This window comes from Micropterus salmoides, unplaced genomic scaffold (assembly GCF_014851395.1).
Source record: "Micropterus salmoides isolate LMB-PRFRI ecotype aquatic unplaced genomic scaffold, ASM1485139v1 Ms_hic_scaffold_2, whole genome shotgun sequence".
Taxonomy (NCBI): Eukaryota; Metazoa; Chordata; class Actinopteri; order Centrarchiformes; family Centrarchidae; genus Micropterus; species Micropterus salmoides.
Window position 1 is genome coordinate 4,540,767 of NW_024041150.1, and position 66,230 is coordinate 4,606,996.

Sequence of the window (66,230 nt, forward strand, 5' to 3'; positions counted from 1 at the left end):
ACCTGTTCTTTGTTTGAGTATTTTCTTTTCGTACCACTTTCAACTCATCTCGAGGGAGATGTACTTTTTAATTTATCTGACAGCTTCAGTTACTTTACAAAGTCAGATTTTTACACACAAAACACATGAAGAGTTTATAAAATATGAATATATTTATTATAAATTAAACTCCGACAGTTTACACAAGTACGGCTGAAACATTAGACAGTTGACAGAAAATTACTGTCTGATTATTAAATCATTATTTTGATGGTCATTTTTTCATGCAAAAACACAATTTGGATGTTTGTTAATAGGGATGAGCTTTGGACTGTTGGTTGAACAAAACAAAATAAAGGTGTCACTTTGGGCTCGGGGCAACTGTGACGGCATTTCTCACTATTTTCAGATTTCTTTTTACAATCACTCGATTAATTGAAGAATTCAAAATGATTATTAGCTACAGTCCAATGCAAATAAGTTCAAAATGAGTTCCAGCTCAACAACTACAGCATTTTTGAAATACTTAAATACTTTTACTCAAGTAATGTTTTCAATGCAGAACTTTTACATGTAGCAGAGTACTTTTACAGTGAAGTACTTTTAATTCAGTAAATAATTATTTGTCCACCACTGCTAAACTGTTTCATGCATGTATCAGGTGTGTTGTTACCTGCTCACTGCCTCCATTACAATCATAAAATGTATAAAAGTATTATTATTATTACAAAAACAAGAGAATAATGTATATAATTACAAAAAAATATTACATTTAGCTGACGCTTTTATCCAAAGCGACTTACAATTGCCATTTATGTCAGAGGTCTCTCACCTCTGGAGCAACTAGGGGTTAAGTGTCTTGCTCAGGGACACAATGGTGGATGTCTCACAGTGGGAATCGAACCCGGGTAAGCATCTTATCTATGCGCCTTCACCACCCCACCACCATATTATTATTAAGAATACTATCATTATAGATTTAATTACAAAATATTAATATTAAACATTATATAATAAATAAATACACTTCTCAAAAAATAAAGGGAACACTAAAATAACACATCCTAGATCTGAATGAATGAAATAATCTCATTAAATACTCCTTTCTTTACATATTTGAATGTGCTGACAACATAATCACACAAAAATGATCAATGGAAATCAAATTTATCAACCCATGGAGGTCTGGATTTGGAGTCACACTCAAAATCAAAGTGGAAAACCACACTACAGGCCGATCCAACTTTGATGTAATGTCCTTAAAACAAGTCAAAATGAGGCTCAGTAGTGTGTGTCGCCTCCACGTGCCTGTATGACCTCCCTACAACCCCTGGGCTCCTGATGAGGTGGCGGATGGTCTCCTGAGGGATCTCCTCCCAGACCTGGACTAAAGCATCCACCAACTTCTGGACAGTCTGTGGTGCAACGTGGCGTTGGTGGATGGAGCGAGACATGATGTCCCAGATGTGCTCAATTGGATTCAGGTCTGGGGAACGGGCGGGCCGGTCCATAGCATCAATGCCTTCCTCTGGCAGGAACTGCTGACACACTCCAGCCACATGAGGTCTAGCATTGTCTTGCATTAGGAGGAACCCAGGGCCAACCGCACCAGCAGATGGTCTCACAAGGTGTCTGAGGATCTCATCTCGGTACCTAATGGCAGTCAAGCTACCTCTGGCGAGCACATGGAGGGCTGTGCGGCCCCCCAAAGAAATGCCACCCCACACCATTACTGACCCACCGCCAAACCGGTCATGTTGGAGGATGTTGCAGGCAGCAGAACGTTCTCCACGGCGTCTCCAGACTCTGTCACGTCTGTCACATGTGCTCAGTGTGAACCTGCTTTCATCTGTGAAGAGCACAGGGTCCAGGAAGCATAGGAACTGAGAAGTGGTCTGTGGTCACCACCTGCAGAACCACTCCTTTATTGGGGTGTCTTGCTAATTGCTTATAATTTCCACCTGTTGTCTTTTCCATTTGCACAACAGCATGTGACATTGATTGTCAATCAGTGTTGCTTCCTAAGTGGACAGTTTGATTTCACAGGAGTGTGACTGACTTGGAGTTACATTGTGTTGTTTAAGTGTTCCCTTTATTTTTTTGAGCAGTGTATATATAGTATTATTTTATATATAATTACAAAAATATATTATTAAGAACACATCATCATCATTATAGATTTAATTACAAAATATAATATTAAACATTATATAATAAATAAATATATATTATAGTATTATTGTATATATAATTACAAAAATATTATTATTAAGAACACATCATCATCATTATAGATTTAATTACAAAATATTAATATTAAACATTATATAATAAATAAATAAATAAATAATATAGTATTATTGTATATATAATTACAAAAAATATTATTATTAAGAATACTATCATCATAGATTTAATTACAAAATATTAATATTAACATTATATAATAAATAAATAAATAATATATAGTATTATTTTATATATAACAAAAAGTATTATAGTAATGAGATAAAACGCAGAACAATGTCGCCACCTAGTGGAAGGACGGTGGTATTAATAACTCTCTGACCTCCCGTGATGCCCCGCGCCGAATCCGTCACATGTCCCTTCTGACCAATGGCGTCGTTTGTTTTGCCGTCGCTCAACTGTTATTGGTTGAGCAAAATTTAAAAGTACTGTTTGAAATGTTTAACCTCTGAGGCGTCAGAGCGCCAGAGGAGCTACGAGACGGAAGCTTTTCTGTCGGAGGAGGACGAGAGACGATAAAATAAAAATTATACATCTTATTAGTGGTGGAAACAATCCGCGGATACTTTGGAAAGAGAGAGGAAGTACGTGGACACGGAATTCGGTAAGTTACGTTGGATTAACGCCATTTCGTTTTAAGCTAACGTCAACTGACCAACATGCTAATTTATACATTTCTGTCCTCTTTAGTTTGTTGGTCACCTGCAGCGGTGTTATGTATGAGCGGTCGTGGGTCGTTAATATCTTTTTTTTGTGTGCATATGTGTGTGCTAATGCCAAATTGCACGCGTGTGTGTAACGTTAACTTAACGGTATGTGCACGCTTTGAACTCAGTCTGTGTGCAGAGGAGAACATCTGCAGCCATGACTTCACACAACCTGAGCGGGATCAAACGGGACGAGAAGGGGAGAAACATCCAGGTCGTTGTGAGATGCAGGTATGTTTATGTTCTTTGTTGTGTCAAAAGCAAAGTTAGCTTCCTCCACAGCCTGACAGAAAGACTCACACGTGTTATTTATAGATAACGTGTCAATATGCATTTCTAAAGCCCACGTTTAGACTAATTTACATGTTAAATGGGTTTAATTCGTCCTGTGAGGTGATTTTAAAGGAAGATAAAGGGATTTCCCCCCTGAGGCATGGGGTTTTTAGTGTCCCAAAGCAGCTTAAGCAACATCTGTGTGTGTGTGTATTATATATTGTTTGCCTAAAATAACATTTAAAATTGGGGGTTTGGTTTCCTAACGCTGCATAAGCAACATGTTTTGTATGTTGTTAGCCTGAAATAGCATTAAAAAGTGCAGCTAAGTTATTCACCTCCTGTAGTTCTGGGAAGTAAAAGTGATAATCAGGTTTGTTGCCAGGTACGTTTTCACATGGGAGGAATTTGCATTGGTGTATTTGTGCTGTACAGTACACACAAACCTAAAGAAAGGGAAAGTAAAGGGATCCAAAATGCACAAGTGTACAAAATAATACCGAAAAAATATACAGGAGATTTTACAAGGTGAGCTATAAAGAATTAGTGCAGCTTTTTAAATGTGAATATTTTCTGGTTTCTTTGCTCCTCTGTGACAGTAACACTTACAAAACAAGACATTTGAGTGACGTCTTAAGTTTTAGGAAATGCTGATCATCGTTTCTGTCATTTTACAGACCAAACAACTAATCGATTAATCAAGAAAATAGTCGCTAGTGAAAAGAAAGTTTGTAGTGCTGCACAAACGGAACTTAACAGATTATTTAATGTAGGCTTATATTAAAATATGGTGATGTGTGTGTGTGTGTGTATAAATAAACAGTTATTCTCCACCACATCTTGTGTCTGTCATGTGACGGGTCAGATCGAGTTAAAGAGCTAAAAAGCATCTGTTTTTCTCAAAAGTACAACAATCTTTCAGACACCCGGGAGGTTTCTTCAGATCAACAGATATTTTGTCTGCTGCAGCCACAAACACAAGTGAAGCTTAAATGAGTTTGTCCAGGATGGGGAAGTCACGTTAACTATAGAGAATTAAACTGATAGTAAAAGCTTTAGAAATTGAGAATAAACACACGTTACTTCTGGTTTTCGCCATCTTTTGTTTGAATTAGGAAGTAAACAAATCTTATCTTAATATTTCCTCATCCAGCTACTCTGGAAGCGGAACAGTTGATTCATGTGTTGTTAAAAAGCTTTATGGGATTTAATTTTCATAAAAGATTATGTAGTTTGGTAAAACATGAGAAACTGTGGTTCATTGTTCGACACTTTAATCCCAGCTGTAAATCTGTTGGGTTTAAATCAAGAGACATCTGATAGCATCTATGGCTGCTTCCAGTCTTCTTTTTATTAAATGGCAAAGCGAACAAAACTATATTTATATAGCGCACACATCGTTCAGGCAGAAGCACAGAGTCAGAGCTACCAGGAAGTCGCGGGTGGACAGTGTAAAGATAAAACATTACACATAAGTAAACACAACTAAACAGATGCATTAACAACACATGTGAGTTGAAAACAATTAGGAAAGTTGGAATTTAACTAAAATACCGAACGCCACAACCAACCAGAAGAAAGTAATAAAGTGTGAATTAAAACTGTTAACATTTAAGACTAAAAGCCGATTAAAAATAAGACGTGTGAGTTAAAACCAGTTAAATTTTGAGATTGGCAGAAAAACAGCTTAATATTTTACACACTACAGATCATACAGAGCACAGACAATAAAATACACACACAGTAAGATGGAGATACAGTTGTTAAAGGTCGAACTGCCGGACGCAGATAATGGTCTGCAGTAAAACAACACTAGCACATATTTTAGTATTGCTTATTTGCCTTTCATACATGATGCACATGTATGTTTCTGGCTGTTGGTAAGTGAATCTCCCGAGCCACCTGACGGCATCGCCAAACCCCATTTTTTACAGGCGGGGTCATGGATTTAGTTTGTTCTGACTTCCTTGACCTGCAGATGTTGTTCGGAGAAGTGAGCTCTGCCTCTGCGTTGTGCTTTCAGGCCTTTCAACACGGTGGAGCGCAAGTCGTCCTACGGCATCATTGACTGCGATACCAACAGGAAGGAGGTGCTTGTGAGGACGGGGGGCGTGAACGACAAGGCGTCCCGGAAGGCTTACACCTTTGACATGGTGAGTGAAGATCGGTGTCGGCCTTGCGTTACTGTCCGCCTCAGCCTGCTGGTTCTGCTGAGGTTCTGATAATTCGCGTGTGAAGGTGAAATATGTATTTGGTTGGCTCAGGTTTGCAGAGCTGACCTTCAGCTCCTGTCAGCTGTCACTAATGTTAATTCTGTAAGTAGCTTGATGACAGAAGGAAAAGAAACTGGTGTGTTTTTGCAGTTGGCGTCTGCACTTTGCTAAAAGTCATTGTTGAAGGGGAGGAGCTTTAATTCTGTTTCGCCACAGTACAGTTTAAGTTCCTCCAGCTCCACCGGAGTGGTGCCTCTTCTGTCTGGAAGATCTTACCGTGTAAAGTTTTTTTGTGTTCATGTTTCATTCATATTAATCGTTTAAGCTGACTAAGGTAATATTTTCGAACCCGGACCTTCTGTACTTCATGAACGTTTTAAGTAAACATGTGAGAATGAGATCGGGGCCAATTAAACCTTCTTGTCACTGACACAAACCAGTTGATCCCTCTACATGAGTAATGGAAAGAAAGTTATTATTACCCTCTGCTATCTGTGTTGTTGTCTGAATGTTGTTTATTTCCCCCCCGCAGGTGTTTGGTCCAGCTGCCAAGCAGATTGACGTATACAGGAGCGTTGTTTGCCCCATCCTGGATGAAGTGATCATGGGTTATAACTGCACTGTTTTTGCGTAAGTTCGGTTGTCACTTCTGCTCTGAACTGCGATGACGTGTTTTAACAAGAAATTTAACAAAAAATGTTCTTTCTCTGCTGTCACGCTCAGCTACGGTCAGACGGGAACAGGAAAGACGTTCACCATGGAGGGAGAGCGGAGTCCAAACGAGCAGTTCACCTGGGAGGAGGTTGGATTTTCATAAATCACTTTATCCCTGCAGTAATGTGGCTGTGCGTAGCAGAAAAGTAGCTGATCACCGGTAACCTTTCCTACCGTTTTTAGGACCCTCTGGCCGGCATCATCCCCAGAACGCTGCACCAGATCTTCGAGAAGCTCTCTGAGAACGGCACAGAGTTCTCGGTGAAAGTGTCCCTGCTGGAGATCTACAATGAGGAGCTGTTCGACCTCCTCAGCCCCACCGAGGACGTCAACGAGCGGCTGCAGCTCTTCGACGACCCGCGCAACAAGGTAACAACTCTCACGTGAGATAAATAAATATCAGCGGATTGTGACTGCTGAGAAGAAACAGGACTTGATCAGGCTTAATGCAGATCAAATATAATATTCTAGTTTTAATGTTTGGACGCTGAAGCATTTTGTTTATCCTCTGCGTCGCAGCGCGGCGTGGTGGTGAAGGGTCTGGAGGAGGTGACCGTTCACAACAAAGATGAAGTTTATCAGATCTTGGAGAGAGGATCGGCCAAGAGGAGGACGGCCTCCACGCTCATGAACGCCTACTCCAGGTACTCGCCCGGAGGAAACTGGCCTCTCTTCCCGGCCGAAGCGGCTGCTGGGGTCGTCGTGACAGATATTTTCCACCTCGGCTGATTTCATTCACTGCTTTTTGTTTCCCTCTTGTGTCTCCGTGCAGTCGCTCCCACTCGGTGTTCTCGGTCACCATTCACATGAAGGAGATCACTCTGGACGGAGAGGAGCTGGTGAAGATCGGCAAACTCAATCTGGTAATCTTTCAAATGGGAGAGGTTTTCTGCTTTTAAACCAGGAGGAATGAACGTACTTGTGACACTTTTCTATAGGCTGGTGCATCTAGCGCTGTACATAACGATTTATTGTAAGTCGATTAATCTAATGATTAATTTTGTGTATTTTAAAGAAGAAGAAGAGGGAAAAACAAGTTGCCTATAACTCAACATACCAATTTATCAAAAACATGTCTAATCAATATTTAGTGTAACGTTATGTTACCATGACAGCAGCGGGGCAGAAATTACTTTTAACATGAAGGCGACGAAGAAGAACTTTTTAAACTGGCTGCGTGTCCTCGTGCTGATAACGTGCCGCGCTGGCGTGGAGACAGAAAGTAAACGAAACAGGATTTGCGGCGCTGCCGTCTGGACAAAGTGCATCGGGATACTTTCGCCTCACGTGTTCGTGGACAGACGGCAGTTGAGCCGCAGCGAAGCTCACACTTAACAGGAAACAGAGACACATAAAGATTGCGGAATTGGGCAAAAAGGCTGAGAACACGTAACAAGATACACACACTTAAGAAAAAAATACAATACACAATTATAAAAGAGCAAGAAATAATTTACAAATTCCTAAAATACCCAACTTTTAAAGCTTTACTAAAAAGAGACGTTTTTAGCCTATTCTTAAATATGGAAATGTTGGTATCTTCCTAAAATCAGATCAGGGGTCTGATTCCACAGCCGAGGTGCCTGATGGCTAAAGAGACCCTCGGCACTACAAGTAGCCCTGCGTTTTGAGAGCGCAGGGATCTAGTGGGGCAGTATGGTGTAACGAGTTCTTTCAAATAAAAATGGTGCCTGACCATTAAGGGCTTTGTATGTAAGAAGAAGAAAATCAATTCCACTGCAGAGTTACTAAAACCAGGTAACACGACCTCTCCTACTGGTTCAAGTCAGATGTGTGCAGCAGCGTTTTAGCTGGAGAGACTTAATAAGATTTTTTTTTGAGCAGCCTGAAAGCTGCTGTAGCCAAGCCTTGAGGTACCAAATGCGTGGACAAGTTTCTCTGTATCGCTTTGCAAAGGCAAGACAGGTTTATTTATATAGCGCCTTCCAGACACTGCAGCCATTCAAAGTGCTTTACAGACGCAAAGATACGAAAACACTTCAGAAAAATTTAATTAAAATACTTGAAAGACAATTTATATTAAACACACAATTTAAAAAAAGAGAACTACAAGGCAAAAAGTATTGAACTGAGTCTCAGTCAAATAGATGGTAGTGATGAATTTACTGGTTGAGAATAGGAGCATTTTAAGCCCTGATTTAAGACTGTAAGGTGTGATGTATACAAACAAAACCTTAAACTCGATCCTCTCTGTTACTGTAAGGCGGTGAAGTGATGTGTTAAAATCTCCCGGTTGTTGTTAAAATTCTCGCAGCGGCGTTCTGAATGAGCTGCTGGTGTGGAGTCGAGCTTTTAGAGAGGCCTGTGAAAACACTGTTACAATAATCCAGTCTAACAAAAATGAATGTGTAATTTTCTCAAGGTTCTCCTTGGACATGAGGTTCTTATTTTATTTGTTTTTTTATATGTTTTTTTTTTAACACACCTCCCTCCACTCTCCAGGTGGATCTCGCCGGCAGCGAGAACATCGGCCGCTCAGGCGCGGTGGACAAGCGAGCTCGCGAGGCGGGAAACATCAACCAGTCTCTGCTGACGCTGGGCAGAGTGATCACGGCGCTGGTGGAGAAACGCCCTCACGTCCCGTACAGGTGGAGTCACGGCTTATTTCTGAAATCTAATGCCAGAAATGACATTGCAGGGTTTTTAATGCTGATAACATGAGAATAAACCCTGGTTATCTTTGAGCCTGGGATGCATTTTAGGAGTAGTTTGGTATTTTGGGAAGTTTGCTTGCTGGCAGAAAGTTGAGATGAGAAGACTGAAAAGACGCCGGTTAGCTTAGCATAAAGGCTGAAAACGGGAGTTCCAAAAGTTACTAAATTCTCTCTGTGCTGTTCAATAAAAAGAGGTCAATGAATATTTCAGAAGAAAATTTGATACTTGATACTGAAATTCTCATTTGGGCAACGGGCAAGTAATGGACCAGAAATCTGTGAGATGGCGCCACTGCCTCATTCTACGGAAGCACTATATATTGAGTTTTGACTGTTTTTGGTAAATCTTTCTTTTCTAAAACTAATTTGTAAGTGTGTGAATAGTGATTTCAACATCTACTTAAGCCCGTATCTTATTTCATGTACTGGATGTATTTTAATGGTGTAAACTCAATACTCTGTAATTTTTGTTTTAGTTTTATAAGCCTAACCAGGGACAGGAGTAGAAACCTGTATGCATGGACTTTGGCGTCGCAAAACCGTTACAGCCCTAATACAGATAAATATTAACGCCGATGCCTTTTAGATTAGTCAGTCCTGCAATAACTAATGACGACATGTTTCTGTAACGAGGCCCCTGGATGATTTAAGGGTCCAGCTCTGATTTCCAGCTGGATAAACTGCGTGAACTCTTCCCACAGAGAGTCTAAGCTGACCAGGATCCTTCAGGACTCGCTAGGGGGGCGAACGAAACCTCCATCATCGCCACGGTGTCGCCTTCCTCAAGCAACCTGGAGGTACGTCTCCGTGGACACACGCCGATGTTAATGCTCTTGAGTGCGCTTGACGCTCACGATGTTCGTTCTCTCCGCGCAGGAGACGCTGAGCACGCTGGAGTACGCCAGCAGAGCCAAGAACATCATGAACAAGCCCGAAGTCAACCAGAAGCTCACCAAGAGGACGCTCATCAAGGTCTGACGAGCGCGATCAGACGCGAGCTTTAGTCTCGCTCCTCTGAATCCAGGAGGGTTTTCGTATCAACTCAGTAAGCATGACACGTTTTCTGTCCACTCAGGAATACACCGAGGAGATCGAGCGCCTGAAGCGCGACCTGGCTGCCACCCGAGACAAGAACGGCGTTTATCTGTCCACAGAGAACTACGAGTAGGTTCTGTTTGTTTTCCTGGTCTTCAGATATAAAACGCCACGTTTATGTAAAGCGGCTGTAGAACTGAGGGCGGTCGAGTATCTTAGAGCTGATTTGGAAAGAACAGCCATTTAAAATTTAGTCTTAGTCCTGTGTCAGATGTCCTTGTTAGTTTTATGTCATTTAGTCCCCTGTATCAAGTTTTAGTTGACTAGAAGTCTGGGTGTTTAAGTCAAAAGACAATTAAAAGTATTTTAGTCCAGTTTTATTCATTTTTTAGTCTTTTCTAACTCAAAGTATAATTTTGATTAGCATTTTGGTCAATCTGCTCAAACCAGGGTAGAGAGATTTATAATTTTAGTCTTCATCTCACATAAAGAGAAACTGTTTTGTAAAGCTGAATGAACAAAAAGTGTTTGAGTGAAAATGTAGAGGGAGAAAATGTGGCCTGTAATATTTTGTCTCATTATACTGACAAAGAAAGAGATTTTTTTTTTACGTTTTTTTTATTTTATGAATCATTTTTTCTCGTCATTTTTCGTCCACAATATTGCACGTTAATAAAAGTCACAGTCAGTGTTTAAGGATGTTGTCGCCGTCTCGTTTTAGTCACCAAAAAAGGTCGTTGACGAACACATTTCATTTAGTTTCATCTGACGAAAGCAACTCTAACTGGAAGAAGAATGTAGAAGAATTATTTTAGCAGAGTACAAATGTGTTGACTGCTCAAAAAAATGTTGTTTATTATGAAACATGTAAAAATAATTCTCCATACATTTGGTTTTTCTGCTGTGTGTGTGTGTGTGTGTGTGTGTGTGTGTGTGTGTGTGTGTGTGTGTCAGGAGTATGATGAGTCAGATCACCGCTCATGAGGAGAACGTGTCCGAGTACACCGATAAGATCGCTGTGATGGAGGAGGAGCTGAAGAAGGTACGTGAGCACGACTTTCGCCCTCAGACCAGAGAACGTAGAACTAAAAACATGCATTTTTAAAATCTGCAGTAGAGCTGAAGCCATTAGTCAATCGACAGAAGATCAACAGCAGTTATTTTAACTATTTTTATTTTTTTATATCAGTCTGTTTTATCTTTGTTTGTTTATTTGTGGGTGGGGTTTTATGTGGGAGCAGGAGGGGGGGGTTGGGCTTGCACCAAAGGGCCAGAGGTCGGACTCGAACCCTGGCCGCTGCAGCACGGACTCAGCCTCTGTACATGGGGCTCGCTAAGTGGCGCCCTGCATCTGCATTTTTTAAGCATAAATGTCCAAACCTTCTGTTTCCAGCTTCAGAAATGTGATTGGTTGCAGCTGTTCTAGACATATTTTCGGTCAAACCGCAGACCTCAACGTGCCTTGGGACTGCGTTTATTCGATACAGATGCAAGTGACAAAGCTCAGTTTATGTAACAGAAACTTGGAATTGTTTTAAGTATTGATTATTATATATTACCATATTTATGTGGGTTACAGCAAACCGTAAATCACAATATGTATAATTACTTTCTGTCACTAGTCTGTTAGAGTTGGGCCGATGGCTGACAGACATCTTTACCTGGTCCCGTGCGTAAAATATCCACCACGACTTGTGACCTAAGTTAATGGTCCACTTATTATATTATTTAATTATTTTTTTTGACTGAGTGAAGTCTGCAGATAAGACGACTGCCCGCGCCCCCGATGACATCGTCCGTCCCGATGTTTCATTGTAGACATCGTCCGATGGAAATTTCACCGCCCAACCCCTATAGCCTGTGTTTTATGACCTCTCTAGTGTTGCCATAGGGATGCTACGAAATGAAAATTCTTGTCCGACACCAAATATAATGAAAAAATTTACACCGAAAAAGTACGTTACCTTTTTTTTCTTTTTTTTACCACTGCATAAATTAAATAGTCAAAATGTGCTTTTCCCTCAGTGTTTCCCACAGGATGTGGAGAGACTATGGCGGGGGGTCCGGGGCCCGAGAGGGTCCGGTAAAGTAAATTACATGTGTCCATTTACTTTTAATGGACACATGTAATATGTTTTATACTTGCTGTGAATATATAATCCAATTAATCTTATTTCCATCCTGTACAGACACCTTATTTTGAAAACCGGACGTTGTCACATGTGTTTCCTCCTCGCACTAAATCCTTCCAGTCTGACCCGGTTTGATAAATAATGTTGTAACATGAAGACTTCACAGCTTCTCTTCAGGTCTCATCCTGCAGCACTTGTCTTTGTAAAGAGACAAACTGACAGGATGAAGTCTCTAACCCGCCTGTCAGCTCGCTCTGGGCCCTTTCACTTACCGTAAAGGCTTGAATACGTGTGCACTCCAAATTTAGATGCAGTTAGCTTAATCGGTGTCTCAGAAATGAGTGACAGGAACACCCAAAGCGGTTCTTTTTCTAAGAAGTCAGCCACAGATGGCGTGGATGTGCTGGGAAACTTTTTTTTTTTTTTTTTTTTAGCAGAACAGCGTCTGCAAAGTCTTTCTCGGTCATTTTAAAATGCTTTTAAAAAGCATGTCGTGTTTTTGTTGTTTCCACCTGCACCAGCTCTCCTCACACCGTTCCTCTCTGCAGGTGACCGAGCTGTTTGTGGACAGTAAAACAAAACTGGAGCAGTGCACCGTAGACCTGGATGAGAAGCAGCAGAGGTGAGCGGTGGTGGTTGTTGTACAGAAATGACTGCAGGTGGTGGCAAGTCAGTCTGAATTTAAAGAATGGACCCTCTGCCTTTAGGCTGCAGGAGACGAGTCAAAACCTGCAGCAGACCAAAGAGAAGCTGGATCAGGAGGTGTTTGTCAGCTTGGAGCTCACCACAGACCGGGAAACCCTCTACAGCACAGCGGGACAGGTATTCACAGGCTTCGCTGACGCATGACGTTTATATATACAGCTGGAGGCCAAATGAAAGAGAAATGCACCAGGACTCACTGGATTGTTTTACAGTCACAGACTTCATGTTGTTTTTTTCCCCCAGAGGTGGAAAACTACTAAAATATTCTACTTAAGTAAAAGCACTGTTACATTGATGAACTTTTACTTAAGTACAAGTGAACTTACTGTTATAAAAATCTACTCGAGTAAAAGTTGCTCATTTAAAACATCACTTAGTTACTTTTTTAACCTCCTAAAATAACCAGGCATCTTATCACGTCTTGTATATCACTACATCCAATTCAAGATCTCTCTTGCTTTTGACGAGCCTCAGTGACTCACACATTTTATCTGATTCTTCCAGTGGTTCAAGCAGGGTTTAGACAAACTTTACTGACTCCACTTGTTAATGTTGACGACACCATCTCCTCTAACCATATTTAGATATTGACGAGGTTGCTTTTTACCCTCCCTCCCCTTTCTTCTCTTTTTCTTGTTCCTTTTTTCTTCTCTGTCTGTACTTTTCCATACTATTAATAATGTCCTTCATTTGAATAAGGCCCCCCCCCCCCCTCTTTTGACCAAACTTCCTTTTCTCAGAAAATACTTTAAGTGTGGTGATCCGTCTTGGACCGCTGATCTGAATACGACATCCTTGTGGTTTTGTGTTTTCTCCTTCAGCTGCTGAGTACGGTGGTTAACAGCACCAGCGACGTGTCGGGGCTCCATGATAAGCTGGACAGGAAGAAAAAGGTCACTTTTTTAAAAAAACGCTGCACAAGCATCTCCAAATGTGTCAAGTTTGTGATTTTCAGATGAGAAGAAAAATAATGGGTTGAGAACATTTTCCTGCCTCCTGAGCTGCATAATCCCACAAAGTTGTTTTCACAAAAGATTGTCATGCTCCTCGCATGTTTAATTTGATGAGCTGAACGGGTGACACAACTCTTTGGTTACTCTGTGAGAAGACCTCTGTACATGTGTGTTGAAAGTGAAGAGTGATGAAACACAGGATCGTTTTCATTAACGATTAATCAGAAGATTTTTATTTTTATTTTGTCCCAACAGTCCAAAAATCAAAGATGTTCAACTTTTAAAATGTTAAAAAAGAATCAGTAATTGTTTACAATTTTAAAGCACGAATGAAACGTTCGGTTCATAACCACTGAAACGCAGACTTGCTTAAATCAAACAATGCTTCTTCAGTCTACGGATATTATCGCTGACTCTTACTGTAGCTTTTCATGTCCCCTGTGGCTGCTGTTCAAAGAGACGATCTCACTTCAAACATTTAATCAGTTATCAAAGTTGCTGCAGATTAATTCAATCGATTCAGTCGTTTCAGCCATAAAATTGAATCTAATCTAACATTTACTTTGTTTAATTTAAGTTGTACACACTGCCGGTCAAAAGTGTTTCTTGTTTGTGTGTAAATATAAACCTTAAATGGTACAAAAGTAATGGCCCATTTATACTTGTGCATCCGTGTGTCCGTCATTCTGCAAGGAAGGAAATGCCAAAACACATTTTTAACTTTGGCAGTTTGATTTGAAATTGCAGGTGGAGCAACACAACAGCCAGATCCAGCAGACTTTCTCTGAGCGGATGGAGGGAGCGTTCAGCGACTTGCAGCGCAACGTCCAGCAGCACGGAGCCAAACACCGCGACGTGCTGAGCAGCTACTCGCAGGCCGTCGGTAAGACCACAGAGCTAAACATGTAACCCAAACCTGCAGGGTCTGTGACGTCACAGATAGTTTGGGGCCTGTTGGTGACTTTAGAGGGAAGCTCCGGGGTCTAGTCCAAAAATCAGAAATACTCTATTATGATCAGTTTGCACATTAATGAATATAAATAATAGAAAGCTCTTCAGTAGAAATATTAAAAAAAATATTGATTGTGGATTTTTAACTGTCTAAATAATATTGACCCCCAACTCAGTTGAGGAGTTATTGAAAAATCTGGGCCCCTTGTCCACAAACGTGCAACTCTTCTAGAAATGTAGGTGTGATTAAAATTTGACAAATGGCAACAGCAAAACTGGCATCTCTTCTCTCTGTGAGACTGTTTTTCATGATGCTCTTATATCCTCTGGAAGTGATAACTGCAATTCCTTGTACTCTGTCATCTGTCACTCGTCGTCATCACGCTTGCAGCTTGTTCAAAATGCAGCTGCTAGATTGTTGACTGGTACAAGGAAGCCAATATTGGTTAAGGTGCTTATTTTTAAGACGTTACATGGACGGCTCGGTCTTATATTTCGAATGTCTTTACGCCCCTCAGGTCATCAAACCGGTCCCTTTTAACCATCCCACATATGGTATAAAGTGTCTGTGGAGTAAACTTCCCTTGAATATCGGATCATCCCCCACCATCGAGACTTTTAAATGTGCTTTTATAAATAAAACTTGACTTGATATGTACAGTGTCTTACAGTATTAACAGAAGTGTAATGATAATAGGAACTGTAGTGTTGATGAGTATTGGGACAGAGTGCTACAATTGAAAATATTGCACAATTTGTCAAATATTGCACTACACGGTCCAGTTTAATGATTAAATGCATTCAGACTGAACGCAAATTTAATCCTGCCGCGGGTTTTAATCGCCGGACAACTGCCAAGTGTTCACACACAGAACACGATAACATGAATAAACACAACCAGCGACTACTACAGCTGTATGAACCCAAAGTAAACATTTTGCTGTGATTTAGTTGTAATAAACGGATCAAACTGATGCCGAAATAACTACAATATGATGCTGATTTGTAAAACGCATGAATTCATGCTTTGTCAGGTCTGTTGGCAAGACCGCATGTCAACAACTTTAAAATGTTTGTTTTCTGAATGGAGTTCAGATCTTTGAGGGCTATGCTTTGCTTATTTGTCACATTTTCTGAACTCACCAGGTAGTTCAACTTCCTCTTAATGTCCAGTTTTGTCCGGTTTTGATATAAATGTTAAGTTAGTAGTCCAACAGAGCTCTGGGTGCCAACTAACAACAACAACAGTGGGACATGATGTGCACAGAAGCTCCCTGCTGAGAAGCACCCGGGCAAGATAAATCAAGTTGTAATCCCAAAAACTAAAGTAAAAAGCTGATTTAATAACAGCAGTTTACTCTGAGCTCCTCCCGCGAGCAAACTGCGTAGTTGTCAGAGCAGAATCCAGACCGGCTACGGGTGTTTATTTGTCCAAAAGCTGCAGCGCTGCTCTCCGTCGGCCAGGGGCGTCACTCCCCCGCTCTGCGCGGTCCTCTCCAAACAACGCTCTGAAGCCGTCTGTGACGTCTGGACAATCTCAGCGCTGATAGGCTTTCACAACACGGCGTCAAGCGAATTTCCCTCTAAAGTTTAAAAATATGAACTCGAGTGAACCAGCGAATTTCGCAACAAACGCATCTATTCCGCGCCGCCCGGAGCCAGTTCGCATCTTTGCATTGGCCAGGGAGCAGTTATATGAGGCCACAAGCAGCAGTGACTTCCTGTTGTGCGTTCATGAGGGACAAGTCTCTCACTGAAAGTCCTCCTTTGTTTGACCAGCTCGGCATGGAGGGGGTGGGAGTCATTGTCCAAGATGACATGTAGCTTGAGCAGCGTCGTCCAGCTAGACCACACAATGTCACTGGCCCTGCGGATCTGTTGGTGGGAGATGTTGACGGACGCTTTGTTGTCGCTCACAAATTTAAAAAGAGATTCCGAGAGAAAGAGAGGGTGTATATATATCTACCTGTTGCTTTTTCTGAACAGATGGTTTGCTCGTGGTGAACGAGGCGGCGCTGAAGGAGGCCCTGACCACCGTGGAGTCCTTCGTGGGTGGAGTCGGGCAGCTGGTGGCCGAGGGCGTGGCTCGCTGTCAGGACAGAGTGCGGCAGCAGGAGACGCTGTGTCTGCAGGACAAGGAGAGTCTGCTGCAGCTGCTGGTGAGGACGGGACTAACCTCCATGACGGTTTAACAGACAAAACGAGGAGGCTTCGTTTGAAGGCTTCTGTCTGATGGAGTATTAAAGTTGTCACTGTTGGGTAACGCAAACACACATCCAACTGCTTTCTTTGTGTTTGTCTGCGTGTGTGTAGGAAGAGCATCGGCAGGACATGGAGGAGGTCCTGGTGGCTCGGACTCTGATGGGTCTGTCGGCTGTGAAGGAACTCAACGACACTCTGAGAGCCAACGTGGCGACGCAGCGCGCTCTGGCCGACAAGGTTCGACCACACGCGCCTTCTATTATATCAATGACAAGAGTCACATTATATATATTTCATTCTTGCGCTAAACTTTTTTTTAATCATGCTTTATTACCCCCCCCCCCCGTCAGGTGGAGGCGATGAAGGAGATGGGTGCGTTCTTCAGCAACTTGGTTCAGGAGCTGGCCGGGCTGCGAGAGGCCACCGTGCAGGGCCTGAGCGCACAGCGGGCCGAACAGGACAAGCTGGAGGACGAGATCAGACGGGCGCAGGAGAGGCACCAGACGGTAAGAGCTGATCTGGGAGCAGCTTGGGTTTGAATATCTTTTTCTCTCCGTTCTGGAGTAGATAAAAATGGAAATGGATGCATAAAATACGCAGGTTCTGTTAAAAAAAAATACCAGAATAATTAAAGCGGAGAATGTGATCATAAACAAAACCGCAAACGAATTCTCCAAACGCTTCAGTAACACCTTTTTTAATATCTCATGAGTTTCAGCCAGCAGCTCGGATCCAAAAAGGATATTTAATTCTACTATCTGTCGATTTTAAAATATGCAAACCAAGATTAGTACCTTTTGAGACTTGAGCAGATTTTGCTGATACTGGGAACTATTTTTCAGTTTTATGATTAATAATGTAACTGCTTTATTTATAGAAGGCCGGTTAGTGAAACCATCATTACTTCCTTCTCTCAGGGTATGAAGCGGACCATCCAGTGCCTGCAGGACCAGCTCACCCTGCTGACCATGGAGGCCCAGAAGGACTTCACTGATCTGCGCTCTGCCTCCAAAGCTCTGCAGAATCCTCTGCAGGTCCTCCAGGAGAACATCAGCAGGTGAGTCACAGACAAATGGTCGGCTGCAGGAGGAGATGAAGAGCTACAAACACAACCTATTTTACTAAAATAAAACTTTAGTATAAAGTTTTGAATCCAACACATCATCTTGTTAAGGAATTATCAGTGTCTAAAATTGTTCTTCCTGTGTGCAGCGGTTACAGTTCGGTAGCGCATCAGGCCTCGGCCCAGGCAGACCTCCTCTGCGCCACCTCCTCCTCTCTGGCCTCCTCTCTACGTGTGAACGCCGACGAGAGCCAGCAGACGCTGGAGGAGATGACGGGCTGCTGCTCCCACCTCCACAGCTCCGTGTCCGGTACCGAACTCCTTCAGCTGTCTTTTTTTTAAAACCTTAAACCCACATCTGCAGTACATTCTGTGTGTGAATTACTGCTGATGGTGTCGATTCTTGACTGCAGGTCTGGTCCAACGTGACCTCCAGTGGAGCTCCAGAGCCAGGGAGCATGCAGAGACTCAAGCCCAGGAGCACCTGTCTCTGATGGGGAGGGTTTCCAGTGAGGCGCAGACCCTGCATCAGGTAAACACAAAACATCATACCACTTATTTCTGTAGCGGCAGGTCTTCAGGCTCGCTGCAGCTTCATCTTGTCCTCCAATACATTGTTTTTTTTTCTCAGAGCGTCGAGGAGCGCTGCACCGAGCGGCTCCGAACAGCCGAGGAGGAGCTGTCCGGTCGGCAGGAGGAGGTGAAGAAGGCTCTGGTGGCCGTGCAGAAGCAGAACTCCCTGGACTTGACTGTCCTGGACCAACAGCAGGCTGAGCTCCAGGACCACATGAAGACGGCCCAACAGATGGTCCACGACTTCCTGCAGGAGGAGCTGCAGCAGGACGTTCCCACCGGTACTTCTAGTGTTTTTGTGTGTTTGTGCGTATGTACGATTGCCCCGCCCCCGAAGTCCAATCCGAACGTCTAAAGTCTTGTGTTGTGGAGTCCTTTGACCTGTCCAGGTCACTAACAAGTTCTGCTGTTGCCTTCAGGTTTGACCCCTCAGCGTCGGGAGTTTGTGTTTCCCAGGCAGCTGGTGAAGATGCGCAGCCGCTGCGAGCTGCTGGAGAGCCTGAGGAGGCAGCAGGAGGAGCTGCAGGCCGCCATGGAGGAGGAGGAGCTGCAGGCCGCCATGGAGGAGGAGGAGGATGAGGACAAACGCAGCCAGGTTAACGATTTGTTTTTAATTATTTTATTTATTTATTTGATGACATCCTCTACATAGTCGGGCTTAGGATGCTTCCTCTTGTAATCAAGCACACGTAACCTGATTTAATATTTAATAGGTTGATTTGTTTTATTTAATCCACTATATACTGATTCAGTTTGATAAATTCAATTATATTTGGCTGTCATTCACACCTCTGGGTGTTTTTTTGCTTCCAGATATATGCAGATATTTAATTTCTTTTGGCCAAATTAAAAGAAATGCACTACTTTGTGCACCATTTTCACCTTGTTCCTCTTTATTGTGTCCAGGACTCCCTGGAGGACGACTTGAGTACTTGTAACGAAAGCTTGGCCACAGAGCCGTCCTTCATCGACGAGAACCTCGTCTTCAATGAGAGCAAACGCGTTCCCTTCTTCAAGGTGAGCGTGGGTGGAGAATCTTTCTGATGTTCTGTTTCAAATCAATTCAGGGAAACTATAAAAGGATGCTTTAGATTTTCTTCAGCTGCAAATTCAAGTATTGCATTGAGTAGTTTTACATTTATTCATTTAGCGGACGCTTTTATCCAAAGCAACTTACAACTGCTATATACATCAGAGGTCGCACGCCTCTGGAGCCACTAGGGGTTAAGTGTCTTGCTCAGGGACACAATGGTGGATGGGTTGAACCCGGGTCTCTCACTCCAAAGGCATGTGTCTTCTCCATTGCGCCATCACCAATAGTTAACGTAGCTAGTTTGGTTTAGTTGGATCAGGCGGGCAAATTTGTTTAACAGGCCGTTGGTTAATTTAGTGGCTCAATAGGCATGCTAGTTAGGCTATTGACAACATGCTAATTAGCCTAACACATGGTGGCTACATGCGCCGGTTAGCCCACCGCGTGGTGGCGACATGCGCCGGTTAGCCCACCGCGTGGCTTAGGGACTATCAAAAAATATATATTAATTTTATAATGTGTTGTGATTTTTTATTTTTTTTGTTGCTTCCATGTCATGTGACTCCAAACTTATGTAAATGCTCTGTGTATAGCGCCTTTCTAGTCTTTTCGACCACTCAAAGTGCTGTTACACTACATCTGCATTCACACACTGAGCAAGTGTTCAAACAGAAACTGGTAAACCGGTAAAGAGTGGGCTGAGCCGGTGTTGTGGGTCCAACACAAGAAAATACAAGAAAAGTGTCTCACTCAGCAGATTCAGTGTAGATAAGAGTCCCGGTCGAGCTGCAGAGTGTGTTGCTCTTTGCTTGTGTGAAGGCGGGTGTTAAACTCAGCTTAATGGTAAATTAGGTCAGTAGTTCAGAATAGACCTCAGTAGTTTATGACCGCACGGCCTGATCGATGGGTCAAAACAACATCCGACATGAATACTGGGCCTCCATACGAGTGCTCGTCTGAACTTTTGGCACATTTACCTGTGTACTTTATAACAGTGATTTTACATTCTTGTAATTTCTCTTTTACAGCAAAAGAAGGGCGGTAAGAAGGAGACGAAGATCCCCACCAGGTTAAAAGTGTCAGAAAACGAAGCCACGTCAACGCCTCAGAAGTCCAGACTGCCTCTCCGCCCTCAGAACTAAAACAGTTTTAATGTATTCTTGTTATGTCGTCAAAACTCTTTGTCTCATATATTTTTAATAATTTTGTCTTTTAAATGTTAGGGTGCTGTCTCGTGAACTGTCACTTAGCTTTAGCAACACAAATTGTCTTGACATTTTCAAGTTGTTTGTAAAAATTAAAGAGATTTATACAAGTATTTATGCTTTTTGGTTCGTCATTAACTGCAGTAGATAAAGTCCGAATAGAAAACACTGACATGCACTTTATTTATTCTGAAGAGCCGAGCAGGATTTATCATGTTTTCTCAAAATGAGGAACCAATTTATTCTTTTCCCTCTCAAGTGTAGCAACAGGATCTGTACCAACACCCTCACATGCAGTATTAACAAGTAGTCAAGTTTCTAACTGCTGAAGTATGACTTTTGACTGTGGGGCGTGGTTTCAGATCTCAATAGCTCAGACTAGTTCACTGGTCCCTGCACATCATGAATCATGGGAAGTTTTATATCAACTCTGCTCAATAATTTAGCTCTGAATGCTGCTTTCTTGATTCACTTCTGTGCAGGCATTTAATTCCACATGTGGGTGTTTTTTCCATCCCATAAGCGAAAACGGTTCCAGTATGTACCTTTTTTGTTTTAAATCATATTTTAAAACTTAGGGTTCATCTAAAGCACAAAATCCCTCCTTGAATCTATTAAATGTGCTCTACATAACAGGCTAAACTCCTCTGAAGGTCAAACTTTGCCCTTTCTCTTAAGTGTAATTTATTTGTATAGCACGTTTTTAAACAAAACGTTTTTATTTTCACACAAAATTCCCTTTATGTATGTCTGATAATTTAGGAAAACTGGGTGGACTGCATCATTGAACCATTTTATTTTAAATTGTGTTAATTTGCACTAGTAAAGGTTGGTTGTTGGGTATCTTTGAAAAATGATAGTAACTTAACAGAACAAGGCGTGATAGCATGAAATGTGACAGTAAAATGAAGGGTTTGTTTGATTTGAGCAGATTAATAAATGTTAATGTCATGGCTGATAGTAACTTTAGTCTCCTGGATTGATCCATGTAGTGTCAGGATGTGTTTTCCCTTCAAACCTCTAAACGGGGTTTTTTTTAGGGGGGGTGTTTTCCGCGCGGAATGTTTTATGGGTGTTACTGTATCTACACCCTTCATTACGTTTGTTAAAATATATTTGTCATAAACACGGGGAAACTCCCATCATTTACTTTCGGTTCATATACGTGTAGTGATAGAAAATGTCTCCCTAATCAAATACGTCCTACTCGTGTTTCTACCTGAAAACCGCCTGTCCGAAAGGCTAAAACTGACTTATCAGAATAAATACCAACAAGTACAACCTTTAACCAGACTTATTTGTGTCCTTTCTATTAGTATTAATGTCCTTTTTGTCATAGTTTTTTTGTTAACAACGTTTAATAAAACGCCCGGTAACCGGACGTTGACTGGCTTCTGTTAATAATGCCTGTCCGGTTCGAACGAAACTTGTAATTAATCGATTCAAGCTATAACATACTAGCTAAATAAGCGATGGAATAACTCGCTGTGGTAGAAGGTTAAATATTTAGATAGATTATGCTCTGCGTTAGAGATCAACATGTGTCGAATTTAAATCTGGCAGTGAGGAGACCACCTGAGTCATCAGATTTTCACGGTGAGCACCAACAGATCCGTTACACTCGCAGAGAGCGAGCGTGGAAGGAAGGGCGTCCCGATCACACCAGCTTTCCGCCTGTCGAGCTAACCGACCATTTTTCGCTGGTATTACAGATTAACCTGTCGAATTTGGTTCGGGCAGTGAGGAGACCGCCCGGGTGATCAGATTTTCACGGTGAACACCAACAGATCTGTCACACTCGCATAGAGCGAGCGAGCGAGCGAGGAAGAAGAAGGAAGGAAGGGCGCGGCTAGCACACCAGCTTCAGCCTGACGAGCTAACCGTCGCTTTTTCGCGGGTATGAAGATCGATTTTCTCTCAGTCCTGTATTGAGATTAAAGACATGGGGGAACAGGTTGGTGTTTGGCTCCGGGCGGCGGTGCTGGCGACCGTGCTGATCTCTGTTTTAGCCGAAGATAAATACTTCGCTGTTGGTGGTAAACTGGAGCTGAGGCCTCAACCATCAGCAGCCATCACCAACATCCTGTGGAAACACAACAACAATCTGCTGGCAGAGTGGGTGCAGGGACAAATTGAGCTGACATACTACAGTACGTTTAAAGACCGCACAACCCTGAACACAACCACTGGACGATTGGAAATCAAGAACATGGGAGAAGCTGACGCGGGGCTGTACTTAGTGGAAATCAACAGCCATGTCCAGAGTCCGAGCTATGATGTTAAAGTGATCAAAGAAGTGCCCAAGCCTGAGGTGGTGTTGCGACCAGTGTCCTGTAATGGGGATTCACTAAACTGCACGCTGTCCTGTGTTGGAGACACTGGAGGGGCCGAACCTGTGACCTACAGCTGGAAGGAGGGAGCCGGAGACTGGAAGGAGTCGGGACAGGACCTGAAAATCACCAAGACTCAGACAGATGTTGAAACATTTTCCTGCAAGATTAAGAACCCGGTCAGCGAGAAAGGAAGTGAACCCGAAAAGAATCCATTCTTCCTAAAGAACAAGACGAACGGCCCTGGACCTGCAGTTTGGTTGGTTGTCCCCGCCGTCTTGGGCCTTTGTTTTATTGTAGGTCTAGCATTTTGGAAGAGGGACAAGATCATGGAAGAGATCTCGAAACGTCGAGGTGGAAACAATCCTTCAACTAAACCTGAACCTGTAAAACCTGATGAATCTTTGAACATGATGGAAGAAGGAACGACTGCAGACAAGAATTCTACAAACGAACAAAATGATGCATGAAGTCGTGGAGCTCTCTTCTCATGGGGAATTTGCCACTCATAGTGCGTTTGACCCAATCTGGGGGGAAAAAACAATGCTTGTGTGTCTTTATTAGCATCATGGACTGTTACTTTGCAGGAGGAAGAAAACTCCCAAACCCCCCCCCCCCAAAAAAAAACCCAATAGAACAGAGGGATGGCATCAAGATTTTTTTTATTTTATTGTGTTAAAACTGTGTGTAGCTTATGAGGATATGATTATGACAATAAGTATGAGAGAGGGTATACATGTCCTTAAGTGTCCATTTAGCCACACTTCCAGTTCACGTATTAACACAAATCCCAAAGAATGTACTAACAATTGAAGCCCAGATCTAAAAGAACTGTTAAGTTTTTGTTTCTGCTATTCCTTGATGAACTGAATGTAAGACGTGTCTTATCCATCTGTCTGATCTATCTATCTGAACCTGGATCCAGCGACTCTCAAGTGTTGCTAAATTGAATGAAGTACCCTTAAATTAAAAAAAAAAAAAATCGAAGAATAGACTAGAAGAAATCCAAACATCATTTTAAGGGATGCTGCCAATGTGTGTGTTTGTTTTAATCCTGGATCCATTAATTGGCTGTACATTGCATTATACATCTTATCACTGCATGTTCAGTGCTAATGGCAAGCGATGTTTCAGCATTTTGACAATGTGTATATGTAATTAACTTAAAATAATGTGACTTAATCTGCTCCAAGCTATTGGACAATCATTCTTTTTTTTAATTATATGGTTTTTGTTGCTGTTCATTTAGGCCTGACTTCTTTTTTTTTTTTTTTTTTAAAGAAAACACATCTATTGACGCCACTTTACGTAACTTATTGTATTTAGCTTTTTTAAAAGGTTTTTAGTTATGGTTCGTTTTTTGTAAGTGCCTTAAAAAATAAACCTGTCACACAGAGCAGACTTCTCGTTATTATTTCTGAAATGGACGCCGGGGGCTTGAAAAGGAGGGAGGAAGTGGAGAAGGAACGAAGCCGGAAGTGAGCGCGGATCACACTCGCGCAGCTCTTTCCTGTGTGATGCTACATCAGAGAGCTGCCGGGCCGCCCGACCTGGGATGGATTTAGAAGAAGCTTTTCAAGTTGTGGGCGAGTTTGGACCCTACCAGCAGCGGGCGGTGGCTGTTCTTGTTCTGACCCAGGTTAGTGGATTTGTCTAATAACGTTACGTGAGAACCAGAGAACGCCCCTGACAGTGCTAACTTAGCGCTACGTGGCTTTCCAGTCTCTGTCGGAGGACTTTTTAAGCGTTTTATTGTGGCCACAGAATGTAACATTTGGTGCTGAAACATTTTAACGCTTAAGCAATCACTATATTTTTACAGTTTCTCTATGTAAGAGCGCAGGATGTGCACTTTCCTGGATAAATAGCTGTAAACCAGACTTCCTTGAAAAAACGACGTGAATAGTGCAGCCTTGTTTATCGGCAAACTTAACTTCGCAAATCAAGCAGTCCATAACTCAACACGTATATGAGCTGCTATTTAACTAAACAGACCATACTTTGCCTACTAAAACATAAATCATTCCAACATGGCCAAATATCATCCCGCCGCTCCGGAGAACTTGCAAGTTAATTTTTATATTGACAAGCATTGTGAAACACGTGTAAAAATTACATTTATTTAAAATAAATGACTCGTAGCAACGTCAAACCTTTGCCGAATTGATCACAACATTCCACATATTCTAAATAATTGTAAGTATTTTCCCACTTCGTCTGTATTGTCCCAAATATCAAATTTAATCTCAAACCTCAGCATCTTTTAATGAAGTTCGTCAAAACCTCCGTTGCGGTTAAGCTAACTAAGCTAGCTAATAGTCGTTAAACGTAACCGCACTCAATAAAAGTTCCCCTGATGGTAGTTAGATGGTAGATACATGATGATTAATTTTTTTCATATCTATTATGCTTGATTTGTTTGCCATCTTTTGATTCCCAGTGATTTGTAGAGTTGAGCGCACTGATTAACTTGAAATCGATCACCGAGTGCAAAACACCAACGTTACATCTGCTTTAAGTCTATTTAGCCTTCATATTTTTTTTTCTGTTAACTACTATATTAAGTTATTTCGTCTTTAAAGCCTCTTATCTCAAATCCCATTTATCCAGCACCATGGCAGAATACAGGTAGTCATGACAATAATCAACAAACCGCTTGTGTTGTCACTTTAAAAACATTCAGAAGCGTGGATTCAGGTGTTTTGACAGGTTGTATGATGCAGGACAGATCAGTGTGTGAGTCTGGTATTGGCCTTGTTAGAACAATACCTCAATAAAATGCAGTGGATCCTGTTCCAGCCTGCATTCATGATGGGTTTTGTTGTCTTAATTACAGGCAAGAATACAGGAGGGTTGTGTGTTTTTAATATGTGTTGTCAGGTTTGGAAAGCAGTACATTGTTAGTTGCAGTTTTAATGGTGATAAAGTGTTTATTCTACTAGAACTGTCTCTCAGCACATTGGCACTGATTTGTTTTGATAGTCTTAATATGATAAGACAAATAATAGATTTAAACTACATGTGATATACTGTAGATGTTATCTTAAATAAAGTTGATAAGTTACTCAAACAACGTGAGGCGCACTGGATTTATACTCTGCAAACATTGGCTCCTTGAGACTTAATGATGAGTTAGTTTTCTGGTGATTGTGAACATTATGTTCTCTGTCTGCTTTGTTACTGACATCATAACTGACAAAAATAGCAGCAAATACTCATATTGAAGAAGATGAAACCAGCAATGTTTCACGTTGTTGCTGATGTCAATTTATTGTCTTTCGACACACTAATCGATTAATTGACTAGCCTAATCGTTACAGCTCTACCTGAGTATTCCCTGTCCAGCTGTAAACATGTTGGATGAACATATCGTATCAGGACCATTAAGCATTGTGTTCATTTATAAATGATCCTGCATGAACATTATAAGGACCTTTTAATGTGTTTTTTGTACTAAATATAATAAATAATGTGGAGGTTTGTAAGTCATATTTATGTTGATGACTTTTTCTCTCAGTTTTTTGTTTTTTACTTAACAGTGTGACATTTTTCCCTTGTGAATCTTTAGTGAGGTCACATGATATTTCCTCTATTTATCTATTGATGTATCAGGTAACAGCTGAGATCTGAAACTGAAAACGTGTGTCTATGAACGGATTTGATTTGTTCTAAATGTTTTGTGAATATATACGCACCCGTCTCACGTTACAGAGGTGCAAGGTCATTTTCTGTTCTGAATCCTGATAAAGTGAGAGATAAAGCACGGTGTGTGCAGCAGCTAGGCCTGCAGCTTGTGTAAAAGCCCAGCAGCTGGTGGGAAAACAAATGGTCCCAGATCTGTTTTGTTTGGCCCTCCTCCTTCCTGATGGCCAGAGTGGAAACTCTGCATGAGCAGCAGTGTTGACCCAACCATTGTTTTGGAGGGATTTTCAGCTAACAATATCATGGAATCGGCCAAAATGTTGATGCCATTTAAAAAAACAATGGGGCCTTTCCCAACATTGTAATCGTTTTTGCCCACAGAGGAACAGAAAAACGTTCTTGCTATGTTTTGGTGTTAACAGGCGCTCTTTCTGTCTCCTCTGTGTCGGTGTTTCAGCGAGGGCAGAGTTCAAAGCCTCCTTCACACACACACACACACACACACACACACACACACACACACACGCCATCATATCAAAGACGACGCTAGCGAGACCTCATCACTTCAACAGACTCTCAGAAGTAAAACCACACCGGCAGATGCAAGGCGGAGTCAGATATTCAGTTTAAAAATAAATTAAAACACTTATGTCTGGTCTAGCTGTGTAAACAAGACGGAGCGCTGCACAATACTGCAACAATGTAAATTTTCCCTTTTTATTAAAGAGTATTATAGTATTTTTAATATCCTGCTGTTACAATACATTCATTGTAAATTGTCCCTATAAATAATTTCACATACATTTGAACACTTCTATATGCATATTTACATGATGCATCAAATTAACTGATGTTGATTCAATTTGTAATAAATTTGCTGTTGACATTTTATTCGTCCACCACATGATTACACACTCTGTCTGATGACACAGTGCCCTTCATTTTTTTTTTAAACACAGAATTCAGGAAAATTAAAACAGAAAAACGCATAATTTGGAAATATATAAAGGGCTTCAAAGGGCCCTGTCCACGGTCTTTGCCCTCTGAACTTTGTTTCTGTGTTTCAGGTGTACATGGCCTGTCAGTCCATGCTGATCGTTCTGATTGGATCCACGCCGAAGTACCGGATCGAGCAGCTGGACGGCGTCGGCAGCAGCCAGCGGGAGCTCGTTACCTTTACAGAGGACACCGACTCCATAGTGACCGAGGTGAGGGAGTTCACGTGCATTTTCACTTTTAGCGTCAGTGAAGCTTAAACCCACAAACAGAGACTGAGTGGTTTCTGCTGCTCTCTGTGTTCCCCAGTGGTTTCTCATCAGGCATCAGGCCTATAAGGTCAGTCTAGCAGGGTCGCTGTTCTTCGCCGGGCTTCTGGTCGGGAACATCGTCTTTGGGCCGCTCTCGGACAGGATCGGCAGGAGACCTGTCTACCTGACAGGTGAGCGAAAACCACACGCCATGATTTGTCTCAGTGAGTTAGTCCTGGGGCTGTTTGTCTAGTAGTCAACGGGCTGGATTTAGAAATTCAGACCATTTTAAAAGAAGAAGAGTCTCATATTTCTCTCCGGATCAGGTATTACAAGTCACATTACTTACATTCACTCTACTCTCACTCTTCTTCTTTCACGCAGGCCTGTTTTTCGAGGTGATCTTTGGCTATGTGACCGCCTTCGCCCCCAGCTACGAGGTGTTCGCCGTGTCTCGCCTCCTGGTGGGGCTGATGAACGGCGGCATCGGCCTCGTCTGCTTTGTCCTCACTCAGGAGTACGTGGGCAAGTCGTACTGGGCCATGACGGGTACGAAAAACACACAAACAACCCGGTCGTGCATCAGTTTTTATTAATGACTTCTGCCAAATAAGTGCTGAAATTCGATCGAGTCGATCAGTTTTGGATATTTATCAGATAAAGTGTTGAATGTTTTCTGGTTACAGCTTCTGAAATGGCTGCTTTTCTTCTTTGGTATATTGAATGTAGAGTTTTAGAGCGATTTGAGAAAACATATCGGCGCGTTCCTTCGCTGTTGTATTGAGTATTTATTCCTCTGTTCTTCAGGGACGTTGACCAGCATGACCTTTGCCGTCGGCATCGCCCTGTTCGGAGCTCTGGGCTACTTCATCCAGCCGTGGAGGAACCTGGCTATGGCGTCCAACTCGTCCGGCGTCCTGTTCCTCCTGCTGTCTGTGTGAGTACAAACCTCAGAGAGACGAGTCGCCACCGCCTGCGTCCAGAAAAAAGCAAACAAATAAAAATAGACTGGTGGGTTTTAGAAGCATTGAAACGCATGAAACAAAATATCATGTAATATAAATTACAATTCAATCAGAATACCTTAAATATAACAAACTGAAAGGAGCATACCAGGGTTTTTTTCTACAAGTCACACAAGTCTTTATACTAGTGGTGGACTGATACCGATATTTATTTAGAGAGCAGGATATACACTGATATCAAAACAAAGTCATTTATAATTCTTTTATTCCTGCAGAGTACAGTCTAATATACATGTTATCTCAGTACGTGGCCTTTTATATCACACTTTTTTTTTCAAACCATGCTGATGTGTTTTAAATTTTTGATCTTGTGGTAAAACGAAAACATTATAAAACAACAACAAACTCATTTTCACACCCCACAGAAATGAATGGAAACCAATTAAAATAGATATGTAAATAAAAAGGGATTTAAAAAAAAATATTAAGGATGCATGTAAATCCTGTAAACAAGATTGTGACTGTGGCTCAAGAGGACAAGCGGGTTGCCCGGTAATCGGAAGGTCAGCAGTTCAATCCCCGGCTCTTTGGGAAATCTTGAGAGTAATCTGCAGGAGTTGTTGTTGTTGTTGTCGTGGTGATGTCAGGAGTATTAATAATGTAAAAAAATGTAAGACGACTTCTAAAGACTTGTTTTTGGAAAAATACATATAATAAAAGAAACACTCCACACAGACCATCTGTTGTGACAGTTTCCGCGGAGATAGCTCATCTAGCAACATTAAGGCCACCAAAAACCCATCATGCATCACTATCTTGACGCAGCAGTCGCACCTTTCGCGGAAAACATCTGCTGTTTTGTGAATATGTGCACGCCGTCCACTCCTCGAATTACATCGGCGTAATGACTCCTCTGGTCTTTTTCCCTCCAGCACTCTTCCCGAGTCTCCACGCTGGCTGTATTCGAAGGGTCAGACGCAGCGAGCAGAAGAGGTGAATACATTAGTACAAATATTACAAGTGCTGTATATACGTTCTTTCCAGACTTCTTGTGCTGGAGCTCAGTGGAAAACGAAGGTTGACGAAGACTCGTGTTAAAAGAATCTGACCGCATTCACAGGGTCCATCTGCAACTCCTGAACTGTGTATCGTTGTATTTAAATATTGTCATATTCCCTTTCTTTCTTAAGGGGTGGCCCTGAATTTAGCCAGCCTGTGTCTGGGTTCCTCTTAACTTAACAGCGAGGTAACTTAGTCGGTAAACGTCTCGTCTTCGTAGGTGCTGCGCTACATGGCGCTGAGGAACGGCAACCCTGCCAACAACCTGGTTTTGAAACGCGTCTGCGCTGCTAAAGCCGGAAACCGTGACGGCAGGGGGGCAGGTGTCCTGCAGCTGGTGATCCATCCGGTCCTCCGTCTGAGAACCATGGTGCTCATGTATGTCTGGTGAGTAGAGCACCACAGAAGAAGAACAAAGCGTGCGAGATATGTTGCTGCAGGTGCTGTAGCCCAAAGCTGCTAAGGGATGCTGCTGTTACTACTGCAGTATTACTACTACTAATACAGCTACTTCTATCACTTCTATCATTGCTACCAGTACTGCAAATAAAATACCCACGATTCCTCCAGTTTCTGCTTAAGATTTTTCTGCTTCTTTAAATTCATCATGAGGTTCTTTTTGCTCTTTAGAAAATGATCCTTTTGTTGTTTGTAATCTTTTAACGGCTATTTGATGGATCTCACAAATGTTTTTTTTTTTTTACATATCGTTGAACAGAGAAGGCTGAAGAGGAGAAAATATTTATACAAATGCATTTTCTGGGTTGGTTTTGTATCTACAAATATTTTACTTTACAGAAATCTTCTGTATTCCATCCTCCAGTCTTGTCTGAAGTTACAGACTGACTGTAGAATAAACAAAACCTTTTGCTTTTGGACAGATGGAAGGTGAATCTTTAAAGTAGTCGGGGAATTTAAGATGCTGTATAACCATAAAGACATGTGGTTTGGGCCGTAGTGTTATCAGCAACAGTTAGAGTAACAGATCAGTTTAGTCTGATTAGTTTTTTGTGTGTGTGTTGCAGGTATGCGTGCAGTCTGGTGTACTACGGTCTGACTCTGGGGGCCAGCGAGATGTCTGGTAGCCGTTATATGAACGTAGCCATGTACGGCCTGGTGGAGCTGCCCGCCTACCCGCTCTGTATATACTTCATCAACAAACACTGGTGAGACACACACACACGCAATAATACACACTATGTAGTTCAGAGAGTCTGTGTAACACCTCAGTGTTGGAGAAGTCTTTGATTGGCCCAGATCCATGCACAGTACAAGTGTAGGATGTAAGTGTTATTTGCACGGTACAAAATATTTTAATAAAAATACTAAAACTCTGTCAACAGCATCGTGTTTCTGTTTTGCATGACTGATGAGACCCAATCAGAGAGCCGTCTTCACTAAAATGCTCTCCGGAGCTTCAAAACGAAAACGCAGTAGTCTGGATGGGGCCTTAATTATAAACTTTGTGGAGTTATATTTCCATCTTAAGTTTAAATTAGTTTGTTTTAAGAAAATGTTGAAAGCTCGAGGCAGATAGCGTTGTGAGGTGTCCTGGTTTGAGCCTCCACTGATGTGATCTGTGTGTCTGTTGTTGTGCAGGGCCGGGAGGAGGAAAAGCATGGCGAGTTTCCTGTGTCTGGCCGGCTCTGCCTGCCTCTGCACCACGTTCATCCCCGAAAACGCAGGTGAGACATTAAAAACAGAGGAATATCAGAAACAGCTTTATTTATACAAGTAGTTTTTTGGTGACGAGGTGCATAACATATGAAATTGACAAGGTATCCAAGTTATAGAATAAGTCCAGAGTCCGTGTCAGTGAGGGTCCCAGGCCTTGTTGATGAGGCCAGATGGGAAGAAGCTGTTCAGATGGCGTGAGGTTTTTGGCCCGATGGACCGCACCCTCTTGCCAGAGGCGATACGATGTCTGGGCGTGGGCTTAAATGTCAGTGCAAACAACACAAAACCCCAGCAGGACCTGAGGAGTTTAATTTGAAGTAATTCATACCAGAAATGATGTGAAGGAAGCAGAATGAAAACCTGGCGGCACAGCTGTTCTGTGAGGATGATGTCACCACGTTGCACAACCAGAGTCCGTTTAAAAAAAACAAAAAAAACAAGACGACATTTTTAAGATGATGATCCCCTGGTTTTTTATCTAATCATTTTACTTTTTGGTCTTTGACTAACGCTCTTATCTCAACGAGCCGACCTGGAATTAATTCAACGTTAGATTAAGATTAGATAAGATTAAGATTAGGACGTTGAACAAACTGTTTGTTTGTTTCACGCTATAGTTTTTTGATATTGCAGTGACCCATAAGGAATGATTATAATGGGGGTTTTGCTGCTCAACGTGATGTTTATTATTATTAATATTATTATTATTATTATTATTGGCATATGAATTTACTCAATAACACAAATGCAAATGGCTGCAGAACGTAAAGATGATACCTGCCGCTCCTCAGATGTGCTTCAAGAAATCCGTTTCTCTTGTCCTAGTGTTTCAAACTAATTCTTTCAAATATGGTCCAGATGTATAAATACTGATTTAAGCATTTGAGCTTTAGTATCCTGAATTTGCTCGGCCCGTATTTTGTGACTTGTAAGGTAAATATGGGACTGTGTGTTTTCTTTCTGTTTGCAGGAGCCTTGCTGAACGTTACGTCGTTGGCGCTTCTGGGAAAACTGATGGTCAGTGCAGCGTTCAACATCGCCTACGTGTACACCTCTGAACTCTACCCGACAGTTATCAGGTGAACTAAGACTCATTTATTCACACTGCCTGAAGTAAACCAAGTGTGCTTTAAGTGCTTCTTTTTTTATTTTTATTTTATTTGAATGATTTTTTTTGTGTGTTTTTCAGGAACGCTGGTTTGGGAGTTTGTTCCATGTCGTGCAGAGTCGGAGGAATCCTTGCACCGTTTGTTCCTTCCATGGTAAGGGCGTTTAGCTTTTGTAGCTTCTCAACGAAACTGATTCTCTCTGGACGACATTTGAGCCAACGTCAGCAAGTACAAGAACAGGGGAATTTAAACAGGCGTTGTATTATGACCTTTTATTGACTTGTGTTAGAAGCCAGGAATGGATAGTGCGGTTTTTTTCTGAACTCCTCCTGTTTTTTTTCCCGGGAAGAGAAAATGTGGAATGTGAGTTTTTGTCTTTTGTGGATATCAACTGCATTCCTCTGGCAGGATTAACAAAATTACAACACGGTGCAGGAAGTCACGGCACGTTTCAACAACAAGGAAATTCAAAGTGCTTTACAGAAAACAAAAGCAACATTTAAATAGAAACTCGAAACAGGACAGATGCCATAGTTTTCTGGATTAGAGCAACGAATGTCTTCTCGGGGGGGAAAAGAGGAAACGCCGCTAGATGATTCATGCTGAAATCAGTTTGATATGACTAATCAGTCTGGCAAAGCTTTCAGCCAGCTGGGTGGAGTCGCTCAGTTGTCATGGAAGTGGTTTCAGAAACAACAGGGAAGGTTTCAAAGGTCAGACTGAACCTTCAATGAAATTATTAATCCAGCTGTATTCATGCGGTTGTTCATGTGTTACGTCTGAAGACGTCCCTTTCTCTTTCTAGTTCATGTGTTACTCTGGCTAATTGTTTTTCATAGTTATCATATTAGTATTATAATAATAATCAATGCATTTTATTACCGGACATAAAACTAAACAGGAATTTGGTTTAGAATACGTTTGTATAAATTATTATTAGACTTTTTATTGTTTTAAATAATTTGCTTGTGCATTATGGACTCTGAAGTCATCTGTTTAGTTTGTCAAGCAGTCACTAACACTGCGTCTTCATTTTAAAAATGACTTTGCCATGTGACACTTTTTAAATGACATACACGATGTTACATGAGAGTTTCACTTTTACATGAGAGTTTACTTTGTAACTGCACACTCGGTGCGAGATACTAAGATGGTAAACTGAACTCAGCTGAGTCATGGGAGCAGTAGGTGTAACTTGAACCTTTAATATGTAGTGACGCCTAGTGGTGGCTTATGTTACTTCAACGAGACGTAGCAACTAAACCTCAGGCACAGTTTAAATCTGAATACACAGCAGATTTTTGACCCAAGGATGCAGCAGCAGCCACTTTTTATGAATTATGATTCAATTTCTGTCCTTTCAGTGTCAGACTAGTGTGAGCTGCACACTCAGTGGTGCACCAAAGAGCTCAGTCTTTGTATTTATATTGATTTATTTAGAGATTTATCCAGACTCCACAGGTCTGGAGCCAGAAACACCTGCAGAAAGAGACAGAAGGAGAGGAGAAAGCACAAAAGCTACAGGAGGGGGAAGAAGTCGAGGTAGTAATTAATAGGATAAAAATGCAAACAGAGGAGGAGGGAGATGTATCATGGGAAGTGTCCCGGCAGTCTTGGCCTGGTTCAGGACTCACCTGAGCCAGCCCTAACTATAAGCTTCATCAAAGAGGAAAGTCTTAAATGTGGAGATCTGCCGCCTGAAGCCAAACTGGAACCAGGTTCTCTCTTTTTATTAAAGCTCACTCATGTGTTAACAGGGCTTTGGTTGTGTAAGTCGTTTACTGCACCTGCTTTATTGAATTATTTCCATACAATTGAACCCAGCATACCATTAAAAACATAATGTACAATAGTGCAGGTGGTAGCAGCAGATACGATATATAAATAATCTTAAAGAATAACAAATGTTGGGGAACAAAGTACATCTTGTATATGGTTGTGAGGTATCTACTGTATGTTTAGACAGTCACCTTCCCTGCAATGGTAATAATAGTGGAGAGCTTGTTTTTGCTCTTTACACTCATGCAATTATAAAATGCTTTCCACCACTGCCATTTCAAATATGTGTTGGCTCACACATAGACTTCCTGGTAAGAAACCGTTGCCGATTGGCTCTCTGTGCTCATAAAAGGTTTGGCTCTGATCGGTGATTGTGCCCAGGTGTGTAAAATACAGCTTATGCAGACATGTCTGATTGTCATTGTACAGAACATTTATGTTTACTGTTTCCTCAGTTTTTCTGATGCCATTGTGTGTTTGTGTTGCAGCGGGCTCTCCACACCTCCATGCCTTTCACTGTGTTCTGTCTGAGCGGCCTGTCTGCAGGCTGCCTGGGCCTCCTGCTGCCTGAAACCCTCAACGGACCAACAACAGATACTCTGGAGGAGCTCGGCAGCCCGATCCACAGCCGAGTGCTGGAGAGCAAGGTGACGAAACAACACCGTACTAATACAGATGCGCATATCTTTAAACGTTGTACTGTCAGGTAGACTGTCCTTCCCACAGCACAACAAGTACGACCAGTACAAACAGTAAATTTAAAAGAATACTTTTACCTCACAGAACATGAGTGTGGCTGTTCTTCTGCTGCCACAGTCGGGTAGTTATTGTGTGAATTAGGTGTTTCAGGGGTCAAAAGTCACAAAATAACTAACTAACTAAACTAACCGGCTGAGGCAGCTGTAGACCAGAGAGATAAAATTACTGTTTTGGTCAAAGGAGTCTGGCGGCTTTGATGAGAGAGTTATGGTGGCTGTTTCTGGTTAAAACAAAAGGGTCTTACCCTTTAAAAAGGGCTATCTATGTAGGGATCCTTTCCATTATGTTGTCCAGTTTTGCTGCTTCTGACTGCAGCACGCTCGCTTAGTTACAAACACATGGGTCCAGGTAACACTTAAAGCTTCTTCGAGTCTGCAGTGGACGCCAAAAAATTCAGAGTTCAGCCCCAGTCTGATAATAGCGAATGAAAAGCTTCACTAAGACTCCAATATGTACTGTATATCAAGAGATTAAAATGAAATCTGGATGGATGGTCGTAGTATTCTACTGTTGCTTCATGTGTTCGTAGTCAGGAAATGGAATCAGATTTGTTTTGACACACAACAGAGTAAGGTACTACAAAAAAAATTAGTCTCAAGCAAAGTGAAGATGATGCTTGACTGTTGCAGTTCTTGGACAGGCACACTACGTAATACAATGAACTACTGCACGCACTATACAGTGGAGCTATATTCTGTTCACATATCCAAACCTTTATATTACACTGAACAAAATTATAAACGCAGCAATTTTGTTTTTGCCCCCATTCATCATGAGCTGAACTCAAAGATCTAAGACTTTCTCTATGTAAACAAAAGGACTATTTCTGTTCACAAATCTGTCAGAATCTGTGTTAGTGAGCACTCCTCCTTTGCCGAGATAATCCGTCCACCTCACAGGTGTGGCATATGAAGATGCTGATCATACAGCATGGGGATTGCACAGGTGTGCCTTAGGCTGGCCATAATAAAAGGCTTTCGCTGTATTGGAGGGTTCCGGGGGGGTCCGTAAACCAGTCAGTATCTGGTGTGACCACCATTTGCCTCACGCAGTGCAACACATCTCCTTCTCATAGAGTTGATCAGGTTGTTGATTGCGGCCTGTGGAGTGTTGGTCCACTCCTCTTCAATGGCTGTGCGAAGTTGCAGTCAGGTCGAGACCCCGATGAGGACGACAACAATGCAGTTGAGCTTCCCTGAGACGGTTCCTGACAGTTTGTGCAGAAATTCTTTGGTTATGCGAACCGATTGTTGCAGCGGCTGTCCGGGTAGCAGGTGAAGATGCTGGATGTGGAGGTCCTGGGATGGTGTGGTTACAGGTGGTCTGCGATTGTGAGGCCGGTTGGATGAACTGTCAAATTCTCTGAAACACCTTTGGAGACGGCTTATGGTGGAGAAATGAACATTCAATTCACTGGCAACAGCTCTGGTGGACATTCCTGCAGTCAGCATGCCAACTGCACGCTCCCTCAAAACTTGCAGCATCTGTGGCGTTGTGCTGTGTGATGGAACTGCACATTTTGAAGTGGCCTTTTATTGTGGCCAGCCTAAGGCCTTTTATTGTGGCCAGCCTAAGGCACACCTGTGCAATACCCACGCTGTCTGATCAGCATCTTGATATGCCACACCTGTGAGGTGGATGGATTATCTCGGCAAAGGAGAAGTGCTCACTAACACATATTTTAACAGATTTGTGAACAATATTTAAAGAAATAGGCCTTTTGTGTACATAGAGAAAGTCTTAGATCTTTGAGTTCAGCTCATGATGAATGAGGGCAAAAACCAAAGTGTATAATTATATAATTTATAATATTATATAATATTATAAGTTATAATTTTGTTCAGTGTAGAAACACATTTAATCTACATGGCTGTGTATGTTCAAATTAACAACATTTTAATGCTGTATAAACTTAAATTCTATCCATTTTCTGCAGTGCAAGAGATCAAACTAACTCTGTACAGATGTGTTATGGCTGACAGAATAATAACAACTTTCTGTGTGTAATTTCTCAAAATAGTAGGATACTGCAGTGTACTTCACTAAAAACCATCTGTAAGCAAGGCTGACCAGGAAGCTAAACGAAGACTTTCATCACGTCAAAGCTGTCTCATAACTTTTTTTTGTCCCCAGGCTCATTTGTATGAAGACGACAAACTGAAGTCGAACCACAAATGAAGCGTCGTCTTCATCACTGGAGACGGACTATCCTCACCTCATTCTGTGTGTGTGAACTGCTGCCTCAAAACGGTGAACTGTCCCTTTTTTAATTAACTTGAAGGACTGATCACAATGTTCACCTTTAAATGTTTGAGATCTCTGACATGTCAAACGGGGCCAGGACGTAGACGCTGACCTTCAGGGGGAAGCCGTTATCGACCGACAGCTCCTCTTTTTTATCACATTTTACAGAAAAGCCGGACAGTCGACCCCCCTGACTGTCACGCTGGTGTTTGTGCCTTATTAGGAGGGAGACAGCCGAGAAAAGACGGGACAGACGTGTGACTTACCGTCCAGAGATGCTGCGAAAATCAAACGTGCTGCTAGCTAACGTGTAATTGAACGGTTGGTTTGAAAAAGGACAGCGTTTCCTCTCCAAGAGTTTCCAAAATGGAGTTAGTAGACATGACATACATGCTCGTTTTAAACGTGTTAATATTCCTTAAAACACACCAATGTTAGATTTTTAGGACCACGCTGATTTTCAAGAGGAAATGTGCTCGAAGCTCAATCACAAGGTAAACTGTCCTGTAAACATGCTAAAGTGTTAGCATACAGTGCTGGACTTCACCCACTTTTAATCTGTTTGGACGCCGCCGTACAGGATGTATTTTTTTTTTTTTTTTTTTTAGTTTCAACGTGTAGACGGCAGGAAAACGGTAATAAAGCGGACTGTGTGAGTTATTGAGAGAAAGGCAGCTTGATTTGATAAGATGATGACTTTAATGATCAGGCTATTTGGTCACACGTACTCGTTTCAGGGAATAAGTATTGTTTTAAATATCTTTTGAAGCAGCTTCTCCAGAGCTACGTGAGCTTCGCCATGAATAACTACATGAGCTACCGTGACCACATTAAAAGTCCACAATATTAGTTGAATGAAATTAATTTCTAAGGACCAAACATGCCTCTTTATTTTTTTTTTTTATTTAAATCAGAGGTACAAATAGAAAAATAGAATTTTCAACCTATTAGTGTTTATATCAAGCTTCACAAGACCCTTTACCAGTTTTAAATTAAACTATGGTACTAGAAACTCTAATTAAAATAAGAAACTCAAATATAACGCCCGACAATCATCTAATTAATAAAGCCAAACCATTTGAGTCATAATCAGCTTGCGTGTAGTTGTGCGGGACCAAGTGGGATGATTTATGTTTATTTATGTTTTCTGTGATCAAGGTCTTTTGTGTCTGTTATTGTTTGCCTGCTTGTGACAGTTGGATGTGAGCTTTGTTGGATGACTGATGTTTATGAGAGGCACAAAGCCAGAGGGAGCTGGTGAATGTTTGTGGTAGTGATCCAGGACATTTGCAGCAGAATGAAACGAAACACGCCAATGCATAAAATAAGCGGACACAACAGGTCGCGCTCATTTCTAACGGGGACCAATGTGAGTAAATAAGGATGCACCGATCTGACTTTTTTCAGTCCCAGTACAGATACTTGGGCTTTGAGTATCGATCCGACACCAGTGTTAAATTAATAAGCTGCATTCCTCACTGTGAGAAGGAGACTGGTGGTCTAAGACAACATCAGGCTTTTCTTAGACATTGCTTCCTAACTGTTGAACAGTTTTTTGAAAAAATATCTAATTGTGTTTTGACTGATTATTGCGATATGATTTGTACGGCAGAGTGTGAGGGCCACATTAAGGAAGAAATGCTACAGAGGTGTCCTGGCCTAGAATGTTTTTCAATGAAAATGAGAGCATGATCATTACAGTAATGATGTAAAATGATAGTTCCCTCCAATATAACAAATAATATTAGGGCCACATAAAAAAAAGAAATATGAGGATGAAGATTTATTTATTTTGTAAAGTGAAAACGTTGAAATTGTACATAAATCTTCATCCTCAATTTTCTTTTCCGCAATGTGGCTCTAATACGGTTTATAAGTAGTATTTGTAAAATGCTATTTGTGACATTGGAGCATCGTTATTGTCATTTAAATGATTATGGTTGGATTTATTTTCAGGATCTTCCTAAACAAAAGGTGTTTTCTTAAGTCTTTAGAATATGATGTGTAGGCCAGGACACCTCTGCAGCGTGACAATATTTAATGGTAATAAATGGTATTTTTAAACACATTTTGCCGTTAATATTGCACCTTCTCCCGGCCATAAAGCGATTTCAGTTAATTGTTCAGCCCTATTACTAACGTTGTAAAACATAATGTTATGTTAGCTCTCCTAGTAAAATGTTCGGGTCTACCGGCGCACTGCTGACACATCCTGTAGTTCTCCTTTAACTGAATTGATTGGCCGATACCTGATCCAGCCGTTTGAGTCAGTATCGGGCCGATATCCGTTATCAGTATTTATCGGTGCATCCTTATGTATAAACAAAAACATCGTAATCAGTTTGAACCACCACTCTGTAGCAAGTTTCTCTTTTTTATGTGTGTGCATTAAACCATTTTATCAAACCATTACTACCTGTTATTGAGGCTGAGCTGCTGAACTGCCGTAACATCCTGCATGATTGATGATACATGATTTCATGTAAAGTCCGAAGAGTTTTACAATCGACAACAGATGGAAAAACACTTGACCAACATTCTGCCTTCTGTGCCTTTAAACCGTAAAGATTTCAAATGTGAAGTGCTAATTTCAATGTTTCCTAAGATGTTTGATATGCCATCATTTTGTACCGTGTATACAATCAAGCTATAACTATGTGTATATTGTAGATATACTGTATGTTGTACAATGTGTATGGATATTTATGTTAAAGCCAGTAAACGGTTGAAAACTTCCTAAATCCAGTTTTTACACGTCTCATTTTGTTCACCGTGATGACACTCGGCTCGCACTGTTGTCTTACTACCTACAATTTAACTTTGTGTCTCCTATCATTTAGTTTCCTAGTCTCATCCTGCAATACCAGCAGAAATAACCTGGAAATAACGTAACTCTGCAGTCACATGAAGTGTGCTGAAATACAACACCGCCAGACTCGAATCATACTCCCATGCCACTAAATCCCTGCTCTGTCTCCCCAGCTGTGTACTCGATGGAAGATTTTGTTGGACTTTAATATTTGTAACCCACAGAAAACAATCCACAAATGTGTACTATGATGCGCAAATATTTCACTATCTACAAAGTGTATTTTTACATTTGTGATGTGTAAAATTAATATCCACAAAAATACAGAGTGACTTCTACACAAAACAGTTTTTGCACATTTGCAGAAAATCTGTCAATTTGTGGGTCATGCTACATTTGTGACTTCCTTTTCACGCATTTGTGGAATTTTGTCCACTCTGTACCACAGAGATCTGTAAACAGAGATCTGTAAATGTGAGAGCAGTTTATTAGCTACACCAGCAGGGTCATCTGTAGGAGACAACAACTTCTGCTTCTGCTGGACAACTGGACTCTTCTCTATCTAAACTTTTCTGTACAAGTGTATATAGTTTACTATTGAATACTTAGCGCTCCCAGCTTGGTGTTTTCAGTACAGCAGCTAGCATTTTCAGGTGTAATGCCTACATAAGGCTAAGCTAAGCTGCTAAAATCGTGCATACCAATATAAATGTTCAAACTTGTGTCAGTATGGACATGATACACATCGTTAGATCACTTTGATTTTCCAGAATTCAGTCATTCAGTCCATTTGACAGAAACCCTGAGCACCAAAGTCCTTCAGATTTACCGGCATGATAAAGGAACTGCAGACCTGTCTCACACATAGGCAGGATGGTTAGCTCTTTTATCGACCGTAGCGCATTGATTGTTGCGCGGTAGCGTCCACACACGCTACATTTTCCCAAGCATTTCTGAAGGATCAGTAAGTGACGCCAGTCACGCACGGACATGTATGTGTAGCCGGTGTTCTGACAATATATGCTGCCTTGTCGAAAAATTCTAAAGTAGCGGAAATCGATAGCAGAGCATCGAGTCGAAAAGTGCTACCTTATGTGTTTCCTTTTCCAACCCCATACAGGTATAACGCACAGTATTATGACATCTTCTGTTTTTTTATTATATTATAAAATCATTTCAGTGGTTCAATGTATTCTAATAGACTAATATCCCCTATCACATAATGCTCCCACTACAGAATAATTTTATATTGCACCATTACTCGCTCCATGTTTACTGTAAGGAGATGGGGAGCATGTTGAAATACTATATTATTAAGATATCAGGGGTAGCGTATTCTGATACACTAATGATTTTTGTTGATATTGCTGACGGTGACCCAACAGCAAGGTTGCACAGATTTATGGGCGTGGAAACAGCCTGCGCTTGTGGGTCGTGCGCATGCGCAGAACCGCTAAGTAGCACATCTCGATAGGTAGCATAAAACGACAGAACACGGGCAGAAGCACTTCCATGTGACATCATCTCTCTCTCTCTCTGCATGAATGTATAACAATATTGTCAAAGCTACATGTAAATTACATAAGATATAAAAATATATAAAAATAAATAAAAAATGAAAATAAAAAAATAAACAAAAAAATCAGTATCAAATGTGAACAATTACTAAAGTATCAAAATAATAATAATAAAGTAGCTTAGATGTAGTAAACTACTTTTGCCACGTTACTGTAACTTTCTTCATTTCATCGGGGGTAGCTTCTGTGTAATGAAGCTTCATTTAATCTAGAGTAACTGTAATTTTCCAAGCAGCTTGCTCACACTGCAAATAGCATATATAAATAAACAATAAAATTTATAGCATAAAAAGATAAAAAATTAAGCAATAAATACAGGAACAGTGTGTACATCACAAATTTAAATCCATCTGGTCTAGCTTTCTTGATAAATTAAACCTATGAGTACAGACCAGACCAACACATACGTAGAGTCTGGACAACCATGATGACAACATGATAGAAACAGCTGGATTTCCTCTGTCACTGGCTCCTGGCTTTCATCTGCACAAAGTGAAGGGAATGTGTTGTTTGCAGTATTTGGTGTGTGTGAGACAGAGACCACAGTATGTTTATGAAGTACATCAACAGTTTTCACCTCAGAGTTTTTAGAGTTAAACCCACCCTCCTTATGGAACTCAAAAACTACTGCTGTGATTTGCTGGAGATATTGTGGGCTGGCCCCGCCCCCTGCCATATCTTCTACATTTGTGACAGAATAACACATACCAGACGCTTCCACGGATACGGAAACTTAATAACGACAGAAACTGAGAAGAACATCAAAGGAGCAGTAAGGAGGTGAGCCTGTGGTCACTTACGAAGAACTTATACTTGTCGTTTTTGTTACAGAGAGGATTAAGCCCTCTGAAACGCTTTTTCTTTCAGTCCTGTTTTGAACTGAGGACATGGAGACACAGACGGGTGTTTGGCTCCTGGCAGCGCTGCTGTTGGCCCTGCTGAACTCTGAAGCTCTAGCAGAAGATAAATACTTCGCTGCTGGCGGGACACTGGAGCTGAGGCCTCAACCATCAGCAGCCATAACCAACATCCTGTGGAAACACAACAGCAATCTGCTGGCAGAGTGCAGGGAGCAGTTGATCTGACCTACTACGGGTTGTTTAAAGGCCGCACAACCCTGGACACAAACACTGGACGATTGCAAATCAACAACATGGGAGAAGCTGACGCGGGGCAGTACGTAGTGGAAATCAACAGCCATGCCCAGAGTCTGAGCTATGATGTTAAAATGATCAAAGAAGTGCCCAAGCCTGAGGTGGTGTTGCGACCAGTGTCCTGTAATGGGGATTCAGAAGCGTGCACGCTGTCCTGTGATGGAGACACTGCAGGGGCTGAACCCGTCACCTACAGCTGGAAGGAGGGAGCCGGAGACTGGAAGGAGTCGGGAAAGGACATGAAAATCACCAAGACTAACACAGGTGTTAAAACCTTCTCCTGCAAGATGGAGAACCCGGTCAGTGAGAAAGAAAGTGAACCTGAACCCAACCCGTTCTTCCAAAAGAAAGAATCAGACGGCGCTGGAATTTGTGAATTGCTCTCTGGGGCTTATACTTTCCTTTGGAAAATGATCTGTTCATGCTCAGACAGAAACAGCGATGGTAATTCAGCTTAAATTCTGCAACTTATTGCATTTAAAACAGCTACCATTTAACCACAAACTAAAAATGTTGCTCCTCAGACCTCCTTCATCCAGACATCTGTTAAGGTTTCACTCATCACACTGAACTGCTAAATATCAGGCAGCCAAATTGATCATCTCAGTAACTCATTTAGTGTTAGAGACTCAACTTAGATCTGCTGCCCACTTCCTATTCTGCTTAAACAAAATGTATAGCTTGTGTTGTTTGTCAGGCTTTTTAGCTTGTTCTAATCTCAGCCACTATAGATGCCTGATTAGATAGTAGCTGGTATATCACTGGCTGCCCTGCAAGATATCTTTGAATAGTAATGAACTGGATCGCTGGCACTAAAATAAATCAGAGGACCTGAAGCATGAGAGCAATATGTGATATATGTATGCATGTTTTTATTCTCCATCAGCCAATAGTTTGTTGGACGTAAATCGAATAAACTTAACACTCTTTTGAGGAACTGGATATGTTTTAGTGACGACCTAAAGCTGTATCACAGTGTATGAACATCTCACAGACAAAATTCTGTCCTCAAACCAACAAATAAAAAAGGTTCAATCAGCTTAACTATGGGCTGTTTTTCATGCTCTGTATTTTTTATTGTAACCATGTTTTAGCTAATTCTTTCACCAGCAGTTAGTTTCTATCTACCAGCACAACTGGTGAAAAGTTCTCAAATACTGTATACGTACATTTATTTGTCCTTCTACAGTGCAGAGCTGCACAGTGACATTAAGGCTGTCGTCCCCCTTCACGTTTCACACACCCGTTCATATAATAGTTATGTTAATACTTATAATATACCAATTTTCTTACTTCTAACACTTTTGGGGACTCGTGTCGCAGTGGGGGCAAAAACTGAGGTCCCTACAGGTAGAGACACTTTTTAAAGGTTACGGTTAGGTTAAAGGTTAGGTTAGGGTAAGAGGCTCGGTATTGCATTATGTCAATTAGATGCCCCGTGAAGAAAGAGGAACAAACGTGTGTATGTTTGTGAAGCTGTTCACTAAAAATCTAGTTTTCAGAGTTCAACAGAAGCTCTTATGAAGCTCAAAACCTACCTGTGAGATTGGCGGGAGATATTGTGTGCTGCCATATTTCAGTTCAGACAGCTGGTTCAAATAGTTTAGTTTAACTACATCAAGGGATAAAACGTTGAACGTTGAAGGAGGACCAGCTTCATGCTTTTACAAATACAGAAACTAAATGAACCACAGAAAATGGGAAGGACATTAAAGGAACTGTGAAGAGGTCGTCCTGTGGTGACTTAGGAACAGCTAATACTTCTCATTTCACTCTCTGAAACACTTACAGGGTCTACTTAGTGTTTTTCTTTCAGTCCTGCATTGATCTGAGGACATGGAGACACAGACGGGTGTTTGGCTCCTGGCAGCGCTGCTGAACGTTTCTTTAGCAGAAGATAAATACGTTGCTGTTGGTGGTAACCTGGAGCTGAGGCCTAAACCACCATCAGCAGTAGCCATCAGCAACATCCTGTGGAAACACAACAACAATCTGCTGGCAGAGTGGGTGAAGGGATTAATTAATCTGACATACTACAGTACGTTTAAAGGCCGCACAACCCTGGACATAACCACTGGACGATTGGAAATCAAGAACATGGGAGAAGCTGACGCGGGGCAGTACACAGTGGAAATCGACAGCCATGCCCAGAGTCTGAGCTATGATGTTAAAATGATCAAAGAAGTGCCCGAGCCTGAGGTATGGATGCGACCAGTGTCCTGTAATGGGGATTCAGAAGCGTGCACGCTGTCCTGTGATGGAGACACTGGAGGGGCTGAACCTGTGACCTACAGCTGGAAGGAGGGAGACGGAGACTGGAAGGAGTCGGGACAGGACATGAAAATCAACAAGACTCAGACAGATGTTGAAACATTTTCCTGCAAGATAAAGAACCCGGTCAGTGAGAAAGAAAGTGAACCCGAAAATAATCCGTTCTTCCAAAGAAATCTTCCAGACTTTGAACTCTGGACTAAGGTTTTAGGGACTGTGATAAGATCCTTGGCAATCGTGGCACTCTTTGTGACTGTTGTGTTCTTCTGTTATCTGAACCGAGAGACCGTCAGGAAGCTGATCTGTCCATGTCAGCGTGGAAAAGGTGACGATAACGCAGCTCGAGGTGGACGATCACCTCCACTTCCTGATAGAGATTAAAGCACGTCAGCCCTGCAGCCATGGAAAGGGAAGGTGCTGTGCTCTGCAGTTAAATATTACACATAAAAGCAAGATTTCTTTAGGAGCCAGATTATATTTCATTTTAACAGTGTTGTATAAATTCAGAGCTGACTTCAGGCTGTGAGTGTTTAACCATCTCTCATCTACTTTTTGTACCTGACTTAAAGTAGGCTTCTATTTTGATGTAAATACTTTAATAAAAATTATGAATGCACAACTTTTACTTTTAGTATTTCTACACTGTGGTATTGCTACTTTTACTTAAGTATAACTGCAGAATGTGTCAGGATCCTGTCAAACTTGTTCTCATGTTTTGACGTGTTGACCAAAAATGTGTATCTCAGTAGTGCGTACATCCTACACAAAGTTCAGACTCAAGTACTTCTGCAGCTGAATCAATTAGTAAAATAAAATATTAATAAAAAATATTAGTAAATTATTTCTTGGTGTGTTATTATCATATCAACATTTTATCACTATTTAAGCTACTGTACAGTATGTAGACACATGAGCCTGGAGTATCTAAGTTCTATTTTAAATGTTAAATAAATCCAAAATAATACTTATCATACAGTTATATACAACAGCTGAACTCCTTGATGTAATAAACTTTTATGATCAAGAACAGTGTCAAGCGGGTTTCTTCTCAACACATCACCGCAGCATTATTGTTCGGACACCACACTTGCATCAGACATTTTATCTTGAGGGACTCACTGAAGACCACTAAAGGAAGGAAACGATGTGATGCGGAAACCAAAGTCAACTCAGAAGACCAAAATAGCGACCTGTGAAGTCTTGTATTGATCTGAGGACATGAAGAAACAGACGGGTGTTTGGCTCTGCTCTTGGCAACAGTCCAGCGTTGGGTGTAACGCGTTACAAAAGTAACGCATTTACAGGAATGTATTGCTTTTTGCTGTAACGCAGTAATATAACACATTACTAAAGAAAATGGGTAATATTACTAGGCTACCTGTTACAATCTCAGTTACAATGCATTTTAACCAGAATTAAGTTTCACTTTTCTAATAATCCACCAACACACAGAAACATTTCGGCACCACAAAAACAAATCCATGGGTAAAAGAGTAACGTTATTTCCTGTTGCGGGAATCGAATGGTGGAGACTGTAGGCAGGGTGCAAACTACAGCGGAGCTCGGCCCCGCGGATATAACGCTGCCCATCACTAGAGCCCACCTATGCAGCACATCTTACTATCTGAATAATGCACCGCAGTGAAAGTAACGCAGAAGTAGTGTAAAGCATCACAATTCAGAGACAGTAATATTGTCATATAGCTAACTAATTACTCTCAAATAACAGTTGACTAACTAGTAATCTGTAATGTATTACATTTTGGATGTAACTTGGCCAACACTGGCAACAGCTCTGCTGCTGCTGAACTCTTCTTTAGCAGAAGATAAAGACATCGGCTGTGTCCGAAATCACCCACTACTCACTATATAGTGGACTATAGAGTGAGCTCGCCATTTTGTAGTGCTGTAGTGATAATTATTATACCCTATAGACAGGTTTCTTGTATACAAACACTACTGGATGCGCACAAAGCCAGGGGGGCAAAATCGCTTTGCTAGCCGGTGTTGTACAGAGTTCTGCCTGCCTGCAGAGAATTGCATGCACACCGTGGGTGATAACGGTCATTTATGCTGAGAAAAGAAGTGGATGCAAATCTCGGCAGGTAGCCTACGAAATTTGATCTGCCGAATTATGCATCCACCTCTTTGGGTACTTCTCAGACACTTTGCTGTGCTCATTGATCAAACAGCATTATCACCACATATATTTACATATATATGCATCACGGTTTAATCACACAGGCGTTATTACAGGCACAACATGAACATAACAGCATAGCATAACTGGGCACAGCGGCCACATATTCTCACACAGCTGACAGACGCAGCAGCAGCATCAGAGCTACAAAGCCACCAACATGCGCAGTAACGTTAAAAAATACATTTGAACCTAGCCTGGCACGGCGGCCACATATAGCCTAAACCACACACACACGCACAGATGGTAGGTGCAACAACATCAGCATGAATGAAGCAAGCAATTGTACACCAAACAAAAACTATAGCCTCCTGTCGAATAAACAATACCCTAACACTGTAAGTACAGTCTGAAATAGTAAATTAGCTTACTTTTGATGATTACAGCAGGAGCCGACGGGGCTTGGTGTTGAACACTCATATTATTTCATCATAGTCCAACGATTCAGTCAGTTCTCTTTCAAAGGAGAGCAGGGACAAAGAGTTCAGTCCGTGTGTCATCATTGATGCCCTGATGCCAGTTTTTATCCGATTGACAGTTGAAAACAGTCTTTCAACAGAACAGCTTGTTATGGGTAGGGTGACGAGGGCCCGCAGGAGACGATTCATTTTGGGAAATATGTCACTAGGACATGCGTCGAGCACCTCCACAACGGATGGAAAGGTCCTGTCCGCTGTGACCTTTCTCTTCAGCTGCTGTACAAACACTGCATGTTCTGCATCTTCCACATTGATGGAAAAGTGTGTGCTGGCGAGCTGTATTAGTGCCTTGTCACCAAAGGTGTCTGACCGAGGCAAGCACGCAGCATCGGCTCTCATAAACCTGTATGTGTCCGCCTTAAAACGAGTGTTCAGTTCCATGATCTGACTGTCTAATATATCATTCCATATATTTTTTAGGTCAGAGTTGTCCTTTACAGGTGACGCTGCATTAGCAACTTAGCTTGCAACTTCCTCTTTCGAGACCCGGTCATTTTCTGTCCTCCTGAATGTAGCGTAGCTCTCTTTAAGGCCTTCGATTAGATCAATGCAATCTGTAACTGATATGATGGAAGATTGCAAGCCCTTAGTGGTGTAGTCACTCATTTCAAATAATTTGTTGAACGTGACTAATAGAAACGCAAATTTTTTTGTTTGCATTTGCTGAAGTAGGAAGTCCGCTTCAAGTTTTGTGTGGCTGGAGCTTTCAGAGAATTCAGCAAGGGTCTCCAAAAGTGGGCCCAAAAGTGCCAGGACTTTACTTACTGTACTTGACCATGAGCTCCATCGGACATCGCAGGATCTCTCTAGTTCTAGCGTTGTTTTCCCTGGTCGCAGCTGTTGTTGGATTTCCATAAATCTAGCATGTCTATGTGACCCTGTCATGAAACTATGCAGGTTGTTGATGACCTTGAAAAATGCTGAAATGCTGGGGGACAACTTTGATACTGTGCACAGGACGAGGTTTAGGCCTGAGAAAACGTTTGCTTCAAAATCATGTGTACCCCTCATTGGTTGCCAGACATAACCGATGCCCCATCAAAACCAAACCCAACGCACAGAGCTGGGTCCAGCTGCAATGGCTCCAGTACTTCCAGGATCTTTGCTGATGTAGCATTTGCGTTCATGTCCCCAGTCTCCACAAATCCCAGAGCCCTTTCCTTCAGCTGGCCTTTGGGTATGTATCTGATACAGACTGCCACAAGCTCTCGTTTTGATAAGTCTTTACACTCATCTGCCAAAATTAGTATAGTATGTGTCTGTCTCGTCATGCAAATCTCTTTTTATTTTGCGGATAAGTAGCGATGCTGTGATTTCCAGTATCTCATTCTGTATTTGGGGGCTCGTAAGTTTCCCGTTTCTTGGCAATTCATCCAGTCACCATTTTATTTCTGGGTCATAGTTAGCAATTAGTTTAAATAATTCCAAGAAGTTGCCTCTGTTCAATGCCTCTTCATTTTCATGATGCCCACGCAACGGGATATCTTGTTTTGCACAGAATAAATCAAGGTCTATTACAACTTTAATGTGCTCTGTATTCCTTTCCACAAATGATCTGTTCATAGCATCATTGTTCAGCTGGTTGATAATATTTCCCCGTCCAGTCTGGTGGCTTTGCTTGAATCCCTGGGCTCTGCCCAGTGCTGTAGAATGCGCCATGCTATCCTTGTGTTTAACACAACATTGGGAAATATGTTTCCAGTCATTGAACCCAATTTTAATAAATCGGTCCTCAGTGGCCACCTCGGGGAAATGGCGACATGGCTTACAAAACACAGCGTCCCTAGAAGTGCTGTACTCTAGCCATTGAGATCTTTCATACCACCGGACAGAAAAACTTCTAGCTTTGCCTGCTATAGTGGTTACTGGGAATGAACTGCGTTTGGGCTGGGTCGCAGGTTCATCTATATTGGACAGGTCTGATGGGGCTTGTACGTCCTTGGCGCTGTATGTAGGCCTAACGTTACCTGTGCTTTGGCATGGAGGGGTTGATGTGGTTGGAGACTGGCTGACGAGGGAAAGCCTGAATTAGCCTTGTGTGTGTTGCTACTACTTGGCACTTGTTGAGGAGAAATTGACGTAGTAGTAGGTGTCTGTGTTGAAAATGGTGGCTGAACTTGAGGTGAATTCTCTTCCCCTTGCTCCTCACGGCGTCTTTTTGTTACAAATTTGAACAAATTTCTTTGTTTCGCCATGATTATCTGAATTTACATAGCTGAAAGCTATCAAAGACTGTTTTGTGCAATGCACTCACTGTGTGAAAGAGGAGGGGCTGTTTGCTACTTGACATTTGCTAAATAATGTGCCATTCAAAAAAATCTGACCTATCATCATCAAATGGTAAACAAGCAGGAAGAATAAAAAAATTAAAACAATGTTTTGACTGCACTGAATGATCAGTAAGAAATAAGGCCTTCTGATTGGGTGGGCCTGAGGGTCAAGTGGATGGGCCCGGGCCCACCCGTGGCTACGCAGATGAAGTGTATTAAAATATTAACGACTCTAAACTTTCATAAAATATATACTTCGAATCATTTATCACTATTGATGAAGCCCACAAAGAATATTGCAGAATTTAAAAGCATTATTTGAAAGTGGATGCAATTCTCGGCAAGCAGGCAAAACTCGGCACAACACCGGTCAGAAGAATGTAGGTTAGCGAAACCGGACGTAATGTAGTTCAAATAAGCTGCTAGTCAAAAAGCTAAAAGAAGAATGAGGGAGAGAGGCGTTCTTTCCACAGCTGTAAGTCTTGCCATTAGGTCCAAAGTAGCTGTGTCACACTCAGAGATGCAAAGAACAAGGTCCTCCGTAAACTTTGTGAGACCAGCAAAAATCTTTCAACCGCAAACAATTTTGTATTGAAGCATCTGCTAAGAAACCTGTAGAGAGAAACTCCGGCAGCTAACGTTCCTGCCAGTGAAGTATCCACTTGGTTGGACAGAGTGCCGTTAATCAACGTTTTGTGTTTTGTAAAAGCACTGAATATTTCTCTTATAACTTAAATGCATGTGCAAAACGGTAACGTTAGTTCAAAATTCTAAACACTTTAGAATTTACACATTACAATTAATGGCGTTAAAAAACGTTATATGCTTCGTAAAAATCATCCTCATTGATGCTTTTATGGATAACGTTACGTGATTAGTTTAAAAATTCGGGAGAGACTGGCTTTGTTTTTTCTATTTCAGTCAGTGAAGTTAAGCAATGTTATGTACTGTAAAAATCATACGTATTGATGCTGTTATGAATACGGGATCAGTTAAAATGTCGGGGGAGACCTGCTTTGTTTTTTAATTATTGTTTAATAGCCTATACCCATAGCCTATATGATGCAGCCTCTCAGACCAGAGGATGCTGCATCATGTGTTTTCAGTTCGGATGCTTGTTGCCTCCTCAGGTTAATTAATGTTCCAGTAAAGTGGATTCATTTCTGAAACGCGCTGCTGGACAAGTTTCCCGTCATTTTTAAGGATGGGGTGCGGTGGTTGAAAGTAATTGTAACGGAACGAGTAACGTGACTATTTAATACCCAGTAATAAGTAACTTGAGTAACTTGCCCAACACTGCAGCTAGATATGCCGTATGAACTGATGTGCCGCGAGGACAGAATACTGCTTTCTGTCCCCTGGTTGCGCACACATCTCGGTGATGACGTTGCACAGAAACCCGTCTATGTAGTCCACTCAATGTATCCCAGAATGCATTTTGAAAAGTAGTGTACAACCGATGGTCACTAACCAAGCCATATATACCGTCATGCATTGCGCTGATAGAAAAAACTGATTGTCTGACGGCAATGACATAATTAACGGCGCCAAAATAACAATCGGAGTAGTGTCTGAAAGTGTTGTTTTAATAATGCAAGTGAGCTCACTATATGCAGTAGTGCTCTACATTCAACTCCCTACATAGGGGGTAGGGAGTAGTGAAGGAATGGGGATTTCGGACACAGCCATCGATTTGGGCGGTGAACTACGGTTAATGCTTAAAGCATCAGTACCCATCACCAACATCCTGGGTAAACGCGTCGGTGATCTGGTGGCAGAGTGGGTGAATGGGTTAGGCTGAGTGCAGACTGAGCTGTGGACCCAAATGCAGACAATACGAGAGCTGGTGCAGTTGAGAAAATATTTATTTACTTAAAACTTAACTTAAACAGGCTTCCACGGGAGCTCGAGGCAAGAGTCCAAACAATGGTAATTCCAACAGAAACATAATCCCAAATCAAAATCCAAAAACAAGGGACAAAGTACTATCCAAAGGTAAGATCCAAAAACACAGAGAACAGAGCACAGGAGAACACTCAACCAAGACGCAAGGACGTGACCAAGACTGAAGACACAAGCAGGCATATATACACAGGGACTAACGAGCGGGGCGGGAGCAACACAGGTGAGGGGTATCAGGACTAATGAGACACAGGCGGGCAAACAGACAGACACCAATAAGGCCATAGGCAAAGTAATAACAACCAGGAAGAAACAGAATAATATAAACAACTGATCCAGAACATAAGCAGACAGATCACAAATACACCAATAAACTACAACTAACAGGGAAAACAGACTGAACTAAAATTAAATAATAATAATAATCATCTTTATTTGTAGAGCACTTTTCAAAAACAAGTTACAAAGTGCTTTAACAAGTGTAAAGACAAAATACCCAAGAGACAATAATACAAAAACAATACAAGATAAAAGCATGAAAACATTGAAAAGACTAAAATACACGTTTAAGATAAATATAAAATAAGTAAAATAGGATAAAATAAAAGGGATAAAATAAAGTCAAATAAGATCAGGAAAGGCTCTCCTATAAAAGTATGTTTTAAGAAGGGACTTAAAAGAGTTCACTGACTCAGCCGACCTGATTTCCTCGGGCAGGCTGTTCCAGAGCCTCGGGGCCCTGACAGCAAACGCTCTGTCCCCTTTACTTTTCAGTCGAGACTCTGGAACAGACAGAACGCAGAGCAAACATGGACAAAATAATACAGAAGTACACAGACCAGGAGTAGACACTAACACACAAATTAAATGCAGGACAAAACTAGAATATGAGACAAGACAGATACTAAGAAAACTTAGTTACAAAACCCTAAACATGACAAGATCAAATAAAGCTATAGAAACACATAATCCAAAACCAACCCCATGAAAACAGATATTAAGTAAACTAGAACATGCGAATAAATAAAATAATAAACAAGGCTACACAGAGAAACACAGAACCTAAATAGGAAAACATGAACACAAAGCACACTCCTAACAGCACAACCCTGGACAAAACCACTGGTCGTTTGAAAATCAACAACATGAGTACTATTGACAAGGGGAGGTACTCAGTGGAAATCAACAATGACCAACAAAGAGTTATGATGTTAATGGGGCGTTACGGGGCGGCTGTGGCTCAGGAGGTAGAGCGGGTTGCCCGTTAATCGGCCGTTCAATCTCCGGCTCCTCCAGGCTACATGTCCCTGGGCAAGATGCTGAACCCTGAATAGCCTTCGGTGGCTGTTCCACCAGTATACAAATGTTAGTTTCTGTTTGAGCACTTAGACTCTTTACAAATACAGAACATTTACATTTAAAATGATCAAAGTTGTACCTCACAGCCTGAGGTGTTGTTGCGTCCACTGACATGTACCACTGATTCAGAAGCGTGCACGCTGTCACACTGGAGGGGCTGAACCTGTCACCTACAGCTGGAAGGAGGGAGCCGGAGACTGGAAGGAGTCAAATCACCAAGACTTCTCCTGCAAAATAAAGAATCCAGTCAGTGAGAAAGAAAGTGAACCTAAAGACAACCCGTTCTTCCAAAGAAATCTTAAACTAAAGTTTTAGGGGCACTCTTTGTGACTGTTCTTCTGTTATCTGAAACGAGAGACCGTCAGGAAGCTGATCTGTCCATTTCAACGTGGAAAAGGTGACGATAACGCAGCTCGAAGTGGACGATCACCTTCACTTCCTGATAGAGATTAAAGCACGTCAGTCCTCCAGCCACTTCAGACTGTGTCACATCATTTCAACCATCTCTCAGGTGAAGGTCAGTCTTCAGACAAACTCAAATGTGGATCAGTCTTCCTGTGGAGCTTTGACTGAGAACAGAAATTTAAATCCATCTGGTCTAGCTTTCTTGATAAATTAAACCTATGAGTACAGACCAGACCAACACATTACGTAGAGTCTGGACAACCATGATGACAACATGATAGAAACAGCTGGATTTCCTCTGTCGCTGGCTCCTGGCTTTCATTTGCACAAAGTGAAGGGAATGTGTTGTTTGCAGTATTTGGTGTGTGTGAGACAGAGACCACAGTATGTTTATGAAGTACATCAACAGTTTTCACCTCAGAGTTTTTAGAGTTAAACCCACCCTCCTTATGGAACTCAAAAACTACTGCTGTGATTTGCTGGAGATATTGTGGGCTGGCCCCGCCCCCTGCCATATCTTCTACATTTGTGACAGAATAACACATACCGGACGCTTCCACGGATACGGAAACTTAAACTACTGAGAAGATCATCAAAGGAGCAGTAAGGAGGTGAGCCTGTGGTCACTTACGAAGAACTTGTGGTGACCCACAAGTAAGACAAAAAGAGACAATCACCAAGGGACTGTACATTTAAGGTTAAGAGGTTGGTCAGAGAGTTCAGGGTTGACGGGTTAGTGTTTTGATCTGGTATGCTGTTCAGTGTATTATTGAAGTGGAGAGTAAAGCTGACTTGACGCACATCCGTCTCTTGTCTCCTCACTAATGACACTCCACATTGGTGACCCGACGTGAGTTCGATACGGCTGAATTATGTCACACAACGACGGTGGCGAAAATGCTGCTGCTGTGGCAGTCTGAGCTGGAGAAGGCAGATCGCCTGCTGTCCCTGAGCGGCCTTGGCGACGGCAAGCCGTCTGAGTTAATGGAGAGGATGCTAGCGGTGCTGGGTGCAGCGGATCCCTCTTCGCCCACATATTCCTGCGGCAGCTTCCAGCCCCCGTGCGCACCGCACTGGCCAGCTCCCCCCTCCCTTCCTCCAGAGACTACCGGGCACTGGCAGTGGAGGCAGACAGAATTTTCCTCGCCAACCAGCAACAGTTTGTCCATGCACTGTTTCCCCCCCAGCGCACGTCTGCCCCACTTCCACCCACAGAGGACGATCCGGACACCGCAGCTGCTGTGACGGCCCGCTGACAGCGCGAGAATGGGTGGTGTTATTACCATTCCAGGTTCGGGACCAAGGCCAAGCAGTGTCGCCAGCCTTGCAGTTTTCGAGCCCAGGGAAAAGCCAGGGCCGGCGCTCATTAGCAGCTATGGGCGCTGGCTGTGACTGTAAGCTGTTGTTCATCACGGACACCTTGTCCGGCCGGCGGCTGCTGGTTGATTCTGGGGCTCAGTGCAGCATCCTGCTGGCGACGCCAGCGGACACTATGGCTGGCGGGCATGGCCCTCCGATGGAGGCTGGGACTTCGTCATGGCCACCGTGTCTACGTCGCTCCTGGGGGCTGTTTTTCTCTGCGCTTACAGTCTGTTGGTGGATGTTACAAACCGCCGCCTGATCGACGCCTGCTCTTTTGCTTCATACCCCTGCACGCTGGGAGGGATGGGGATGCTTTGTCTGTCGAACACGCTAGCCACCATGGACCCATATCAACGCCTACTTGCTGAGTTCCCTGACATCACCATGCCCACGTTTTCATCGGAAGTGGCTAAGCATGGTGTGGAGCACTACATCACCATGGTTGCCCCCCCAGTATATGCACGGGCTCGGCACCTAGACTCTGCCAAGCTTGCGATCGCCAGGGAGGAGTTCGCCACCATGGAACACCTCGGCATTGTGCGCCGCTCCAACAGCCCGTGGGCTTCCCCCCTGCACCTGGTGACCAAGGCTGATGGCGGTTGGCGTCCTTGAACAACGCCACCACTCCCGACCGGTACCCTGTGCCGCACATACAGGACTTCTCCGCCCACCTAGCCGGCACCACCATTTTCTCAAAGGTGGACCTGGTGCGCGGTTACCATTAGGTGCCAGTCCACCCGCAGGATGTCCCCAAGACAGCAGTCATCACACCCTTTGGCCTTTTCAAATTCCTACGGATGCCTTTCGGCCTCAAGGGTGCCGCACAGACGTTCCTGTTTGTGTACTTGGATGACATCCTCGTGGCCAGTGCGTCCGCAGACGACCACCTGACTCATCTCCGGCAGTTGTTCGGCCGGCTCAGTGAGCATGGTCTCATCATCGACCCGGCCAAGTGCGAGTTTGGCCAGTTGTCCATCACTTTGCTCGGCCACCACGTTACCCTACAGGGGGCCGTCCCCATTCCGGCCAAGGTGGATCGCCAGTTTCCTACGCCCACACAACGTGAAGTCCCTGCAGGTGTTCCTGGGCATGGTGAACTTCTACAACCGTTTTCTCCCCCATGCAGCCCAACTCATGCGACCATTGTATGACGCCTTGCGGGGGGAGGAGGCTGGCGGACGTGCTGGATTGGTCCTCAGAGCTGACGGGTGCCTTCGAAGCTGCGCTGGCCGACGCTGCTCTGGCCGACGCTGCTCTGGCCGACGCTGCTCTGGCCGACGCTGCTCTGCTGGCGCACCCATCTCCGACCGCCCCAGTTGCTCTTACTACAGACGCCTCTGATTATGCTGTGGGGGCTGTGTGTGAACAGTGGGTGGGCGGTGCCTGGCAGCCACTGGCTTTTTTCAGCAGGAAGCTCCGGGACAATGAGAGAAAATACAGCGCCTTCGACAGGGAGCTCCTGGGTCTTTTCCTCGCCCCCATCATTTTCGGTTCCTATTGGAGGGCCGGCAGTTCACGTAAATGTAAATGTTCTGTATTTGTAAAGAGTCTAAGTGCTCAAACAGAAACTAACATGGCTAAGTCTGCAGAGCCATGGTCTGGTCGACAGCAGCGTCAGCTCTCCGCCATCTCTGAGTATACCACTGACATTCAGCATGTGGCCGGCAAAGACAATTTTGTCGCCGACTGCCTTTCCCGGGCAGTCACTGGTTCCGTCCACTTGGGCCTCGACTATGCAGCCATGGCGGTGGATCAGACGGCGGACTTTGAGGTGCAAGCCTACAGGACGGCCCCCACGGAGCTGCTCATGGAAGATGTGGTGTTTGACGCGGCCAAAGCTACACTCCTCTGCGACGTCTCCACTGGCCCTATGGTACCTGCTGGCTGGAGGCATAAGGTTTTTGATGCTCACACCCTAGAGGTGAAGGCCTCTATCAAGTTGGTGGGGGCCAAGTTCTGTGATGGAGACACTGGAGGGGCTGAACCTGTCACCTACAACTGGAAGGAGGGAGACGGAGACTGGAAGGAGTCGGGAAAGGACATGAAAATCACCAAGACTAACACAGGTGTTAAAACCTTCTCCTGCAAGATGGAGAACCCGGTCAGTGAGAAAGAAAGTGAACCTGAACCCAACCCGTTCTTCCAAAAGAAAGAATCAGACGGCGCTGGAATTTGTGAATTGCTCTCTGGGGCTTATACTTTCCTTTGGAGAATGATCTGTTCATGCTCAGACAGAAACAGCGATGGTAATTCAGCTTAAATTCTGCAACTTATTGCATTTAAAACAGCTACCATTTAACCACAATCTAAAAATGTTGTTCCTCAGACCTCCTTCATCCAGACATCTGTTAAGGTTTCACTCATCACACTGAACTGCTAAATATCAGGCAGCCAAATTGATCATCTCAGTAACTCATTTAGTGTTAGAGACTCAACTTAGATCTGCTGCCCACTTCCTATTCTGCTTAAACAAAATGTATAGCTTGTGTTGTTTGTCAGGCTTTTTAGCTTGTTCTAATCTCAGCCACTATAGATGCCTGATTAGATAGTAGCTGGTATATCACTGGCTGCCCTGCAAGATATCTTTGAATAGTAATGAACTGGATCGCTGGCACTAAAATAAATCAGAGGACCTGAAGCATGAGAGCAATATGTGATATATGTATGCATGTTTTTATTCTGCCTCAGCCAATAGTTTGTTGGATGTAAATCGAATGAACTTAACACTCTTTTGAGGAACTGGATATGTTTTAGTGACGACCTAAAGCTGTATCACAGTGTATGAACATCTCACAGGTAAAATTCTGTCCTCAAACCAACAAATAAAAAAGGTTCAATCAGCTTAACTATGGGCTGTTTTTCATGCTCTGTATTTTTTATTGTAACCATGTTTTAGCTGATTCTTTCACCAGCAGTTAGTTTCTATCTACCAGCACAACTGGTGAAAAGTTCTCAAATACTGTATACGTACATTTATTTGTCCTTCTACAGCACAGAGCTGCACAGTGACATTAAGGCTGTCGTCCCCCTTCACGTTTCACACACACGTTCATATAATAGTTATGTTAATACTTATAATATACCAATTTTCTTACTTCTAACACTTTTGGGGACTCGTGTCGCAGTGGGGGCAAAAACTGAGGTCCCTACAGGTAGAGACACTTTTTAAAGGTTGAGACTTGGTTTTAGGGTTCAGGTTACGGTTAGGTTAAAGGTTAGGTTAGAGTAAGAGGCTCTGTATTGAATTATGTCAATTAGATGCCCCATGAAGAAAGAGGAACAAACGTGTGTATGTTTGTGAAGCTGTTCACTAAAAATCTAGTTTTCAGAGTTCAACAGAAGCTCTTATGAAGCTCAAAACCTACCTGTGAGATTGGCGGGAGATATTGTGTGCTGCCGTATTTCCGTTCAGACAGCTGGTTCAAATAGTTTAGTTTAACTACATCAAGGGATAAAACGTTGAACGTTGAAGGAGGACCAGCTTCATGCTTTTACAAATACAGAAACTAAATGAACCACAGAAAATGGGAAGGACATTAAAGGAACTGTGAAGAGGTCGTCCTGTGGTGACTTAGGAACAGCTAATACTTCTCATTTCACTCTCTGAAACACTTACAGGGTCTACTTAGTGTTTTTCTTTCAGTCCTGCATTGATCTGAGGACATGGAGACACAGACGGGTGTTTGGCTCCTGGCAGCGCTGCTGAACGTTTCTTTAGCAGAAGATAAATACGTTGCTGTTGGTGGTAAACTGGAGCTGAGGCCTAAACCACCATCAGCAGTAGCCATAACCAACATCCTGTGGAAACACAACGGTAATCTGGTAGCAGAGTGGGCACAGGGAGCGGTTGAGCTGACACATTACGGGTCGTTTAAAAGCCGAACAACACTGGACATAAACGCTGGAGGTCTGGAAATCAACAACATGGAGAATCTGACGCGGGGCTGTACACAGTGGAAATCAACAGCCAAGTTCAGAGTCCGAGCTATGATGTTAAAATGATCAAAGATGTGCCCAAGCCTGAGGTATGGATGCGATTACTGACATGTGCCGCTGATTCAGAAGCGTGCACGCTGTCCTGTGATGGAGACACTGGAGGGGCTGAACCTGTGACCTACAGCTGGAAGGAGGGAGACGGAGACTGGAAGGAGTCGGGAAAGGACATGAAAATCACCAAGACTAACACAGGTGTTAAAACCTTCTCCTGCAAGATGAAGAACCCGGTCAGTGAGAAAGAAAGTGAACCTGAACCCAACCCGTTCTTCCAAAGAAAACTTCCAGACTGCCTCTGGACTAAAGTTTTAGGGGCTGTGATGAGATCCTTGGCAATCGTGGCACTCTTTGTGACTGTTGTGTTCTTCTGTTATCTGAACCGAGAGACCGTCAGGAAGCTGATCTGTCCATGTCAACGTGGAAAAGGTGACGATAACGCACCTCCACTTCCTGATAGAGATTAAAGCACGTCAGCCCTGCAGCCACTTCAGACTGTGTCACATATAACCATCTCCCAGGTGAAGTTCAGTCTTCAGACAAACACAAATGCTCCTGCTCTGTGTTTTTACTGTTATTTTAGTCCGTGTTAACACTGATTCTTTCACCAGCAGTTAGTTATCTGTGAAGCACAGCTCGTCTTATCTAGTGAATGTGACACGTTGGCTGTTGGTTTGATGAACTAGACTCCCTGTTTGTTTTCATAGAAACTATGTTTTTAACTGATACATGTGTTTCTGCTGTCTCTGACATAATTATGACCAAAAGCAAAGCGTTTGTGTCTGTGATGGAAAAATGTGCTCTTCTTGTCACTTAATAAAAGTACATTTACTCCAGTACTGTACGTTAAGGTACATTAATTTGTCCTCCTACAACACAGAGCTGCACAGTGACATTAAAGTTGTTGTCCCCCTTCACGCTTCACACACAGAACATAAATACAAATAGAATAAAAATAAAACAACATATAAACTAACTTGTATGATAGTTACAAAAGTACTTATATAATATAAGTGCAATTTTGAGGTACTTGTATTTGACTTTTACCATTTTTTGTTACTTTATGAGTCTGCTCCACCACGTGTCAGAGGGGAAATATTGTCCTTTTTACTACAAGACATTTATTTAATCAACAAATATCTCCATCTGCACAAGGAGTACTTTTAGTACCAGACTTAAAGTATGCTTTTATTTTGATGCTAATACTTATGTACTTTTGTAACTGCAGAAAGTGTCAGTAAATGACTTGTTCTCCTGGTTTGATCTGATCGAGATACTGTGGTAAACTAAAAATGTATTTCTCAATAGTGCGTACATCCTACACAAAGTTCAGACTCAAGTACTTCTGCAGCTAAATCAATTAGTAAAATAAGATATTATTGAATTATTACTTTATGTTTTTACCATTACCATGTAAACATATTATTACTATGTCGGCTACTCTAGATAGTATGTAGACACATGAGTTAGAGTAGCCTAGTTCTATTTTAAAGGAGACCTATTCTCCTGCTTTTCCAGTCCTATATTTTAGTTCTGTGATGCCTGTATGGCACCTTATGCATGATTCAGACTTCAAAAAAAATAATATTCTGTTTTATACTGGCTCTTCATGTAGGCCTTCATTTCAGCCTCTGTCTGAAACAAGCTGTAGCATTTTTTGAAGCTTTGGCCATGTTTAACATGAACATCCAACACTGTAACATTATAGATAAGTCATAAAATGTGGAAAAGCATAATAGGTCTCCTTTAACTGTTAAATACATTTATTATTATATTATCATGCGATATTACACAACACTTTAAACACAGTTTGCAGAAAAAGCTGCTACAGTCAATGGTTTTATATTAATAATGGATCAAGTCACCACCTGGATGTGAAAGGTGTTGCTCGTTTAGCGTACCCACAGAGAATTACCCCCAAGCAGAGGTTTTATTTAGCTCACTCAGCTGAATGCAGAACATGTTTAGTGCTATAAAGTGAACAAACAGTTAAACTTGCATCAGACATTTTATCTTGAGGGACTCACTGAAGAACACTAAAGGAAGGAAACAATGTGATGCGGAAACCAAAGTCAACTCAACTGTATTGATCGGAGGACATGGAGACACAGACGGGTCTTTGGCTCCTGGCAGCGCTGCTGTTGGCCCTGCTGAACTGCCACCTCCATTGTGTTTGCCCCTGTTGTCATTTACACAATTATTCACAGTTAATCACCCATAACGGGTACTACAATTACACGTGCAATATTTTAGAATGCACACGCAATTTAGTACTCTTTACTCGGGGTGTTAAGACATTAAGACCCTAAGACATTAACTAGGACACAGGACCAAAAACTGAGACACAGAACCAGGATGAGCCAACACACTAAGATGTGGATTAAAATACTGGACTAAGAACTAAGAAAAGAATAGAAGGAATGAGACAGATCAGGTAATATCTAAACATGCAAAAACAGAGAAAACACAACATGTAGGATAAAAAAAAACAAACCATGACAACTTGTCAGTAAATGACTTGTTCTCACATTTTGATCTGATCAAGGTACTGTGGTAAACCCAAAATATATTTCTCAGCACAGACTGCACCCTACACAAAGTCTGGCAGCTTAATCAATTATTAAATGTTTTGTTTTGACTTTTGTTCCTATTTAACACTGATGAAGTTAATACAGTTTAGCTGTGGAAACCAACAACATGAGAGAAGCGGTGGTAAACCCAATTAAATTGAGATATTAATAAAAAATGTTAAAGTTAATAATTACTTTATGTTTCTACCATTATTTTTCCATTACACCATCCTTCCATTTAGGGGGTCAGATTAGGCGTGTGACGAAACACTTAGCCCATCACACTTGACATTGCACAAGACTGGGGCCATGAGAACAAGACAAGAATATCCTTTAAAAGGCCAACCATTTAGAAAAAAAATTATTGATGAAATATTCAATAGGGGTGTCTGAGGCTCCTCCCCCAGAAGATTTTGAGCATTAAAAACTTAATTTCCTGCATTCTGGAGACATTTTCTGCACCAATTTAAGGTGGAAATGTCTTTATTTTTATAAAGGGAAGAACAAAATTTAGGTGTCCAGTGATAATTTACAATATAAAAATATAATAGAATATAATGCAGTAATCAGTAGCTTATTATTGTTTTTATCTGAAGTAACTTTTTCTGGACAACACACAGTTTTCTTCTATATTTACATGCATAGCAGGCTGATGTGCAAATAAACCTTTCTCATAGCATTTTATTTGTTAATTAACATTTCGTGGTGATATTTTTCAGAACATTTTTAACAAATGCTTTCAAAATGTGGTGGCTACATGTCCCCAGTGTAAATGACCCTCCTCCCTCTCTGCATGTACTCCATGCTTACCGCTTCACCTCCAGTCTCCTCCTGCTCTCTCTCCCTCAGCGCTGTCACTCTGCTGTCTCACGCCTCTTCCTCTGCCTGGCAGGGGCCACGGTACGTCAGATTACCAGTCCAGCCCTGGGGCCCACCATCATGTTATCAGCCTAGTGCTGTAGGTCCTATAGTTATGTAGACATGTGACTTTGGAGTAGCTCTATTTCAAGTGTTAATAAATCCATTAAAATATGATATTATCATACAATATATTACAGCAGTTTAAACACAATTAGCAGGAAAAGCTGCTACAGTCAATGATTTAATTTTAATAATGGATCAAGTGTAAAGTCTTTGTCTTCAGGGCCCCTAGAGTCTGGAACAGTCCACCAGAGATCAGAGTCTGGTCCTCCTTTGATTTCACTTCACATTTATGCAAAATAGCTTTCAGTGTATCATGCATAATTTATTCTTCCATATTAGTATGTTGACTGGTTTATGTTTTATTTATATAATTCAAACAATGCGATGTGCAGCTGTTTATTGTGCTTTAATTGAACATGGACTTATGTTAATTCGTCTTACACCACTGTGTGTGTCTACATTTTGCATTGAAAGCACTTTGTTACCTGTAGTGAAAAGTTCTATACTGTTATTATTGTTTTAAGTGACCACTTGTAAATGAAAGGTGTTGCTCGTGTAGCCCAATGAGAAGCAGGCCGATCCCCCAACAGACGTTTTATGTATTTCTCTCAGCTGAATGCAGAACATGTTTAGTGGTATAAAGTGTACAAATGTTGAAGACCAACTCATTTGTCTAGAGTCACTGAAGACCACTTAAGGAAGGAAACCATGTGATGCGGAAACCAAAGTCACCTCAGAAGACCAAAATAGCGACCTGTGAGGCTGTTGATGATATGAAAGCAGATATTCGTTCAATCTTTTATTGATCTGAGAACATGGAGACACAGACGGGTGTTTGGCTCCTGGCAGCGCTGCTGGCGACCCTGCTGGTCTCTGTTTTAGCCGAAGATAAATACATCGCTGTTGGTGGTAACCTGGAGCTGAGGCCTCAACCATCAGCAGCCATAACCAACATCCTGTGGAAACACAACAACAATCTGCTGGCAGAGTGGGTGGAGGGAGCAATTCATCTGACATACTACAGTACGTTTAAAGACCGCACAACCCTGAACACAACCACTGGACGATTGGAAATCAAGAACATGGGAGAAGCTGACGCGGGGCAGTACTTAGTGGAAATCAACAGCCATGCCCAGAGTCCGAGCTATGATGTTAAAGTGATCAAAGAAGTGCCCAAGCCTGAGGTGTGTTGCGACCAGTGTCCTGTAATGGGGATTCAGAAGCGTGCACGCTGTCCTGTGATGGAGACACTGGAGGGGCTGAACCTGTGACCTACAGCTGGAAGGAGGGAGCCGGAGACTGGAAGGAGTCGGGACAGGATATGAAAATCAACAAGACTCAGACAGATGTTGAAACATTTTCCTGCAAGATAAAGAACCCGGTCAGTGAGAAAGAAAGTGAACCCAAAAATAATCTGTTCTTCCAAAGAAATCTTCCAGACTTTGAACTCTGGACTAAGGTTTTAGGGACTGTGATAAGATCCTTGACAATCTTTGCCCTCTTTGGGACTGTTGTCGTACACTTTGGGTATCTAAACCGAGAGACCGTCAGGAAGCTGATGTGTCCATGTCAGCGTGGAAAAGGTGACGATAACGCAGCTCGAGGTGGACGATCACCTCCATGTCCTGATAGAGATTAAAGCACGTCAGCCCTGCAGCCACTTCAGACTGTGTCACACATTTTAACCATCTCTCTGGTGAAGGTCAGTCTTCAGACAAACTCAAATGTGGATCAGTCTTCCTGTGGAGCTTTGACTTAAAACAATCTAGCTGTGAAGTGTAAAAAAGACTTTTTGAGATGTTTTTACAGATAGATATTCAAAACAATAAGAGATTTTCTAATGCAATCATTTTGCATTGCATGTACATTCTTACTGAATCATGTTATATTTTACTTCTATTCTTCTTACTACTGACAAGTGTTTATCATTTATTGTTAACTATGCAGCAGTTCTCTGATGAAGACAGCAGCGCAACACAGCCGGTAATACACAAAAGTCTTAGCAAACAGTCTAAACAATAGATTAATAATGAAATAAAGAACTACTTGGTGGTGGAAAGTTACTCAGTAGATACAACTGTCTAACTTTGCTTCCACTTAAATCCAACTTTAGACATTTTAAAAGCATAAATTGTAACTTAGGTTACGTTTACTTGCAGGATGTTTTACATTTTAAGAATAAATAATAAGGCTCCAATATGATGCATTGTAAACTAACTTTTTTAATGTATGGTGTTGTTATCAGATTGTCTGTCAAGCACTTGCACTAACCTGTCTGAAAAGCGCTTTACAAATAAAGGTTGATTAATTGATTGATAACCAACAGTGGTCCTGTATAAAGTATGATAATATAAGTACACAAATCCTGTTCTTGAGTAAAAGTAGATATCTTTATTAGCTAAATATTACTCTACTGAAAGTCTTCAATTTAAATTAATAAGTAAAAAAGTACCTGCTTTTAAAAATGCTTTAGTATATATATATATATATATATATATATATATATATAAAAGTAAAAAGTTCTATTATGGTTCTGTTTGTCAGGAGTTGCTGAGATGACAAACAGAATTTAAAAACAATCATCAAAATCAGTCAGTCAGCCAATGTTCTAGCTGTACTTGTTTAATTTATAACAAAACATCATATTTTAAAAACTCTTTGTCTGTTTTGTGTGTAAAATCTGACTTTGTAAAGTTACTGAAGCTGTCAGATAAATGTAGTAAAAAGTACAATGACCCTCTGAGATTTAGACAAAGTGACATGAAAAGAAAAGAACAAATACCTCTAATTCGTACTTAAGTACAGTACTTGAAAATAAATGTCCAATAATTATAGAGGCTATCTGGAGCGTAGGACTGGGTGGAAAAACGGACTGAGGATTCAGGGCCCTCATGTGTGGAGGGCCCAAAAAGTACTAGAACGAATATCTGTGGATGCGGGAAGGGGCCCATAGAGGCTGCTAATGTACAGGGCCCTGCTTTTTGTGCGACACCTCTGTAGACTATCAGTCACAAAAGCCATTTTTTTCTGCTTGAGTCCTTACTTTTGATACCATGAGTGCATTTTTCTCATTGTACTTTAGTTAATTTAGGCAATTAAATAATTTAAATGATTTATTTGTTACTTGTAATGGAGTATTTTTTTAATTTTAGCCTAATGTTGCAACATTTGCTCAACTCTTGTCTAGTCTTAACATTCTGTCTTTGTCAAAAATGACCCTAAATCTATTTTGCATGAAGAAACAACTTGTCATTCATCACCACAGAAAGGCTGCATTAAATCAGTGGGCACCTCACGTCCAAATTGTTTTTCTTTACTAAAGTAAAGTTTTATTGTGATTATTTTTATTGCTAAAGGTACTGCATATGTGTAAACATATGTGTAAACATTACTTTTTAACGCGAGATAGCACTTGTAGGCCTAAGAATGTAGTAGCCAACACACTAAGATGTGGACTAAAATACTGGACTAAGAACTAAGAAAAGAA

At 41.9% G+C, this 66,230-nt stretch overlaps 4 protein-coding genes and 3 pseudogenes across 4 annotated transcripts; all 7 read left to right on the forward strand.

The window, feature by feature from the left end:
• The first annotated feature begins 2,703 nt into the window (after positions 1 to 2,703).
• On the forward strand, positions 2,704 to 20,773 carry LOC119912930 (kinesin-like protein KIF11). Its single transcript, XM_038732211.1, is given in 28 exon segments — positions 2,704 to 2,830; positions 3,062 to 3,164; positions 5,230 to 5,359; positions 5,952 to 6,049; positions 6,143 to 6,221; positions 6,317 to 6,502; positions 6,653 to 6,777; positions 6,906 to 6,996; positions 8,597 to 8,742; positions 9,510 to 9,556; positions 9,559 to 9,605; positions 9,685 to 9,780; positions 9,884 to 9,972; positions 10,798 to 10,885; positions 12,524 to 12,597; positions 12,683 to 12,797; positions 13,502 to 13,573; positions 14,381 to 14,516; positions 16,571 to 16,743; positions 16,898 to 17,023; positions 17,137 to 17,292; positions 17,704 to 17,843; positions 17,999 to 18,159; positions 18,263 to 18,381; positions 18,481 to 18,703; positions 18,842 to 19,017; positions 19,329 to 19,439; positions 20,484 to 20,773. Coding segments are annotated over 27 exon segments (3,192 nt in total). The 5' UTR covers positions 2,704 to 2,830; positions 3,062 to 3,090; the 3' UTR covers positions 20,598 to 20,773.
• Positions 20,774 to 22,274: 1,501 nt separating this feature from the next.
• LOC119911569 lies at positions 22,275 to 24,265 on the forward strand. Its single transcript, XM_038730472.1, has one exon. It carries the CDS (start codon positions 22,603 to 22,605, stop codon positions 23,458 to 23,460), a length of 858 nt encoding a protein of 285 aa, XP_038586400.1. The 5' UTR covers positions 22,275 to 22,602; the 3' UTR covers positions 23,461 to 24,265.
• A 200-nt stretch (positions 24,266 to 24,465) lies between these two features.
• Positions 24,466 to 38,373, forward strand: slc22a15 (solute carrier family 22 member 15). Its single transcript, XM_038730471.1, has 13 exons — positions 24,466 to 24,629; positions 27,700 to 27,840; positions 27,938 to 28,070; positions 28,264 to 28,428; positions 28,687 to 28,816; positions 29,777 to 29,837; positions 30,124 to 30,290; positions 30,929 to 31,069; positions 31,503 to 31,588; positions 32,551 to 32,659; positions 32,770 to 32,842; positions 34,957 to 35,115; positions 37,361 to 38,373. The coding sequence occupies exons 1-13, from the start codon at positions 24,546 to 24,548 to the stop codon at positions 37,403 to 37,405; spliced, it is 1,494 nt and encodes a 497-aa protein (XP_038586399.1). The 5' UTR covers positions 24,466 to 24,545; the 3' UTR covers positions 37,406 to 38,373.
• A 4,134-nt stretch (positions 38,374 to 42,507) lies between these two features.
• LOC119911571 lies at positions 42,508 to 44,053 on the forward strand (annotated as a pseudogene).
• A 241-nt stretch (positions 44,054 to 44,294) lies between these two features.
• Positions 44,295 to 46,123, forward strand: LOC119911570. Its single transcript, XM_038730473.1, has one exon. The coding sequence runs from the start codon at positions 44,848 to 44,850 to the stop codon at positions 45,661 to 45,663; it is 816 nt and encodes a 271-aa protein (XP_038586401.1). The 5' UTR covers positions 44,295 to 44,847; the 3' UTR covers positions 45,664 to 46,123.
• Positions 46,124 to 58,459: 12,336 nt separating this feature from the next.
• Positions 58,460 to 60,085, forward strand: LOC119911572 (annotated as a pseudogene).
• Positions 60,086 to 63,521: 3,436 nt separating this feature from the next.
• LOC119912517 lies at positions 63,522 to 64,405 on the forward strand (annotated as a pseudogene).
• Positions 64,406 to 66,230: the final 1,825 nt, after the last annotated feature.

Coding starts and splice junctions, on each gene's coding strand:
- LOC119911569 (XM_038730472.1), top strand. CDS start 22,603: ATGGGGGAACAGGTTGGTGTTTGGCTCCGGGCGGCGGTGCTGGCGACC.
- slc22a15 (XM_038730471.1), top strand. CDS start 24,546: ATGGATTTAGAAGAAGCTTTTCAAGTTGTGGGCGAGTTTGGACCCTAC. Junction 24,630..27,699: donor CTGTTCTTGTTCTGACCCAG/GTTAGTGGATTT, acceptor TCTGTGTTTCAG/GTGTACATGGCCTGTCAGTC. Junction 32,843..34,956: donor CACCGTTTGTTCCTTCCATG/GTAAGGGCGTTT, acceptor TTTGTGTTGCAG/CGGGCTCTCCACACCTCCAT.
- LOC119911570 (XM_038730473.1), top strand. CDS start 44,848: ATGGAGACACAGACGGGTGTTTGGCTCCTGGCAGCGCTGCTGAACGTT.